Here is a 72089-nt window from a genome sequence, read left to right on the forward strand (position 1 = left end):
AGGGACGACGGGCAAGTGTCACCACACCCACTAAAGGAATGAGATCTTCCTAAAGAGAACCTCGCATTCACTTACAACCCAAAGAGCTAAAGCTGTATGGGCACGCTGCGCAGTCTTTGCCCTGGTGTTATGATAAAGCCTCAATGGAACCTTGCATGGATTCCATGGCGGGTGAGGTTGGCAGAGGGACAAAGACGCCAGGCAGACAGAGCTTAAGTGAGAAGTTTTATTAGAAAGGGGAGAGAGGGGGAAGGTAAGAGAAAGGAGGTAAAGAGACACAGAGACAGAGAGGACAGAAGAGAAGAGGGAGACAGGAAAAGTCCTGTCTGCCCCAGGGGAACCGTGGGGAAGAGAGATCAGTGGGCCGGGTTTATCTTTTTTTTTTGTTTTTGTTTTTTTGTTTTTTTTTTGTTTTTGTTTTTACGAGACAGGGTTTCTCTGTATTGTTTTGGAGGCTATCGGTCCAGCCCGGCCTCGAACTCACAGAGATCCACCTGCCTCTGCCTCCCGAGTGCTGGGATTAAAGGCGTGGGCCACCACCGCCCAACCCGGGTTTATCTTTTAAAGGGATCTTTGCACCATGGAACCCTGGACTGACCAGGGCACTGCCTGAGTGCATTCTGCCAAGTGACAGGGACAGGCCAGCATAGTGCCTGAATCCTCCTTACAGAGGATTGAGGCACCGTGTACCGTTTAGTTCTCCTGTCAACCGGACACAAACTAAGGTCACCTTGGAAGAGGGAACCTCAACTGAGAAAATGTCCCCATCAGATGGGCAAGTTTCTGGTGTATTGGTGGATGATGGATGCAGGCGGGGGGGCATCCACAGAGGCGAGTGCTACTTCCGGTGCAGGTGGTCCTGGATTATATACAGAAAAGCAGACTAACAAGCCATGAGAGCAAGCCAGTAAATCTATTCCCTGCATCCCTGCCACACTTGAAGTCAGGCCTTGGCTTTCCTTAGTATCGGGGACTGTAATAGGAACCAATAAGCCAAAAAAAGCCCTGTCCTCCCAGGTTGTTTTTGCTCATGGCTAAGTAGGACAGGCATTAACGGCACAGCAGCCCTGATCTCTCCCGAGCAGTGCTTGGGCTATAAATCTCTATTCTGGCTGCAAATCACCAGCTTGTTTGGCCTTAGGAACAACACTGAACCTACAAAAAGAGCAACATGCCCACTGTAGGGACTGGGAAAGCTCAAACCTTACAAATATTTCCAAACTACTTCTTTCCAAGCAGTTAAATCTGTAAAGCACAAGACAGGCTCTATCGGTGTGGCCTGTGGACCTTGACTTAACCCTGTATCCGCACAAGGTTTCCAAAGCGCAGCCCACCCACACAGGCTGGTTTCTAGCCGGTGAAAATTGCTTGCAGAAAGTGGCCAATTCCTCCTTTGGGCTGGTCCACACTGTTTACCAGCATCCTGGGGCACAAACCTGGGGAAAAGCCACTCGCTGGGCTATTGTGCTCGTAGCTTCCTAATTAAACAGAACAAAGATGCAGTCACATTCCTAATCAAAATAGCTCTAGCTGCTCCCCCCATTCAGCCCCCCAATACTCCTGTGTGGTAGAGAAGCACTCAGGTGCACTTAGGCTGTCAAGGTGTCTGCGTGAGTTTCCTGGTCAGAGCCTGCCCTCTGAAGTTCAATGTGAGTAACTGCACTTCAGCTCAGCAGTCTTGCAAAAGCCCCATTGTCTTTCCAGAAGGAAAGGGGTCTGGGAATTTCTACAGAAGCCTACTTTGGGCTGAGCCGCATTCTAGCGGGTAGAGTGGTCTTCTCAGCCTCTTTGTTTGCTCTGGAAATAGCAGAGAAATAAAACCGACTCTTCCTCAGAGTTCTTAAAAAATCCAGAGTTTACACAGAGGTTAAGCAAAATCCAAACAACCTCTAATTTTTTAAATTAAATTTTCATTAGTTAAAAAAGAATTAATGGGGGCTGGAGAGATGGCTCAGAGGTTAAGAGCACTGACTGCTCTTCCAGAGGTCTTGAGTTCAATTCCCAGCAACCACATGGTGGCTCACAACCATCTACAATTCAATCTGGTGTATATGTAATAAATAAATAAATCTTTAAAAAAAAAAAGAAAACATTTGCAAAAAAAAAAAAAAAAAAAAAAAGAATTAATGTTTTACAGAGGATGGAGAGATGACTCAGGGATTAAAAACACTTGCTGCTCTTGCAGAGGACACAAGTTCAATTCCCAGCACCTACATGATAGCTCACAACCATCTGTAACTTCAGCGTTGGGGCTTTGACACCCTCTTCTGGCAAGCACACGTGGTATGCAGGCTAAAACCCATACACATAAGTTAAAACAAACATTTACAAAACATTACAAATAACAATGTTTTACTTAGCATGTACAAAAATGGGGTCCCCATACACTATGCTCCCCACTCCCCCAAATAGCCCTCTTCTGCTTTTTGTCACAGATGTGTTTGTATATATTATTAGATTTTAGGAAGGGAAAGAGGGCCCCCCCCCACACACACTTTCATGCTGTCTGTCTGAGGCTTGGTCTTGTCTCATGGGGTGGGAGTGTCATTCATTTCAGGCAGTAGGTCATAGCAGGAGTCCAAAGGCAAAGTTTTGGGCCCACAAGACAAAGGACGCCCCTGCTTTTAAAGGCTTCTAAGGCGAGGTGAGGGCTGGAGGGAGCTGTGAGGAGGTGGCATTAGTTAATATGTGGCTCACAGAGCATACATGAGTGAGATACATGAGTGAGGCATCACAGAGGTGCTTGGTGGAAAAGTGTCACCAGAGTCAAGCTGCTTCTGGTCCCAGATGCACACAGAAGGTCTGGGCCCTGCTGGAAACCTTTGCTTGGGTTTGAAGGGCCTGGGTACTCACTCTGTCTGCCCATGTGTAGTGGAGTTGAAGGAATTTGTGTCTGGACTATGCATTTTTTTTAAAATACCATATTATTTGTATTAATTCTTTGAGAGTTCCATACAATATATTTTCATCATAATCACTCCCCAATCCTCCACACAACTCCTCCCAGATTCACCCCTCCTCCAAATCCCATCACTTCATTTTCTCTTCTTCTTCTTCTTCTTCTTCTTCTTCTTCTTCTTCTTCTTCTTCTTCTTCTTCTTCTTCTTCTTCTTCTTCTTCTTCTTCTTCTTCTTCTTCTTCTCCTCCTCCTCCTCCTCCTCCTCCTTCTTCTCTTCTTCTTTTCTCTTCTTCTTCTTCTCCTCCTCCTCCTCCTCCTCCATCTCCTCTTTCTTCTTCTAAAATATCTCACAGCAGATAGTATCCTGGTCCTCTGGCTCTTACAATCTTTCCACCCCTCTTCTGCAGTGTTCCCTGGTCCTTGGGTATAGGAGTTTTGTTGTAAATTGGTTGGCAACAGGCACCCATGAGTCTTGATTTTCTGAATTTTGACTAGCTGTAGGTTTCTATGATGCTTTCTGTCTGCTACAAAAGGAAGGTTCTTTGATGAGGGTGAAAGCTACACTTATCTAGAAGGAAACTATAAATGGCACTGGTTTAGAAATGTAGCTTTTCTGAAGCCCCTGGTGATCTTTGTTTACACCAGGAACAGAATGCAGAAGCCTGACTGGGAATCCTGTGCCTGGGGTGGAGTTGGATAACTCCTACTTTTCTCTGGGATGATCTGGATAAATGGTCATCAGCACCTGGTCAGAGTCAGTGTCTTTGGCGTTTTCTTTTCTCCATATAGAATTAGACCTTTAGAGATGTTTGTCTGGACTCTTGCCTGGAAAACGTGAGACTTGCTTTTCTCTGAGTGTTCACTCGGCCCCTTCTTTGCAGGATGACAGTAAGATTTCCCTGAGTTACTTCTGCTATCTCTTGGTCCTGGTGGCCCATCTTTTCTAACATATCCATATAATCTACTTCCAAGATTTGGGGAGGAGGGTGCTGGAGCTGAGCCCAGGTCCTCTGCAAGAGCAACAAGGACTCTTAGCCACTGAGCCATTCCAGCCTCACAGTGACCAGTTTTATCCTCAGACTCCTAAGTCACAAAGTCTCATCTGATGCTCTGCATGTCTTCTCTGCCACATGGCTTCGAGGACATGTTGCTCAAAGAAAACGTGTCCTTGGTTCTGACTCATGGCTTTATTCCATTGATAAAAACTGGGTTAATGTGATCTCATTGGATGAATCTCCAGTATGAGAGAGTGCATACATGCCTGAACAGGGAAAAGAAGATGAGGTAAGTCACTACTGCCATTCTTGATTCAGTATAAAACAAAATGACAATAAGCCTGTGGACTACTGTCTTAAAACTGGGGCTAATTCTAGGATGGAGCTAAGGAAAAATGCAGGACATGCTCCATTGGTTGAGAGGGACAGCCCCTCCCTGTCACCACAGAAACTTGTGTTTGTCAGCTTTCTTCCACCACACATGAAAAATACTATGTTTTTCAGTTACTGCTTGAATTGAGATAATGTAAACTTCAACTCAATGCACAGTTTGCAGGAAGAGCCCTGGACATTGTCTGTCTTTTCTCCTGCCTGGTGAGGAACAAATGTCTGGAAAGGGAGAGTTCAAAGCACTCTGTCTGTCTAAAGGCAGTGAAAACAGGAAGCAAGCGCTGGGGTAGGCACTTTTTCCAACACTTGAACTGTATCTCAAACTTAAGGGTTTTCTTTTTCTTTTTTAAAAACCATTTTACTGTTTTGAGATATTCTTTCCTGCAAATAACATATTGTGAGCAAATCCTCCCTATTCCTAAACTTCAATTCATCCCCTGTCTTCTAATTTCCCCCACCAATTTCAGGTGCTCTATTTTAAAATCTACTGAACTCATTAGGCACTTTTTGTGTGTGCAGGGGTGTAGGACCATCTACTGGACATGGTGGTTGGTGATTTGAATGAAACCGTCCCCCATCGGCGCTGGCATTTGAGCACTCGGCTCCCAGCTGGTGGAACTGTTTGGCAAGGATAAGGAGGTGTGACCTTATTGGAGGAAGTGTGTCACTGGAGGTGCGATTTGAGAATTTAAAGATTCGTAGTATTTGTAGTTCACTCTCTGCTTCCTGGTTGTGGTTCAAGGCGTGAGCCCTCAGCTTCTGCTTTTAGCATCCAGTTCCTGCCATCTGTTGTCTCCTCTCTACCATCATGGACTCTAACCCTCCAGGCCCATATGCCTAAATAAACCCTTTCTTCTTTAATTTTCCTTGGTCACGATAGATATTTTGTCACAGAAATAGAAAAGTAACTAATAGAGGCAGCCTTTTAAGGTCCACACCTTTAGGAAAAACTGACTCTTCTGCTAGGGTTTCCCATAAGCCCTTTCTCCAGCCACGCTGAACATTTGGATGTATTGATTTTGTGCATGTCTTGTGTATGCAGTCACAGCCACTATGAATTTATATGTGCAATGACCCCACTATTCCCAGCAAATACTGACTGGGATAGATACCCACTGTATCTGATTCTTACAATCTTTCTCTTCCCACTCCCATGAAGATCCCTGAGCTTTTAGAGAAGGTATAATACAGATGTCCCGATTAGAACTAAGCACTCCACAGGTAGAATTTAAATAGTGTTGGTGGGGATCTAAAATGTATTTAATTAATGATGTTGTCATAACTCGATGTAGAATGGGACTGAAGCTTTTAAGTGTGGCTGCACCTTAACTTGAAACACAATGTCTCTTCTACTACTTCCTCCATGTTCTGCCCTTCTCCAACAGTACTGTGACTCTGCAACACTTCAATTTCCAGAAGTCATCAGTGTATGAATTCAGGCAGGAATAACTCTTTCTCAGCCTCATGAGGTAGCATGCCTCCCTCCCCCAGATCAGTTTAGAAAATAATAGGTGTCCATCCCTGAACATGAGCCCATCATCCCATGTCCTCTGCTCAGTGACTGGCGTAAGAGGGATGACTCTCCAGTAAGGAGTTAGCTGGGCCTGGTCTAAACATACTGCTCAACCCTAGGGTGTTGGTGACCAATGCTGAAGGTGTGTGTGTGTGTGTGTGTGTGTGTGTGTACATGCCTATGAATACAAATCCCCGGTATTGCTTTATCATCCCTGAGCACAACCTGGAGAAACCCAGATGCATGGCCATCTGATACTACCATCTTTGGATAGTTATTATCAGATTCTCTTCATAGTCATAACCTGTCTTCCTACCTTTTACATTCTCAAACTGTATTGTAACTCACCTTTGTGCTGTAGTATGTTGGAAGGCTTTAAGCCTTTAGGCTTGGTAACTATATCTGATGAGTTTTGCTGCATAAAAGAACAACAAAATTTACGTCAGGTAGCTAGTTGGAAATCAGCAGACTTGAAGGCCATTGAGATTTGGTTCTTCCTGTATAGTCCTGTATAATTGTAATCCTTTATAACACAGTTTGGGGACCCATGTCCTATGTTCCTGTTAACACAGTAATTTCAGGGATCACATTTAAGAAGAAAGGTAGCATTACAATTTTAAATATAACCAGGTATGGTGACACACACCTTTAATCCTAGCACTCGAGAGGCAGAGGCAGGTGGATCTCTGTGAGTTCGAGATCAGCCTGGTGTACAGAGTAAATTCCAGAACAGTCAGAGATTGTTACACAGAGAAACCTTATATCAGAAAAATGTCTTTTGAAGATCACTACAGACTAAACCAAGGAAAAGGTGGAGGTGGCTTTATTATGGCTCAGCAAGAGACGATATTTCTCCTTGGGAAAACACAAGTTTTTATAGACTTATCTCAACTTTAACTTAACTCCTCTTGGTTTTGCTTTTGAGTTGTTTTTTGTTTGGTTGATTGTTTATTGGTTGGTTGGTTGGTTGGTTGGTTTTGGTTTGGGGGGACAGGGTTTCTCTGTGTAACATTAGCATCTTTACAACTCCAGGAACCAAGCAGATAGTGGCTTTGAAGGAGACATTACCCCTTTTCATATCCATGCTTAGGTTTCATTGATTTGTACATGTATTGCCACTAGAAGAACCAACTGGTGCTCATTGTAAACATAGTCCCTGGTACAGCTTTGCCTTACTCTTGTATAACTTAGCATTCGGTTCTGTAAGTAAGGCATTGCATGTTTGTAGAAAGACTATGGAGACTACAGTAATTTAGAAACTGAATCATGGGGATGGAGAGATGGTGCAGCAGTTGAGAATACTTGCTGCTCCCCAGAGAACTGCATTCAGTTGCCAGTACCCACAAGGTGACTTCCAAGGATCTGTTAGTTCCAGGGGATGCTTGACCTTTGAGAGTACCAAACATGCACACAGTATATGTTCTTACATATATACAGACAAACCAGTCATATGCATACAATAAAATAAATATTTTCTAAATTTAAAACTGAGCCATTAGGCTGAAATATAATGTTTCAAACAAAGAGCAAGTGATGGGAGACGTCACTCTGTAAATCTGTCTCTCTTATTCGTTGTTGAATAAAGCACTGTTGGCTAATAGGGAAGCAAGATAGGCAGGACTAGGAGTCAAGGAGGATTCTGGGAAAGAGAGACAGAGTCAGACACAATTTAGGCCACCAGAGGAGTAAGAGGACCGGACCTTTTTCTCTGGTAAGAGAAATACTTAGATTAAAATTATGGGTTAAATCCCTAAGTCAGAGCTAGCCAGTAAGAAACAAGCAAATGGCCAACAGCTTCATAATTAATATAGTGTCCTGTGTGTTATTTGCTTAGCTAAAAATAAGTATACCAGACCATTATTTTTACCTAATGTTTAAAACGTTTTGAACAACAACTCAAAAGTCACCAAAACTGTATAGATAGCTGTTGCTAAGACACTACAATGTGACTGTGTTGAGGAGCTGCTGCACCGAGTGTCACTCTCCTCTTCTAGCTCTCCCATGCTTAAATCTTCATTAACATGTATTCTTAAAAACCCCTAACTGTGCTACACACTGACCCACCTTGAGAGTCTTTTCTGTACTCTCTGTCAAGACTACCACACTAATGTGGGACTGACACAGTCTCTGAACACTCTGGCTGCCTCTAGTGCCTCCAGTGGCAGCACAGACCTACATCTCCAGCAGCCTCGCCCCAGCACCATGGGTTTTGTAGGTCTCAATCCTTCCTATGCATTTGCCCAGGCCCTCCTTACTCTGTAGCTCTCTATCTATCCATCAGCCCTGGCCGGGCACCACGCCAAGTAATGATGCAGGAAAAACAAGGACTAGCCACAGATGACACAGAGAGAAAAATCACAAAGCTGTTACTTCATGCCATGGAGTTGAAGATCCTTACCTTTGATGTTTGCTTCCGGGAGCTTAAGGGAGTCAACTTGTTGTACAGAAGTTGCCGCAGCTGTCAGGACATCATGAAGAGAAAAATGGTGGAAAATGATCAGGTCTCAACAGGCAAAGAAAAAAAAAGCAGCCTTTGAAACTGCTAATTAGCAGCATCACTTCTAAGCAACACTTCTGGACCATTAGCACAAATATAGAGTAGACGGCTCTCACAACCTCACGTCCTAGAAGCAAACTAGAATCGAACATGGAACAACAATGTCTAATGTAGTAGGGCATTAGCATCTGACAGTAATTGCTGGGGCGAAGTTTATCTGGAAAGGGTGTCCTAACCATGTGTCTGGTAGGAATGTAGCAATTGTTAGAAAACTGCCTGTCTGTAAATGGGTGGTAATATATGGTAAATGAGTTTACAGTAAAATCCTTTCTATTGTTAGTATTATTTATTTGTTGATGTGTATGAGTATTTTTGCCTGCATGTATGTCTATACAGCATGTGTGTGTCTAGTGCCTGTGGAGGCCAGGAGAGGTATCCATTTTCCCGGAATGGGGGTCACGGGCAGTTGTGAGTCATCATGTGAGTATTGGGCACCAAACCTGGGTCGCTGCAAGAACAACTCCAGCCCCAATAAAAAAAATATTCTTGTCCTCTTACTAAAATATCAGTTACTGCTTTTGCCTCTCAACATAATTGCTTGCTGCTTGGGAGGAAAAATGAAGAGACATGGTTCTTTACATTTTTTCTATTTATCTCTTACTAAAACTAATAGTTCTTTGAGGGAATTTTGTTTACTATAAGCATTTGATAGCCTGGAAATGTGGAAGTTGTATCCTTTCTGCATATTTCAAATAAATGGGCAAAGGAATTCAAGGCACAAAATAGAGTTAATCCTCCTAGAAAGCAATTTGATCCTGGAGTCATTGCCAGAGCATAATTTAAGTCAGAAAGAGATTTTCCTGCTTGCTTTTGAGGCAGAATCTCATTGCTCTAGGTGGTCTGGGACCCTCTGGGTACCACAAGCTGGCCTGAAACTTGTAATCCTTCTGCCTCAGCTTTCTGAGTCCTGGGATTTTAGATATGTAGCACCACACAAAGCTTAGAAATATTAAATGTAAAAGGCCCTCTCTCTCTCTCTCTCTCTCTCTCTCTCTCTCTCTCTCTCTCTCTGCTGCGATGTTCACTTTACTTGGCTTAGGTCCTTTGTCTCCTGGATGCATCTGCCTTTTGTAAAATTATAGAACTTTGTTATCCTCATACCCATTAAAGGCCTTGGAACTGAGGGGGAAGTTTTTAAATAGGCCTGCATTAGGGAATGAAGGGAGAAATTAATACACACATACCTTGTTATCCAAGAGAATTCCAAAACAGAAGATGAAAAATCCCTTTAACAACCAAAAACAGTAAATCATATGTAATATGATTATGTTTTCTTTTCCAGACAAGAAATAATCTATATATTATATAACACAACTCTATCATCCTGCAATGACACCTTATATTCTAAAGTTGAATTTTTTCCTCCTTGTGGAGGCGAGACCACATTTTATAACCCAGGCTAGCTTCCTACTCACTATTTAGGCCAGGCTGGCGTCAAAGTTGTGTTGCTTCTGCCTCTACCCCTAGAGTGCTGGGATGACAGCCATGTAGTATATGCTTGACTTGAACTTGTTTTCTTGTCTGCCCCCCTGCTGGACTATGAGCTTCTAGAAAGCAAGAATGGTATGAGCTCTACAGCCTGGGCATACCACAAAGTGCTCACGGATGGTTTTTCATGAATGTGTTAATGAGTGAATGACTGAATTCAAGAAGTTGTGAATTCACGTGGAACTTTATCCTTGGTGTTATTCAAAGCTAGCTCCCAATAACCGCCAGATCTTAGTCTTTCTTTAGACCAAGCATTTAGTAAGCATGTCTCATGTACATGTGATGGCAGCAGGTGAGCTTCACCATCCCTATGGCCGGGAGGGGGAAGGTGGTCTCTGTGACTAACCTCTTCAAGTATGGCTCTTAGAAAATCTTGGCAAAGGCTTTCTTCCTCCTTTGTGCTTATCAAATAGCACACTGCTCACAAGCCTGCCCATCCTAGAGCTCTCAAGACTTGTCTCTGTTGTGTGCATGGTCTCTGTGTCTAGATCTATGTTACTGCCTGTGTGTTAACAGCTGTGTTGACTGGTGCACCACCTCTAGGGTGCTCTCTAAACATTTACTGAACATGGGCACTGTGCCAGGCACTGAATTCTCACTCCTAATCCTCCAAATTGTTCTGTAAGTGTTACTGTGGTCCCTGCTCCTCAGCTCAGAGAACTAAGGGATGGAGAGATTAATTATACCGTTGGCATTTGAGAGAAAACACACTTGACTACAGAACCCAAAGGTTTCTTCCATGTCCTGAATCATTGCCCCAGGCGGTCTGGCCTTAGTTGCAATAAACCATGTTTGAAGACTTCCTCCCGGATACATCAAAACCTGGGAATTTTTTTTCCATTTATTCTGAACACTCCCTGACTATGAAATATGGAAGAATCAGGAAGCCTTTGGTGTAAAGGCTATATTGTAAATCTGTGGAGCTTTGAACGATACATAACATCTGCTTCAGTTCTGCTGCTGTTGGTGAGAAAAGGGCTATAGGCCATATGTACACTAACGGACATGGTTGTGTTCCAAGAAAATGTTATTTACAAAGTCTGGCTGTCGGGTTGCTGGCCTCTGTTTATTAAATTCCAGGGGCTTGTTTTGCATCAGTCAGGGTCAACAAGTGCTTTTGAGTTATTTCTATGCTTTGTCAGAGATTTATTGATATGAGAGAGTGAGGGCTGACTCAACCACAAAAGAGATAAATGTTAGTTATGTGAACTCTAATAGATTTAAGCTCTGTGGTAGCTTACTGGAAAAGTCCAGAATTCCGCTTTGGTATGTCATGAACTGCTGGGGAAATGGATGGGTTTGTCTTCTTGCTATTTCCATGCACTTTGTATTATAGATGTGTTGGAGGCAAAGTGATGAGATCATCTTCATCCACCAACCCCAGTTCTCTGTACATATTCCAGTGACAGTGTTGGGTTACAACCTCCAACTCCTGTACTGTCTGAGAAGCTCCCCCCAAACTCTGCCCTCTCAGAGAATCTCCAGAAGTAAAAAGGTGCCAAAAATCCCAGTTCCCCATTCTTGGTGGCTGTGGTGCCTCTTCTCCTGAAGTTGCCAGCTGCCCAAGTCCCTACCTAAAGTGTTCAGTTTCTGACCATTAGGCACAAACCCATCTTGTTGTAAACACATCATCATCACCCCTCGCCTATAAGATTTTTACCTCCCTGCTTTAGTTCAGGAGTGTGACTTCTCTGGCTTCATCCTCCAGAACTGGAGAACTCACCTGGGAGTCACTTTGCTCAAATAAACCTGTTCTTTTGCTTTTTCAAATCAGCTTCATCTGGCTTACTGCATCAGCAGAGAAACCTATTGTCTGGCTACATAAAAGCTATTAGACAGGAGTACATGCTGCATCATTCTTATTGTCCTTACCTGGAAAGCATTGAGTAAAGCAAAAAGAATGTGCCAAGCCAGATTCTGGCTGTCCATCATTGTTCCTATGCCAAAGCCCCAGGTGAGTCCTAGCAGTGGGGTCAGAATGAGGAGGCTCTTTCCCATGCGCATGGCAGTGGCCTTGTCATCCCGACTCAGTCTGTCTCCAACTGCTGGCCTCCAGAGCTTCCTAAGGACCAGCAGCACCACAGCCAAGTTCACAGCCACAATGGTCAATGCAGGAACAACAAATGCCAGGAGAGGTTTGCTCTCATCAGACCAGTTAAGCCAACACACATTGTTCCTTTTGTAGCTGTTGTTAGGTTGGGTGACTGCAATGGTGACGATGGATATAAGGAGAGGGCACCCATAGCCCAGGCAGAACCCAGTCGCCATCATGGTAGGTACAGCCATGTGATGGAACACGAGGATGATTCTATAAGCCAGAAGGATGCCAAGCACAAGCATCCAGAAGAACAAAGCAAGGTAGAAAAAGTGGCTAAAGAACACCGCAGCTGCGCAGACTCCAGAAGGGCTGACAGTGGTATCCACATTGGCAGCGATGATAAACCAAACATCAGCAATTAAGAGTGACAGGGCAATGTTCACCAGGCAAATGTGGCGTGTATACGAGGTTTGACTTTTCTTGGTTTGCTTCCAAAGCAGAGACTCAATGATCAGGTATAAGATTAGACTTGCAATGGAGATGCCCAGTCCTATGTACGTAATCCACTTCACCACAGGGACAACTGAAGAGGGAACAAAGGGGGACATGAGCACGGAGAAGGAGGTCAGGTGAGTACATCGGCACAGTACTGTGTCTGCAGTTTCGTTAACTAGTTGGCAGCCTGCATTGCTCCATTGCAAGTGACTGAAATCCCAAAACACACAATGAGGCTGGCTCAAGTTTCTCTGTATCTTGGAAAAGTTCAGGAAAATCTCATTGATGGAATGATTTTGGATAAGTGTGGATATCACAGGCCCATTGATGCATGCATTTCCTCTGTGGGTGATGGGTAGAATGTTCCCAAAGGTCAGTGAGGCCATGCTGATAATAGTCTTTGGATGGGATTTCCGGAGTTGATCTGGTTCAATAAGCACATGGCCTCGGATGGGCTGAGAGGCATTTTGCTGTATCATTTCAATCTGATAGTTGTAACCCTGTGTGCTTTGGATTTGAGTCACTGGAATCCCTCTCCAGTCAATGAATTTTCGAGAAAAATTCAGAGGCAGAGCGGTGGAAGGTATTAGAGTGCTGATGGTTTCCAAAGTCCCTAGTAGCTGGGAGCTGGTATTATTTTCTTCTTGTAATAAAATTGTCCAATTAGTTATGGAGGATGAGTTGAGAATATGATCAGCTATGTTGATGACATTCTGAAACACAAGAATCAGAGTCAGTTTAGGTCTTCTGAGACCGGAGAGCTGGCGGTGGAAGGTTGCTCTTATTAAGGGAAAACGGCCACAGAATTGGTGAGCTGAGGATCTCAGTGAAACTCAGGAATTACATCAGTTCCATCACTTAATGAAGTAGAAAGAAGTTTTACATAAAGAAACTTGGGTCAAGATAGCGAGATGCCTCAGTGAGTAAGGTGCCTGCTGCCAATCCTGGTGGCCTGAGTTCAATTCCTAGAACCCACATGACTGAAGGAGAGAACCAACTCCCACAGGTTGTCCTCTGGTCTCCATACACATACTACGGTGTATGTACACCCCACACACACACAATATTTTTTTAAAGTTGGGTCCAGAATGGTCACCCCAAGTAATCTGCCATCAGAGTAGAGCATGTCTTCGGCATGGAGGAATAAGCATCCTACAGCACATGGATGTGCGTTCCTGTATCCCTGGGATGGAGAGGGATGACTATACTAGCCAACATGCTGTGGCACAAAGGCAGAGCATGACTTTCCACAGCTTCCCCATTCCGTTTCTTTAGCTAACATTAGAATTTGTTTTTATCGCATTGCGTTTCATTTTACTATTGCCTCTTAGGAGCCTGTTCTTTTCTGATGAGAGACCAAACCAGGATGGATCTGAATGGGAGGAGAGGTGGGGAAGAACTCGTGAGAGAAGATGAGGTACTCAGGGGGACTGTGACTAAGATACAGTGTACGAAAAACATCCATTAAAAATGGGGGAGGCTTGTAAATTCATATCATGGATGCTCAAATTTTAATTTCTAGGTTTTTGTTGTTGTTTACCACATATACATCAGCGATTCTTAAAAACAGTGTAGTATTGGATTGTTGGCTGGGGAGACACTCAGACTCCAAGAGCACTTACTGCTCTTTCTGAGGACTGTGTTTGGCCTCAAATCTACAATCTTCCTACTTCAGCCTCTCAAGGGCTAGAATTACCAGCCTGGGCCACAAGGCCTTGCACTGCCATTCTGTTTTATTTTTTCTTTTTATTGAAAATCAATTTTTTAAAACTGTACATAAATCAAGCGATCCCTTCAAGCATAGAAAGCCATACCTCCAGTGTCAAATTAGACACTGTCAAAGCGTTTGCCAGTGACAGGGATGCAACGTCGCTCAGAAGTGACACCACTGAAGCCAGTGTCCCAACCGTGGTGGACGAGCTTTGCTGAACGATGGTCGAAAGACTGTGGACCAAGGATGACACATCTGCCTCCGTGATGTTGCCTGCAATCATATTGAGATTCTTAAAAAAAGAAAAAAACAAGATTAAGTTCTAGGGGGCAAATCTAGAAATGCTTGCCCATCATAGACTTAAATCAGATGTCTTGGCTACAAAGCAAACAGTGCAGGTAACTATACAGTAGTGGCAACGACAATGGCTGTGGTTCAGTGATTCTTGAATTCTAGAGCCCGTGCTAAATGCTTACTAACGCTTACTAGGAATTTGCTCATTGGGCATCTTAAATCCTCTTTGAAGTAAGCAGTGCTCTATGATTGACATTTTAGTGCTAAGGGAACTGGCTCACGAAAAGATTCTCTGAAAGTCATTTTCAAATACATCCGAGTCTCCTGTATAGGAAAATGGAGAATGCCTGAGATTTGGTGACTTTGCAAGAAGTACTCAGCTAAAAATGGTACTGTCAGTACCGAGCTCTGCTAGTGCTAATCCTGCACTTCCTGTACAGAGTGAGAAGGTAGATGGGCACATGTGTCTGTATGACTACTGGGCTTGGGTCAGTCCCCACTGCATTGCTGGGATTAGAGTCCCACTTCTTCCTTTCAGGCCCCATCAAATTCTGATATGCTAGGATAACTGAGAGAGTAGCTAGCAGGGGGGAGCATTGGCTCCCATCAGAGAGTGGGAGGAGTTTATTCCATCAACACAAGTTGACCCAGATTCCTCCCAACCTCCTCTCTCTCTCAGCTGCCTGTACTGCTCTCTGCCGGCACCTACATCCAGGATCAACAAGTTCCAACTATTGCCATTCAGAACTGGGGCAAGGAAGGAGAGAGAAAGACTAGAGTCCAGTGGCCACCTGCTCCTAGTTTATAAATGAGGACACAGAGGGCAGAAAGGGCCTGGTAGCTGTCCCATGATGCTTTGGCAGGTAGCATTCTGGTATTCTCTATCGTAAAAGAAAGGCCTCTGGTTGGGATGGAAGCTCTACTCAATATGGAGGTCTACTAGAAGAACAATGTCTGAGCCAGTCTGGAAGACTTTTCCCCTGTGATTTCAATTTTCCTGTTCCTGGGCATTTACGTCTTCTTTTATTTTTCTCCTTTTTTTAAATATAAAGCTAGACTGGAAGCACTGGAATAGGAACTGTGTGACACTTTTTCCAGATCACTAGTGTTGTCACCAGATGGACCACTGGCTTCTTGATCTTTTGTTTCCTGAACATTTATGTTTATACATTTATATTTATTTCTATACAAGGTCTATTGCATGGGTCATTCCCCCATCTAGCCTACTCACTATTCCAATAAAAGATCTCTGTACATTCTCACTTATATTAAGTATATTGCCCTGACCCATACTTCCCCTTAATCTTCAATTCCAAGGCCTCTTGAATTTCCAAGTCTAGCTTAGTTTCTGTTTCAGCATCTATCGCATCTGTAAGCACTGGGCAACTTCATCCTACTAAGACAAAACCATCAACTCAGGCGTTTTCTGATTCTGTCTGGCAAGCTCGCAATCCCTGGTTAACCGAGGAACAAAAGAACTCTCATATTTTTGCACTGTCTAAAGATATAAACAGTCACAGTTGACCTTCTACCAAGCCACACCCTCTGGGTGATGCCCACTGTGAAATTCAAACCACCAGGTTCCTAAAAATGTGTCACCTTATTCAGCTCTGCCAGCTGAGAGAGCACACAGGACTCTTTGGTGATCTGCCACCCAGAGTGCTGGCACCTGACGGTGATGCTTCCAGTAAAGCCACTGCTACAGGGTAGTGTATATTCATCATTCTCAAACCCGAATCCAAAGGAGATGCTGTTGCACTGGACTGGAAAATAACAGATAGAGGAAAGAAATCACTTCAGAACAGTCTAGCACTCTACATCAACAACAACAAAATTGCAGTGCTTAAGTGATTTGGGACTCATATTTGCAGATTTAAAAGCCAGGCAAAATTTGGAAGTACAGGTGCATTGTTGATGTCCATCCCCATTCCCCTTTTATCTTCCTCATGCCTCTTGCTCAAGGATGGTCCCTCCTTCCAGATATCTGAGCAATGTCAGAAACATTGTCCTTAATGGGCTATCAACTGGCTAGTATTAAGTGAAAACAATGAAATCACTTAAGAAAATCCTAGAAGGCAGGGGAAATGGCTCAGTGGGTTGAGTACCCGCCCTGCAAGCATGTGTCAGAGTTCAGCGCCTCAGAGCTCCCATGAAAGTCAGGGCAGCACACCTGTGATCATCCTACCAGCATTCAAGAGACACTAGCAGGGAATTCCCAGATAGTCTTACTAGCCAAACTATCAGGAAACCATGAGCTCCACATTCAATGAGAGGATATATAAGGTGAAAACCCACTGAGGAAGACACCCAACATCAATCTTGGGACTCCACATGCATACAAATGTACCCATGCATTCCTATGTCCATACACATGTGAACATGCAAATATACATAGACATGCCATTCATACAAACACATGCATGGGAGGGAGAAAATACTTGATAATCTCGAAGATGCTATAGAACAAAGAACGATAATGTTGCTGGAAGATGGGTGATTGTCACTGGGACGTGATCCTTCCTGCCATGTACTTATTTCAAAGCTGCTTTTACTGCTGTCACCAGTGACTCTTAATAATACACTCTTCCCTGACTGGAACTAGGAGATGGCATCGTTGGAAGCCAGGTCCTCAAGGCCTGGAATTTTGATTTCTTCCTCATTGTGTTCTGTGTCTGGACATATCAGATAGTAGGTATTTGCCGAGTGATTGTTTTTGGCAGACGATGACAGAAGTGACTGGAGATGCCTAAGGCTCAATTTAAAAAGTAAAATGATGCACAGCATTTATTTGCTAACTGCAGACCTCCTGGTCTGCATCTTATGTTCTTGTAGACCTGCCCCTTCATTACTCACCCCCTCTGCCTACTCTCTACAACCACTGGGGACCACGTGCCATTTCCCAGCTTCTGTGAGATCAATAGATTCTTTGGACTCCATACATGAGTGAGGTCATACAGGATTGATCCTTCTGTGTCAGGCTTTTTTCTTTGAACATGATGTCCTCTAGACTCGCCCATCATGCTGTCCTTTTTGAGGGTTGATGAATACAGAATGTCAAAATAGCTGGAAAGCATTTGTTAACTTTTTCCATTGCAAGGATGTCATAAATGTTTGAGGTGACAGATGTGCTAATAACATCATTACATAATGTTAGCAGCTCTCAAAATAGTACATTACCATCCCATAAACGGCAATGATTATTATGTGTCTAATTAAAATTTTCAAATATTAGGCATACTGGTGCACACACATAATCCCAAGTCTCAGAAGGCTGGGCGTGGGGACTTGAGAATCAGAAGCCAGTCTGGGCTACAGAGGGAGACTCTCTTTCAAGAAATAGAAAAGAAAGAAGAAAGGAAAGAAAAATAGAAACATGTGTGATGCTTTGTTTAAATCACCAGCATCAATTTAACACAATGTAGAATTACCTGGGAAGGGCTCTCAATGCAAGCTTGTCTAGATTGGGATGGTGTGTGGGTGAGTCTTTGGTGAATTTTCTTAACTGGTTAGCTGAGGTAAGAGGACCCACTCTGAATGTGAGAGTCACCATTTCATGGGCTGGATCTTGGACTTTGATGTGATTGACTGTGACTAGCTGTTTCAGGTCTTGCTGCCTCAACTTCCCCACCAAGATGGACTATAACCTGGGATTATGGGACAAATAAACCCTGTCTCCCTCAAGTCGCTTTTATAAAGTTATTTTACCTCACCAATGGGGAAATGAACTAATATGGTACTTTTAATAAGTAGAGAGAGATGGATGTGTGCATTTTCCTCTTGGGTCTTTGTATGATGATTTAAATCTATGCCCAACTCCAAGGTTTTTCCAATTTGTGTATCAGAAAAGCATTGCTGAGTCTTGTCCATCAACTTGCAGTGGGGTCAGTGTCTCAGGATGTTTATCTGAGATGCTCAGATATCCAATTAGTAACTATCAGAGAGTCAGCTGCTGTTAAGTTGTATGCGGGTGGCCGAAGCTGCCAGTTTCTGCTGAATGTGGGTTTTAGAACAATCCTCTTGGAAACAGGCATCTGCAATCTGAGGATACCATGCATGACTAATGGAAGACTGAATCAAAGATGGAAGCCCAGCATTACCTTTCCCAAACACTTGAAAAGAGTCTTCTTCAACTGAGAACCGCCTTTTCAGAGCCACCAGTGCCTTTTCAGTCACCTGTTCAATGTCAGACAGGAGCTGAGCTGTGTTACTGGAGCCGATCACCTCATAGCCAACAATGATGCTTTCTTCTCTGCAGTGAGGAGATGGAAAAGAGCAGAGATTCAGTGTTTCTGCATCCGGCATCTAAATCTGTAAGTGCATGGCATGGGAGTCCACAGGAATGAAGCAAGCAGATTTGCTATGTGCCTTCGTGGAGCTGAGAAACAAGCAACTGCTTCCCCCAACGCACACACTTGTATGCATGCAAATATATATGCACACATACATTTCTATCCATGCATGCATGTGTACATTTTCATTTGCATGCATGTGCATACCCGTCTGCATCCTTGCACACACATGCCCAAAGTCACTTGGAAATGTTAGAAGTTATGAGAGACAGGTAGACAGCGACAAGCATAGGAGGTGGAAGTAAATGTTCACACTATATACAGGCTGGGTGGAGAGGGTTTCTCTGTGGAAAACACCCCTGGCTTTTGAAACAGGCCTTTAAGGTGAAGTCTTAGGGTAACTGTTGCTATGACGAAACACCATGACCAAAAGCAACTTGGGGAGGAGAGAGTTTCTTTTGCTTACTCTTCCAGGTGACCGTCATCACTGAGGGAAATCAGAGCAGGAATCTGGAGACAGGAACGGAAGCAGAAGCCATTGAAGAATGGCTCTTTCCGGCTTGTTCCCCATGGCTTGCTCAGCCTCCTTCCTTATAACACCTAGGACACCCCGCCCAGGGGTAGCACCATCCACAATGGGCTGGATTCTACATCAATCATCAATTAAGAAAACGCACCATAGGCTGTGTACAGGCAAATGGCATGGAGACGTTTTCTCAATTAGAAGTCCCTCTTGCTAAATTTGTCTCCAGTTTGTGTCAATTTGGCAGGAAACCATCCAGCATAGATGAAAGAAGAAGACAAGTGATGAGAATCATACCGAATACCATGCAAGTATCTGTAGAAGTTCTGGGGCAGGCAGAGTTTGATAAACTTAAAGACTAGAATGACTAGTCCAATAAGTGAGGGAGGAAGGGAGGAAGTAATACAGGAAACAGCTGAAGAAAGGCCATAAAGGAAGCAGGGGGAGAGCTAGGGAATCAGTGGTTTGGCTTAAACTGGTTGGATAGCCATTTATGTGGAAAAGGGGAGCCGGAGGTGTGGGGCTGGGAAGAGAGGAAGGAGGGGAAATTGTGCTTGGGATGTTAAAACAAAAATAAAGACAAAAAGGAGAGTAATTTCACAGAAGGGGAACAAAATTATACAGTGGAATACTACTGGGCAATAAGAAGGCGGGACTCACAGCTACTGAGTAAAACAGGATTGAATGGCAAGGACTTCATACTGAATGGTAGAAGCCAGGTTTAAAAGAGAAAACAAAAAGCAACTCACCTTCCATTTATATGACATCCTAGAACAAGTTAAACTAATCCAGGGAAGTAGAAACCAAACCCAGTGACTGCTTTTGATGGAGAGAGTCAGTAGCCATGGGGATTGGCTAGGAAGGAACTGGAGGAACTGGAGACGGTCTGCCCGGGTGGGACAGGCTGTGTGCAGTAGATGAGACCCAGTGAACTGTAGTGATGATCTCTGTACAGCATGATGTGTTCACTACACCTCAGAAAGGAGCCGAGAGCAGAGTATGACTCAGGGCTTGAGTCCAGCGACTGGAAGGACAGATGAGAAGATGGTGGAGAAGGACGCGAAGGGGTGGGCTGAGGGGGCAGGGGTGGACATATGTTTGACATGCCCACTGGAAGAAGAAACAGAAATGTCAAGTTGGTGACTGATATTCAGAGTTCAGGGGAGAGACAGGTAACAAAGCTGGAAACTGCAGGTGCATAGATGGTGTCTGAAGCTACAAAAGGTACGAGAGCACACACATGGATGAAGATGCCTACGGTTAGTCCATGAGATCAACACTGTGTTACCTTCATCCTTTTGTTTAGTGCTTTGAGACGAGGTCTCACTCTATAGGCCAGGCTCGCCTGGAATTCACTATGGAACCCAGGCTGACTTGGAACTCACAGCAATCCTCCTGCTGCAGTTTTCCTAAGTGCTGAGATTACAGGTGTGAGCCATCATGCCCAGTTACCTCTGTTTCTATATTACATTTTCTGACTTTAAGAAGATTTTTATTTCAAAATGCTTTTATAATTAAGTTTAAAATGCAAACTTAAAAATAGGTATTTATTTTTATTATGTGTCTGTGGAGGAGCGGGGTATATGTACACATGAATGCAGGTGCCAGGGAAACCAGAAGAGCATACGAGATATCACTGGAGGTGGAGTTCCAGGCGGTTGTGTACCACCTGGTGTAGGCTCTGGGAAACAAACCCAAGTCCTCAAGAAGACCACTATGTTTCTTTACTGCTGAGCCATCTCTTCACCTACCCCCAGCTACTCAAACTTTAAAGACAAAGGAATGAAGACACAAAGAGAAGCTGGGTTAGGAAATTGGTAATTGACAGGAAATTCTGAAGACTCAAAGTACAAACTCTTGATGGTTTTGCCTTGATACGGCCCACTCTGTACCTCTTAGCAACTGTTTTCCTACCTGTTGTTTGTTTTGTTTTATCTTGAAACAGCCTCTCCCTGTGTAAGCCAGGCTAACCGTGGATTCACTTTGTACTCTGGGTCAGTTATGAAATAAAGGCAATCTTCCTGCCTCCACCTCACAAGCACTAGAATACAAACATGTACCTCCATGCCTGGCTGGTTTTTTCAGTATTTGAATGTAAAATTGTTGGAATTAAATCTGTTTCATCTAGGAGTTCACTGACAGCAAAGGCAAAAGAGAAAGAAAGAGAGAGAGAGAGAGAGAGAAAGAAAGGAAGGAAGGAAGGGAGGTTCATTATACAGATTCAATATAAGACAAGGGAAGTTGTGTTCTCTGTGTTGGATTTTAAAGAAAATTATTCCTGTGGGACTTTCTAAATGACTTTATGGAATAAGAATATATTTATAACAAGTGTTGTTGAAAATTTCCCATGACTAGTTTGAAGTTAACCATGGAAAAAATAATGAGTCAAGTTCTTTGACCTCTAAGCTACTTCCTCCAGCAAGCGACTACAAGTAGCTGGCAATCGATGTGCACAGGCCCAACTCCAAATAACTTAGAACTGAATCATAAACAAATGGCTAATTTACTAAATATCTCTTTATTTGCTGTAGACAATAACTTCTGCGCTTTGAACCACAGCCTATACTTGATACCTGCACAGGAAAGACATTTTATCCAAGGTTTCCATTGTGACTCCAAATTATACAACAGCATGTCATCTGTGGTAGGAAAACGCTCATCTCTCTACACCCATGTCCCTCATGCCATGCCTCATCCTTCCTGAACCTGTACACCATGATTTCCCCTTCCTCTCAAGTTCCTATCTTATGCCCATATGCTTATAATTCTTTTTTTCAACGTGTGCATGTTCTTCTACACATGCATGTAAATGTGTCCTCACATGAATAAGCATGGGTGTACTTGCATGTAGGGACCAGAGGACAACCTCACATTGTCATTAGGAATGCTATCTACTTCTTTTGAGACAGGATCTCTCACTGGCCTGGATCTCATTAATTGAGTCTAGCTGGTCAGTGTATCCCAGGGATCCCCATCTCTGCATCCCCAGCACTGGGATTACATGTGTGCACTACTATATCAGGCATCACTATGGGTTCAGGGTCAGATTTCAGACTTCAGGCTTACAAGGTATACACTTGCTGACTAAGCTCTCTCCCTAGCATTGACTTTACAAATCTGCCAACACCAGCAGGAATATCACTGGGAAGTCTCAGGACCAGTGCGGGATTCTAGAGCAGCCCTCTGAGGCCAGATGAGACTTACCGAAACTGGATGACCTGAACTGACTCAAAACCATGGATTCCTCTGTATGCTTCTTTAAGCTTGGAAAGAAACAAAAGACAATGTTTTAGTCTTTGTCCTCCCACATCAAAAGAATAAAATTGGAGCAAAATACAGATGGAAACAATGGGTAAGCCATTAGCTGATGAGCAAAGGAAGAAGGGACCATTGGAAGAAGTTATATGTAGTAACAGATACAGTTCAAATAGCAATTGAGAACACACAATTTATTTTTGAGGATGCTAAGAATGTGTGAATAATCAGAGGTTGGTGAGGTGACTCTGTTGTAAAGTGATTGCCGCAGTCATGAGGACCTGAGTTTGGAATCCAACACTCATGTGCGTGCGGTAGATAGCCACATATATCTGCAACCCTGGTGTTAGGAAGTAGAGACAAGCAGATCATGGAGCTGGTTGGTCAACAAGTCTAGCCAATTGGTGAATCCAGTGGAGCTTGTCTCAAAATAATAACAATGATAATGTGTAGACACCTTTAGCCAGAAGGCAATCGACATCTACCTCTGACCTCCACACGTGCACACAGAGATGGCTGGTGATAGAATAAGGGATTCCCCTTATTCGAAGGGTAGTAAATATTATGAGAAATGTACCCAGATCTATGTGCTGGTCCTGGACAGGAGCAATCACTGACTGCTCTAGTTCTTACGTGATTTTGTCACAAAGTCCACTTTTGTTCAGTTACTCCTTCCAGCTTCTGAGAGATGCCTTTTTGTGGAACAAATTAAAATGCTGACAATTGGGTTAGATTGTAATAATTTATTGTGTGCAATTAAAAGCTATAAAATAGTCAAGAATCCTTAGTATAGTATTCAAATCAGTAAGAAAAACCAAACTCATGTCAACTGATAAAGTCTCAGGAAAATGTCCAGGGCATGTCAGCTATGGGCAGAGCGAACAGTGGCCCTGTAAGTACTCATCAAGTACAAGTATCTAAATACGTACTAAGGGGCTGAAGAGTTGGCTCAGCAGTTAGTTAAGAGTATGCAGAGAACCTGACATCCTCTGGTCCCAACATCCCCCCGTAAGTCTAACTCCAGGAATCTGATGCCCTCTTCTGGATTCTGCAGGTATGTGCACTCATTACACACACACACACACACACACACACACATTTTAAAAATACGTTATTAAGGGGTTAGGGTAATAGTTCAGCCAGTAAAGCACTTGTCTTGCATGAATACCTGAATTTTGAGGCCCAGGACCCACATTAAAAAAAGAGTCCAGATGTGATAGTACATGCTTATCATTCCAGCACTGAGGAGGCAGAGACAAGCCAATCACACAGACTTACTAGGCAGCCCAGCTGAATTGGTGAGCCCCAGGTCAAAGAAATCCCTTTCTAAAAGGGGAATAAAAAGGTAGGAGGAGAAAGAAAAGAGAAGAGAACACATTTGAGGCTGTATTTTCTCTGTCTCCCACATGTACACACAGTACCCGCATGGGTAACCCCTATCTACAAATATGCACACATATAAAATATGGATTAAATGCATGTTCTGGATTGAAAAGCTTATGGTTAGAAAGGAAATGCTTATGTAATAATTAGTGCTTACTTGATTTTCAATTTCAGTTGTGTAGTAGTAGTATACAGCAGAAGATGAATTCCAAAGGTCTTTGGTAAATTTTTCATTAATTTCAAAAGTGCCCCAAACCTCTATGAGAAATAAAGAAACAAGTGTCTTTAGATACAATAAATTAATATCTTGATTGTAGCAGCAGTATAAAATTACAAAAGTACAACTCAGAACCCTTATCTCTATTTATTTTCATAAAATGCATTCATCTGAAATAATAAAGGAAACAAAGAAAACCAGAATCTCAGTGGTTTAGTTTCTAACAGTCATGGGAAAATGCTAGTGATCAAGACGAGTCACTCAACTTTCTGTGTGTATGCGTGCGTGCATGCGTGTGTGTGTGTGTGTGTGTGTGTGTGTGTGTGTGTGTGTAGAGGAGATGACTGTTGTCTTTCTCAATTACTCTCTATCTTATTTTTTTGAGACAGGGTCTCTCACTGAACCCAGAGCTCGTGAATCAGCTGGCCAGAGAGGCTGAGGATCCTGGAGTCTCTACTGCAGTTTTGAAAATCCAGACATGCACCACTGTGCCCAGCTAAACATCCAAACTCAAATCTTCATGCTTGCACACCAAGCACTTTACTGGCTAAGCCATCTCCCCAGCCCCAACACAACTTCAGAGCACTGTTTGCTAAACTCTTATAAGCCCCATGCTTGCTAGCTCAGGGCTAGTGTTCATCTGTATAGAGTTGGTCTCTCTGTGGACAGCTCCTGCTCAGTCCTCACCCAGCGTCTAATGGTCAGCTGCTCTGGAAACACTTCTCTTGTCCCCTTCTACCTCTGAATTCCATCACTGCTTTCTCCATCTGGCTATACCTGTCTCCACAGGACTGTGGGGAGCCCTTCATGAGCACATCGCCTTTCTGAGTCTTCTTTCTATTTCTTGCAGATGGATCAGAAATGAGCCTTCTTCCAAAATGTGAGCTTCCATTGGCATTTGGGAAAAAAACTTGCCTTCTTTTCTTTCTTACATTACAACCGAGTCTCCCCCATTAGCCTGATGATTCATACATAGCAAGACAAATGCTTTGTGGCCTCGCCAAGGGTTCACTCTGGAACTGGATATAAACATGGTCCTTAATAGATACATGATGCCATAACATGAATTGCTGTGGTCCTGGGAAGGGGAATTAGGCATGCTCGGTTAAGCTGTACTATTTCTGGCTCCTCACTCAGTGTTTCCTCATACCTAAAATCCACTAAGATAACTAAAGCAGTCTTTGGGGAAGCCCATCATCTTCCCCTCTCTTCTTCCTCCCCTCCTCCTCTTCCTTCTCTTCTCCTTTTCCTTCCTTGCAGACAGTGTCTGAAACTATAGCCTAGACTGTCCTAGAACTCAGTATGTAGGCTAAGCTGGCCTCAAACTGGAGACAACCCTCTTGCCTCTGTCTCCTGGGTGCTAGGATTAAAGGCATTTTCCTCAGAATTTTCTTAAAGTCCATTAAAGGCCTGGAGGCCATGTCACTAGACTCATCTCATTCTTCATAAGACAGAAACTTAAGTCAACAGTGGCTTCCCTGATCTCAGGCTATATACTGTGTGTGTGTGTGTGTGTGTGTGTGTGTGTGTGTGTGTGTGTGTGTGTGTGTCTTGGAATGCATTTACTGCAATCCAGAGCAGACCTTTCAATATAATCACCAAGTGTTCTTCCTGCATGCACTCATCTAGAATTGATGCTGGTAAAGAGAGAAAGGGGAGAAAGAACATGTCCTGACTCAGGCAGTTGCCTACTTGGATTATAGTGCATCTTTCTAAATCTCAGTAGAGTCCTGCAATCAATCACAGAGCTGAGCTACAGGGATCTAGAGATTGAAATGGCATCCAAATGTCATCTTGTGGTTTCGGGTCTGCCGTATTGAGGATGCTTTCACTGGGTCTAGACAAGTCCAACAAGGGTGCCTCAACCTCATCACTGCCCTCAGCATCAGCTGCCTTCAGCCAGGCAAAGAGCTACAGTACTGTCTCTGTGGCATCCTGGAATGAGAGTACAGCAGCCAAGAGATACTTACTTGCTCTCTCACAGAAATTAACACTCTGGCTGAGGTCTTTGAGAGGGCAATTACAGCTTGGGAGGCGTCCAGTTGTGTGAAGGTAGCAGTTCTGGGGATCAAGGCAGGAGGGAGGAAACCACATATAGCTGTCTTCACAGGCACACTCCTGGAACCCCTTCAGGCGTCTGCAGTCTACATATATAAAAGAAAATAGAATACAGTCTCACTGTGACTGCTTTGTGAATCAACTTCGCCTCAGTTCTGGGCTCTGACTTGGAATCTCAGTTAAGGATTTCTCATAAGAAGCTGGAAGAATGGCAATGTGTTTAAGACATGGACATTTCCAACTTGATAAATTCTGAGGCTGGTGCGAAAATCCTAGCAAAGATAAAAACCCAAATGGATTGGCTTAGGACCCAAAACAAGGCCACAGATCCCACTGGTGCCCACTATACTGGAAGAGAAGGCAGAAGAGCATCATCATGACATAGAGTTATTGAAAGAGTCTAAAGGGAATTTTGCCACTATCTCATTTAAGTCCCTATCCATCCACCTATCAGCACTTCAAAGGAGACCTTAAAAGCCACATGGCAGGGCTGAAGACATGCTTCAGTGTTTAAGAGCTCTTGCTGTTCTGCAAAGGACATGAGATTGGTTCCTAGCACCCACATGGTAACACACAGGCATCCAGAACTCCAATTCCAAGGGGTCTGAAGCCTTCTGGTCTCCTTGGGAACCAGGCACTTGTGCACATGTAGTCAGCATACTCAAACATGCTGAGCATGGTTTTCTATGCCTTTAATGCCAGCACTTGGGAGGCAGAGGCAGATGGATCTCTATGAGTTCAAGGTCATTCTGGTCTACAGAGCAAGTTCCAACCAAGGATACAGAGAGAAACCCTGTCTTGTGGTGGAAAAAAAACCACTCATACACATAAAAATTTTCAATGTCTTAAAACCTTAGAAAGGCAGAATGATTTAGAGGCGGGGTAATGATGAAAATGCCTACCAGTCAATGCTGTGCATTCGTTATTTTCTATTGGACCTAACAAGCCTATCAAAAGTTTTTCCATCTTAACAGAAAGTTGAAAGATAGGGAGGGGAGCAGGGGCAAGGAGTGAGGATAATTCAGGCTATGTTTGAGAAACATACATGGAAGCGTGTAGTGAAAGCCTGTCAAACTTTACCACACTTTGGGGACCTCTAGAGTGTTTTATCCCAGAGTTTCTGATCTAGTCTGAAATGAACTAAAGAGTTTGCATTTCTATTCAGTTGCCTACTCTTGGTGGTGGTGGTAATCTGAACACTTTGGGCCTCACAGCTTTAGCCAAGTCATTAAGCTTCTCTGGGAACCACTTTTGTGGTTTGAGTTACCAAGTACTTCTTGCTATCTTCTAGATACACACTGGGATTTCATATCCGGGCCTCATGAGGCTGGATGGAGTCATTGAATAAATTCCAGCCAATAAAAGGGGAACAGAATTAGTGTCTTCCATTATAAGCCAAAGAATGTCATTGCCTGTGTGAGGGCCTCCAGGGATAGTCACAAACACAGTCCCCTTGCCAACGTGCAATGGACATGTCCCATTAAGAAGAAACATTGGTTCTTGATGCCACAGAGCATGTGTAGAAAGGTCATTTCTCACAGCACAGCCTACCTGCCCTGACTGGCCCGCCCCTCTTTCCAGTTACACTCCCAGACCCTGGAAAGCTAATTTACATGTGGTAGCCTTCACTCTGATGATCTTGCTGGGCCCGTATAAGCATGGTGATGGAGATTTCAAACCCTTCAGAAATCTTTTCAGTTGTCTCTTCTCCTCAGGATCCCTGTATGTCATCCGAAGCAGCACCTCATACTCCTGGACTGGAGGGAGAGAGAGGCTATCAGAAGGTATCTGTGGGGGTGGGGGGGAATCACTTAGCAGTCATCACGTCCTGGACTGTCCCTGACACTTGTCACTACATTCTGCGCGTCCAGACGTTGACTTAACAGGTGTGCAAGCAGACCTGCCTCACATATGCCTCATACGAATCTCTACTCCCACTTCTGCTAGGCCAACAGATCCCGTGCTCTCCACCCTGACCCAGAGACTCAATGGGAAACAGGCTTGTATACCCTACCCACCCTTCTGTCCTACTCTAGCTTGGGTTTTCTTGAACTATGTCCAACATAAAACCCCCAACCTCACCCTTTCCAAAGAACTCCTTTTTAAAAGGTCTCATTAATTAGTGGGAGTTTAGGAATGTGCTTGAGATACAAAAGCAAAACACAAGCAGACTTTAGCTTGTGTCTGTGCACACTTGCCTCCAGCTACTTATTTCTGAAAATAAGTAATTTTCCCCAAAGACGAGCCTTCTGTACTTGGGGCTCTGGTGTCCTCGGCTTCCACATGCCAAATCCAATCTTACCTTAGGCCTTTGCATGTGCTGGCTCTGCAGCCAGACTGACTGGGTTCAAATCTTGTCTATAGCTCCTTGGGAGTAGCCCTAAATGATGTGGAACAGGGTAAATGTGACCCTGTTCACTTTCCCGGGAGTTACTGATGCTGAAGCCAGATAGGTTGGGTGAAATCCTGTCTTTCAGCCTCTAGCTCTGGGCCCTAGATTCACCGTCTTTCAATAAAGATGCCATGAACAGTCAAAGTGTGAGTGTGATGGTTTACTTCACACAGTAGAACTAAACACAGCCTGGCATAGTGACAGCCCAGTAAATAAATGCTTCCTGTGCTTTTATTGTCATTGTTACTATTGAGGAGATCTTGTTTGTGGCATCCCATGCTAAAGATTTTGTCTCATTTCCCTGAGGAACTGTAGTCTTGCACTGGGGACATGTTTCACGCTGTGCCTAATACATGGCTGTATGCCACGTATATGCATTTGAATGCGTTGCACACCCGAAAGCCTTTTGGGGACTGCTCTAGAACCTAGTAATCATCTGTGGGGATCAATGTTTTCATAAGGAAATATATTCAGGGCTTCAGACATCAGGCCTGTGTGTTAACATCCACCACAGGGCCCATCCCCAAGGTGAGAGCTCCGCCCATTCATTACATTCATAGGAGGGGGACACAAAGGAACTAAGGACAGGCTCCTATCAGACATGGTACATGATGCTCATCCTCCTTGTCAGTATGCCTGGGCTTGTAGTCACCTAGGAGACACACCTCTGGACCGGTATTTGAAGGAGTTTCCAGAGAGCTTTAACTGGGAAGGAAAAGCCCACCCTGGATGCAGATGGCACCATTCCGTGAGCTGCATAAAAGGAAAGGGAGAGAAAGCGGCCTGAGCATCAGCGTCCGTCCCCAAGCTTCCTGGATGTGGGCACAGAGTGAACAGCTGCCTCAGGCTCCAGCTGCAATTTGTCCCTGGCATGAGGGACCTGACTGCACGGCCTCTTACATCATGAGCCCAAATAACCCAGTCCTTACATTTGTAAGACACAGCAGCAAGGCTACCAACTGCTACGCTGAGTCTTTAGTTAATCCTTAAAGATGCCCTTCTCTTCCGAATTACTACTGTTCTCACTCGCCAGATTGGGATAATTTCCTTCTGTGCCTATGACCACCTGGCCATTGCTGAGGTTGGAATCCTGCTTCCTTGGCGTCAGTGTCCAAACTACCAGGACATCTAGCAGGGTCTTACCTGGATGCCTTTTCTCAACCACACTGACATCTCCTTTTGTTTCGTTGTCATCATCTTTCTGCTAAAAAAGAAGGAAGGAAAGAAGATGACTATGACGAGGCTTTGAGAGCTGCACATTGAAAGGCCTGTTGATCTTCCCGGATGAACTGAAATTGCCCATCTAGTGTCCAAGTTGAGAGTGGTAGCAGGAGCCTGAGAAAGGCCTTGCTGAGGCTGTTTTGAGCAGAGACCTGGAGGAAGCGACAGAGTCTGCAGGAAGAGCTTTGCAGGAGGCGGGAACAGCGTGTGCAGGACAGGACAGTGCTCCGATTGGAGAGCGCGAAGCAGGGGGTGACGGGAGAAGAGTAAGAGGTGGGAACCCAGGGTCCACAGAGGCGGGTCATGTCTATCTATTAGACTGCAGAAAGATTTTAATTGTTTGTGGGAAGAGAAGTGTTGTTGTTGATGTTGTTGTTGTTGATGATGTGTGGACACGTGCACTCATGGTACATGCATGGGTATGTTAGTGAGTGCACCCATGTGCACATGAGAAGACCGGAGGAAGCTATTGAATGTCTTTCTCCAGCACTCTTTAGTATACTCCTGGGAGACAGGACTTCTCACTGCAGGGAATCTGGACACTGCTTTGCCTAGACTGCCTGGCTAGGGGTCTGCCTGTCTCTACACTCCTGTACTGGGGTTACAGCCATGCCCCATTTTTTAAAAGTGCATCCCAGGGATTTGAACTTGCGCCTTCATGCTTGCAGAACAAGAAGAGCTCTTCTCCACAGAGTCAGTTCTGTAGTCTGGTTTTAGATTTTACCCAGTGAGTCGTGCAGAGTTTGAACAGGGGAACACAAAGATTCACTCTGATTTACTTTTCAGAAGTCTTGATCCTGACGCCGTGTTAAGAATGGCCAAGCATAGAGGCATTGAAAGCATTGCTGGGGCTACCAAGGTGCTACAGGAGCAAGATAATAAACCTCTAGATGGAGGCACTAACAGTGGAAGAAGTTGGAAATGTCTGATGTCTGCAGATATTTAAAGTAAGTTTTAAAACTGGTTCACATTTGCAACATTACAACACTCAAGCCTGGCACCATTTTTACCCAGGTAGAGAGAGAGTGGTGTCACAGGAAAAGAAGAGTAGGTTTAGTGAGAAAACTTGGGGTTGAGGAGCACTGGTGCCCAAAGGGATAGTGGCTACATCAATGAAGGATTCAGGATGAAGCATCCAGATGAAAATACACTTTTGGGGATCATCAGTGAGTTCAAAAGATTCAAGCCACGATTCTAGATGAAAACATCAAGAAAGTGAGTAATGGATAGGTGGTAGCTTGGTTGTTAAAGCACTCGTTGTACAGGGGTAAGGACCCACTGGAGTTTGGGTCCCCAGAACCTACCTATGTGCTGAGTAGATAAGGTGGCCTGCCGCTAGTTCCAGCCCTGGAAGATGGACACACAGAACAAGCTGGCTAGCGAGAATAACCATACCACTGACCTCTGAGCCTGAGACATCCTGCATCAATAAAGCGGAGAAACAATTGGGAAGGATTTCTAATATCAAATGTGTATACCCACTCTCACACACGTGTGCCCACACACATGCAAGCATGCATACTCACAAATTTGAAACAAATACACACAAATAGGAAAAAAGAAAAATGAGTACCCTGGCACTCCGGAGATAGAGGCAGGAAGATCACTACAAGTCTGAGGCTAACCTGGTCTACACAAAGAGTTCCGTGCCAGCCAGAACAGCCTATCTCAAAAAGCATAAAACAAGGGAAGGGTGGTGACACACATCTATAATCCCCGAACACAGGAGGTAGAGGCAGGAAGACCGGAAGTTCAAAGCCAGCCTCAGCTACATAGTGAGTTCGAGACCAGCCCGAACTGCATGAGACCCTAAGCAACAATGTCAAAAGGAGAAGTGGCGAGTGGAAAAGACAGAGAAGGCCCACAGGGAGTTAGTGTCCACACACAGGGTCTTCGGTGCCCAAGAGGCCACAGCAGAGACTGGGTTCAATTAGACAAGATCTCCAAGACGGTTACATTTTCATGGAGAGCTTCATTTGCAATCCAGTCACCTGCACTTCAAAGAGATGAAATAACTTATTGAAGACCTCACGGTGAATGCTGATAACACTGAGACACAACTCGGGACTACTGAAGCAAAGCCCACCAGTCTCTGTCGCTTGGCTGCCTGGAGAGAGAGTTTTGAAGGTAGCAGGAAGGTGGAGAGGAGGTATGGCTGCCAAGAGAAACAGGGCATGCACCAACTCACCTGCAGGAAGCCATTGGTGCCCTCCGTCAGAGTGAGAAGAGGGATGAGCCACAGCAATCCAACTCCCATCTCCAGCAGATCCTTCTCCCTCTCTGGATTGAGTATAGACACCCAGGAGGCTGCGTATGAAACAAATATTATGAGGCAAGACTGTAAGCAGCTACATTCATCATCGGCTCCTTAAGTTTTTGGGGTTTTTTGGTGGGGGGTTCGAGACAGGGTTTCTCTGTGGCTTTGGAGGCTATCTTAGAACTAGCTCTTGTAGACTAGGCTGGTCTCAAACTCACAGAAATCCGCCTGCCTCTGCCTCTTCTGGAATTAAAGGCGTGCATTACCACTGCCCAGGCTGACTCCTGAAGTTTTACTGGCATTTTCTTTGTCCTATTAAAATACGCGAGGGCTCTAAGAAGCACAAACGTTAAAGGTAGATTTGGAGTGCTTAAACTTCAAGATAACAACTAGCCAGTCTAGAAAGTTCCCTTCTCATTAGCTGATGGAGTCAGCAACAAATTGTTCTTAAGTTTCTATTTATATTAAATAATTTGGATAGAATTCAACACGTAAACATTGTGGTAATTTAAAAGAAAAATGTCCCTCATAGGCTCAATTGTTTGAGCATTTGGTACCCAGACGATGGCACTGTTTGGGAAGTTTTAGGAGGTAAAAGTTTGCTGAAGAAAGCACATCATAGGGGCAGGTTTGGGGAGTCTACAGGCTCACTCACTTCCAGTTCAGCCTCTCTACTTTGTGTTTGTGATCTCTCCGTTTCCTGCTCGCACTGCCTGCTGTCATACCTTCCCCACCAATACAAGCGTTCCTTCTGGACAGTAAGCTAAAATGCACTCTTTCTTCCTTTGGTTGCCCTTGGTCATGGTGTTTTATCACAGCAACAGAAAAATAACCAGTACAGACATGGTCACAAAATTAATCTTTTACATACAGGTTATTTTGTGTCCAAGAAAAAATCATGCTAATTTACAATTATTCTGTCTAATACTTAACTACTAAGCACCTGAGGCCTCTACATTTTTATCATAATAAAAATTGCATTGAAAATTCAGTTTCTCAGATGTAGCTCGGTGGTAAAGCATTTGCCTAACATGCTTGAGTTCAGCCTGCAGTAACACAACACCACACACACGCGCACACAGGAGAAACTGAGAACTTATTTTTGTCCTTGCATTTTGAGATAGGATATCATATGGCCCAGGATATCCTCAAACTAAGATAACGATGACTTGCACGTCTGATTCTGCTAGCTATACATCCCAAGTGCTGGGAGTATACATGTGTGCTACCAATGTCAGTGTGCATGTGGTCCTTGGTCTAAACCAGTACTTCACATGTGCTACACAGGGATTCCATCAACTGAGTTGCAACTCCAGCTACTGAATATGTTCCTGAGGTTCACAAGTCACAAGCAGCTAGGGCTTCCCCGTTAAGTAGCAGCACATCACAGGATACGCCCATCATTACGGAAAGTCTAACCGGACAGCAGTGACAGAATATAAAGGATTATTTCCCTATCGCCTTTCAGCATTTCTTTCTCAGCTCCACAAGAAGCAGTTTCTAAAATGGTCCCCAAGCACAACAGTCTACCATGGGAGTAAGTGTACAGATCAGCAGAGGGCGGGGTTCCCTGACACTTACCTCGCTTCTTGCTGAACTTAATCTTCATGTGCCCACTGCCATCCCCACCAGATGCTTCTCTCTGACCTAAAGAGAAAAGTGTCAGGGATGGGGGAGGAAAACTGTACCCACGGCCGGTTTCCTGGGACCTGCTGGGGCCTGCTGGGGAAGCGTGGAACACAATGGCATCTGTACCACCTTCCCTCTTGGGTGAAGGAACGGTTTTCTCACACCCCACCCTCCTGCTTGCCAAAGACTCCTCTTAGATTTGTGGCTGGATGAGTGTGCAGAAGGCAGCCTACACTTCAGTCATTCTTTTAGTTCTTGGCCTATCTGCTCCAAAGCCTGTCTGCTTCTGTCGAGCTCACTGAAGAACACACCACACATACACACAACCTACAACATACACACACTGCACACAACACACACATACCACACACACACAACACACACTACATACCCAACACACACACACCTCACACACACACCACACACACCACATACATACACAGACACACACACCACACAACTACACACACCACACATACACACACACAACATACAACACACACGCTCACACATACACACACACCACACAACTACACACACCACACATACACACACATACAATACACACACACAACACACACATACACACACAACACACAAACACACAACACACACAACACACACACACACACACACACACACCTATCCTTCTGCGTCAGCATTTCAGGGTTGGTCCGGGGCCACTGAATATACCAATGTCTGCACAAATCCCTCCCATGGAATGGTAGAACAGTGGTTCTAACCTGTGGGTCGTGATCCCTTTGGGGATTGAATGACCATTTCACGAGGGTTGCATATCAGATATTTACAATGCAATTCACAGTAGTAGCAAAACTACAGTTAGGAAAATAATCTTATGGTTGGGGGCCATCATCACAGGAAGAACTGTGTTAAAGGGTTGCAGCATCAGGAAGGGTGAGAACCGGTAGTAGAGTATCTGACAGTGACTTCGACATACTTTCCCAGAGAATCCAAGTCGTCTCTAGATCATCTGAACATAGTGTGTTGCTAGTGCTGTGAAAACAGATGCTATATTACATTGCTTAGGAAATTATGGCAAGAAATGTCTGCATGTGTTCATGGCAGACACTTATTACTCATCCACACTGTGTGTGTGTGTATACACACAGTATAACTGAATTCTTTCCTGAGTGTTGTACTTTGGATATTCTCTCTCTCTATCTGTGTGTGCACGCATGTGTGTGTATCTCTGCACATGTGTGTGACTATGTGTCTCTGCATGTGTGTGTATGTGCCTGTGTGTTTCTGCATATGTGTGTGTGTCTGCATGTGTGTGTGTGTGTGGCTGTGTCTCTGCATGTGTGTGTGTCTGTGTCTGTGTGTCTCTGCATGTGTGTGTGACTGTGTCTCTGCATGTGTGTGTATGTGTCTGTGTGTCTCTGCATGTCTATGTGTGTCTGCGTGTGTGTGACTGTGTGACTGTGTCTCTGCATATGTGTGTGTCTGCGTGTGTGTGTGTCTGCATGTGTGTGTGTCTGCATGTGTATGTGTGTGTGTGTGTATGTGTGTGTGTGTGTCTGCATGTTACTATGATAAGGTGCCCTGACAAAAGCAATGGAGTGAGGAGAAGACGCCTACATTCAGGGTGAGCCCCGCCTCCTCACTTACCAGTCCAGACCATCTTCAGGAGACTCCACTACTTGCCAACCCAACTGAGACAGTTCCCCAAGTGAGGCTTTCCACCCAGGTGACTCTAAGTTATGTTAGGGTGACAGGTTTTTTGTTTTTGTTGTTGTTGTTGTTGTTTGGTTTTTACGAGACAAGGTTTCTCTGTATTGTTTTGGAGGCTATCGGTCCAGCCCAGCCTCGAACTCACAGAGATTCGCCTGCCTCTGCCTCCCGAGTGCTGGGATTAAAGGCGTGCGCCACCACCGCCCGGCTAGGGTGACAGTTTAAACTAGCCGCATGCCTGTTTTGTTAGTCAAGGTCTCATGTAGCACAGTCCTGTGGAAAACTGACTGCAGCAATGAGTGAGTGTGAACGTCCAATCCTCCTGCCTCCACTTTTGAACTTCTGAGATTATTATGGGTATGCATAACCACACCGCTGGGGATAGCCAAACCTTGGATATTTTCCTTAGTTTGATTTGATTTCAGCTTATTGTTAAGCTGTCAAGCATGACTACGTTAATACTTCAGTGCAGTCCAGCCACATAGCAAGCAGAGGTGTGGCTGTCTCCTCCCCCTTTTTCTCCACTCCCAGGAAGACTCTTTTAATTTGAATCGCTAGGTATTCTTTTGCTTGTGACTTGTAACCTGGAGCTGACATGTGCATGTGTATCCCCTTGTCCCTTCTCCGTGTGCCGATGACTATTATTAAAGGAAATGCCTGTCCTCACGTGAGTCCCCACAACTCGCTGCTCTCTCCTGCTAAGAACTCTTTCTCCATGTGCAGCCTGAAACTGTAAACCCAGCTCAGAAAGCCTGGGTGACAGTTCTGGGCATTGTAACGACGTCTTCTCTCCCACCTCCTTATTCTCCTGCTTCTTCCTCTGGACTGCCTCTTGGAATTTTCCAGAAATGGTTATCAGTGATGCACAGAGGAGGTTTGTGTTGGTTCATAGGCTGATCATGAATAGATGTACCATAAAGAAAGAAGGGAGACTCTCTCTTACTCTCATCATCTCATCCTCTCTTTTTACTCTCGTCTTCCTCTCTTACTTTTCTCTCTTACTTCTCTCTCTTACTCTCGTCTCTCTCTCTCTTACTCTCATCTTTCTCTCTGTCTCTATCTCATCCTCTCTCATCTTCTCTTTCTGTTATGCCTGTCTCCCCCCCTTTTGGTCTTGCTATAATAAACTATGGTTAATATGCAAAGAAAGGAAGGAAGGGAGGGAGGGAGAGAGAGAGAGAGAGAGATAGAGAGAGAGAGAGAGAGAGAGAGAGAGAGAGAGAGAGAGAGAGAGAGAAGGAAGGGAAGGAAGGGAAGGGAAGGGAAGGGAAGGGAAGGGAAGGGAAGGGAAGGGAAGGGAAGGGAAGGGAAGGGAAGGGAAGGGAAGGGAAGGGAAGGGAAGGGCTGGATATATGATTCTGTTGTTAAAAACACTGACTGCTCTTCCAGAGAACCCAGGTTCAATTCCAGCACCCACATGGCAGCTCACAACTGTCTGCAACTCCAGTTCCAGGGGATCTGACACCTTCACACAAACATGCATACAGGCAAAACACCAATGTTTATAAAATAAAAATGAACAAATAAAGCATTCTTTTAAATGCTTTAAAAAAAGAAAGAAGGGAAAATGAAGAAGTAGCAAGGGAGAAACAGAAGGGAAAGATCGAGAATAGAAGAGGAACATTTTGGTAGTCTGTAGAAAGCATAGACATCCATATTTTTTCTAAAGCCTGTTAAATCTTCAACAGGTCCAGCCTAGCTGTGGATATTATTAAAGGTATTCAGCAATGTCCGGGTACAGATGCATGTACTTCTGGATGATTTCTAGGCTAGGCAAAAGATCTATACACTTACCCTGGTCCAGGTTTTGGTACCTGTATTAGTCAACTATTGTTGTGACAAGATATCAGACAAAGCAACTTGAGTAAGGTACTACTCATCTTGGCTCACAGCTTGAAGGTATAGTCCACCAAGCAGGGAGGGTGTGGTAGCAGGTGCTGAGTTTTCTGGTCACATTGTAGCCACAGTTAGGAGGCAGTCTCATGCTGGTGGTCAGCCCTTGTCTCTGTCTTATCCAGCCTCATATGCCAGTCCATCGGACAGTGTCACCCACACTCACCCGCCTCACTTAACCTAGCCTAGAAGCCCCCTCATAGACATCAGAACTTTGTCTCCTTTCAGATTCACATCGGTATTAATCATCACAGTGCCAAGGCTTAAACTAATCATTTTCCACTCTGGTTCCTTAATGTGTAGAGTTTTCTGTGTTGTAGGGTTGGAAAATTCATTGAATAAAAACAAGAGACCCCAAGGTAGGTATATCTGAACGTCAAATAAATAATGAATAACATTTCAGGATAATTTTGCTCTCTGTGTACTTGGAAAGATTCTCCATTGTCAGACAATATGAATGTATCTGGAATTCAAGTTTAACTGGGAATACTGATTTGGACAACAAGCCAAAGGGAAAGAAATATCATCTCAAGGTAAGCAGATTGAAGCAGGCTCTGCAGCTAGACTGCCTTCTATCCAGTGTTGACGGTTACAAATGGGTACGTATGATACTCTTAGGCCTTCTATGTCTTTGTTTATTCACCTTTGGGATAAGGGAATCAGCATCTAATTCACAGGTTCTTGGGAGAGTCCAATGAATTACCATATATAGAATGGGCTAAATGGTAACCACTGTCATCCAAACGCTGTCACCCAAACGATAACCACTGTCACCCACACAGATCATCGCCCTTACTATTTCCACCTTATTGCCAGCTTGTGAAGCTCCTTGCTGGATTGTGTCAGAATTTAACTTCAATTCTGAGTCACATTAGCTTGATGAAAGTGATGCTGTCTGTTTGATGGCCCACACCATGGAGATAGAGACCTCTAGGCCTTCAGGTAACAAATGGAGTGAGTTTTTCCAGGAGCTGAATGGCCTCACTTGAAGGAGGACTCTCAACACAAAGAAAGTAAAGTGTGTGTGTGTGTGTGTGTGTGTGTGTGTGTGCGTACCACACACATTCTGCTTTACTGCATTCTTAGACATAAACCTCATAGCATTTCCTTCCAAGCCAGAAGGATCCCAGGAACTTATAAAAAAAATAAAGCCAGAATCTTTGTATAACTCCACAAATGAGTTGTCCTTGTCATTAGAGCATGGGTGTTTACATCACACTCACTCTGGGGGCAGCTAATGTCTGGCTGACAGCTGTGTTGGCATTGTCATCTGTGGAAAGACTTAACCATAGTAGGGGATGCCCCCCCTGCTTCCTTGAATTCATACAAGTGAATTCATTTCTGATAATCCCTGTCCTTTATGTAACCACAATCATTAAAACTTGTTGTTGTGCCTGTGGGGATAGTGGCACATTGTCTCCACGTTCTTTTAGCATGTGTTTGTGGACTCTGAATACCATTTATTTACATCAACAGCATCAACAGCGATCTCCTTATCCACACGATGCTGCCCTGAAACTGCTCACAACAGACACTCTCCAGTAGTTTAAGCAACAATCTAATCTTAGGTACCACTGAAATCCAGGCTTTTCTGCCTTCAGGGTTCATGGAATTATCCCATTTCCTCTATAAACAGAAGCAGTCCCTGTAGATTGGTCCCCCTCCTCTCTGCCTTAAAATTACAAGCCCAGGGGTGTGCACAGATGAGCACACATGTGGATGACGGAGCAGGGGAGCACACATGGGGATGATGGAGCAGGGGTGCACACACGGGGATGACGGAGCAGGGGTGCACACACGGGGATAGCAGAGCAGGGGTGCACACATGGGGATGATGGAGCAGGGGAGCACACACGGGATGACAGAGTAGGGGAGCACACACGGGGATGATGGAGCAGGGGTGAACACATGGGGATGACGGAGCAGGGTTCCATGGAGGACTCAGAATCACAGTTCAACCAGGGCTAGGCAGAGGATGTACACAAACTCAGCTTTATTTCACTTCTCATTCTGTGGGTTTGGAGTAACACTTTTGTGGGAGATGTTTTTGTATAGGAACCCCCAGGGATGCTTGCCTGCCTTTCAGATGGGTTTCCTTGTTTATCCTGAGGTGGGTAGATGTAATAAAAGAATAAAGGATAGTGGGGGGGGCATACACAGAAAAGGCGCGAGCTGTTTGGTGAGTTGACCAAACTTAAGAGTTAAATTTTCTCTGAAAAAAAATCCAATAACTTCAAACTATCTAAAATCTCAGCGGGTGTTCATTTATGTATAGATACAACACAAAAAAGGATCTCCTGTACCTAGGCTAGCCTCCTATTCACTATGCAGCCAAGCCTTGAAACCCTAATTCTCCTGCCTCTACTACCCACATGCTTGATCACAGACATGTGGTACCCTATCCATTTAAATTAGGACTCAGGACTGAACCCTGGACTTCACTCTCCAGAATGAGCTATATCCCCAGCCCCCAAGCCACCCAGTCCCCAGCCCCTGGTCCCCCAGCCCTGCAGAGTAAAATTTTAAACCCATATTTTATGCTTTCACATTCCTGTGTGTATAATGTGATAGGAGAGGCCAGGATGAGTCAGACATATCTTGGGTGTACTGCTTAAATATACAGATTTGTAAATGTCACCAGCTCTCCAAGGCAGCGTCCACCTTTCCCGTGAGGGATAACACTGGGTCCGCTCACATCCACTCAGATTCAGCGTCTGTGTGCAGTGTTTCCTTATCTAATTCTTCCCCCATTCATTCATGCCAGTCACCAAGCCTGACAGTCCGGAAGATGCTCAATGGGCTGGTTTTCTCCTCCCACTGGTCGTTAATCCCTGAGCATCTTTGAAAGGAACTGAGAACTCACTGAAAACTAAGGTTTGGTTGGGAACAGAGAAGGAATTTTTATTAATTTTTAGGCTCGAAAGGCCCAAAGAGTTATTTAACTCAGTTGCTTCTTCTCCATGGATATTCTACGAATTGGACAAACTTTGATTTATTTTCAACCACTGTGGAAAGAGGGTTGTCAATTTCCCGAGCATGGTGAATGCATTGGGTACTAATAGCATAACTGTATGGGCTGTCATGACTATACCCCCATGCATTAAGAGAGATTCTAGAAGACTGAGAAGATGCCTGAGTGGGGGAAGTGCTTGCTATATTAGTGTGGAGACCTGAGCTCAGATCTCTAGCACCTATGTAAAAAGTCAGGCAAGGCCACATGTGCCTGTAACCCCAGCACCACAGGACAGAGACAGTAGGATCCCTGGAGCTCGCTGGCCAGTTTAGCCAATCAGTGAGCTCCAGATAGTTGGAGACCTATTGTTTTTAAAGCCATAAGATGCAGATTAATAGAGGAAGACATCAGAAGTCAACGTCTGGCCTCCATACCTGCACACAGGGCATGCGCACCCACAGAACACATATGCACATATGCATAACATACACAGAGCAGGAGGGCAGAAAAAAGTAAAAACCCCAGCAGCTGTGGTGAAACCCACTTTTGCAAACCCCTGGAGGGGGTGAGGCTCTGTTCCAGGGCCCTTGTTGATTATGCTTTCTCGTGCTACGCTGAATGGCTGCACCTTCAGAGGTCAGTGTGTGGCCCTACTAAGGCTGAGGCCCTTCTATTCCCAAACTGAGTTGGTACAAAGCTGGTTTTCTAGCAGCCTGCATGTCCTTTGCCCTTCAAAAGATTTCAGCTGGAAAGTTGTGATTTCGACCCAACAGACCCCCTGTCCCTTCCCAGCAAGGATAGTGCTTTTCTGGGCACCTGGCTATGCTTTGTCTTAGAAGAGCATCATTGAGGATGCCTCCTTGATCTTAGCTCATCACCCAGAGTTCCAGCTGGACTCCTACTATGGTTCATTTCCCAGGGAAAACACGTCCAGTTCAGTTATGTTGTTAAAGGTCTGACTGCAAGCCCAGTAGTTTGGAACTCTGTCAACCACTTGTGCCTGAAGATTTTTCTCTAGTAATTTGTACAGTGTGAGTTCCTCCAAGCACTTACGGGGAGAATAATGATCTTGTGGCCATGTTATTTCTTCACCCAAGTCTTCAGCCTTCCTGGAATCCACACATCAGCCCTAGGTCTGCTTTAAAGAAAGCTCAGCTAACTGGCACTCCGAGAGGAGAAATCAGAGGAATTGAAATGAGAGTAGCCCCAGCTGGGCTGGGGAGATGTCTCAGTGGGTAAACGTGCTCAAATCCCCAGATCGCCAGATGAAAACTGAATGCATAGCATAGCATCTGTGATCCTGGGACCACTAAGTGGAGATTGACCGGGGACAGAAGAAGTTGCAGGTCTCTCACAGAACAGCTACCTTGGTGCACACAACGGAAAACAAAGGGCCCTGTCTCAAACAGGACAGAGGGTAAGGACTAACACCCAAGGTTGTTCTCAACCCCCACTCCTGTGTTATGACATGTGCAGACCTGTGCTCTCGAACACAAACACACACGCGAGCGCGCACACACACACACACACACACACACATGCATGCACAAAGAAAAACTCTACAAAATGCTTCCCATATATATTGATTCTTGGTAACCTTGTAAATTACAAAGAATTGTTTCAATTTACATTTATGGAAAATGAAAAGGGTAGATCTAATCTACCTCAAAGAATATATCACTATTTCTTTAAATCCCCTTTCCCTTAGACTATGAGTCAGTCAGATTTTATTTATTGAAGCATGACTTCAATACTCAGAACTGTAATTTGATCCCCATCTGCATACCTTACAAACAAGCTCCCTTGTTCAGGAAAAGGAAGCATGTGTGTTTCTCAGTAATCATCCTAGGAAATGTGAGTGTGGGAAGACACTCTGTGGACAAGGACAAGGACAGAAAGCTGGGCCTTCTGGGAAGGAGCTAAAGAGTGTGTTGTGCCTGCCGGGTCTTCACCTGTGAACAGTCAATTCAAGCTACTGCGAATTCCTCCCGACTGAGACACTTACTTTCTTTACTTTGAGACAAGGTCTCTAAATCACAGACCCCTGTCTGTGCTGGAATTACTGGCATGTCACCATGTCAACACAGCCCAGTTTGAGAGTTCTATTTAAAATAAGGGTAAAGTGAAGGTGACCTCTGACCTAACACCCTACCTCTTGTTCTGTACAAATGGATAGTGTTTGCATCACAACTTGCTTAAGAGAAAAAGCAAGTTGTTCAGTCAAGTCCCTGGTGGAGGATGTCCTTCTGTATGCTGTAATATATATTTCTCTTATTGATTAATGAATAAACCTGTTTCAGCCAATGGACAGGTAGGAAACAGCCATGCAGGAAGTATAGGCGGGGCTGCCAGACTAGGAGAATTTCGGAGAAATGAATGCAGAAAATGAGTCGCCAAGGAGACACCATGTAACTACTGAAAAGGTAGGCCCCCTGGGCATTCTCCAGGAAGCCAAGACCACATGGAAATACATAGATTAATAAAAATGGGTTAATAATTAAGAGAGAGCTAACCAATAAGAAGCCTGAGCCATCGGCCAAACAGTTTATAATTAACATAAGCCTCAGAGTGTTTGAGACTAAATGGCTGTGAAACTGGGCAGGACAGAAACTTTATCCTCACACCCCCCCCCCAAGTGATCATTCTAGAAATAACTATTGCCAGGTGTTACAGTGAGCCTAAAATTGCCAACAGCATCCGCACACAGCAGGGAGCCTCAAGGGCCCACCTTTAATGCATATTCTCACACATCCCTTTGTAGGTACCGGTAAGGTCCTGTGAAAGGAAGTTAAGAAGAGAACTGTGTGAGCTATTTGGAGCGTTGCAAATACACTGGGTGGTTTCCACAGTATACGGTTTCATGGGGTGTGGACTTGAGTAGAACTGTGAACTGGGTGACATTTGTCCTGCAGGTGCCACCCCATCTGCTTTCTGAACTTCTTACCTCATGATACACATACCTTTCCACTGCCTTGACCCCAGATATTCTGTATCCTTTGAATCATTCTATGTCTTCCTGTTCTCAACCAAAAGGTTAAAATCACTCATTGATAGGCACATTACCACCCACCTATAATTTCAATATTCAGAAGGCAGAGGCAGGAGGATAGTGAATTTAAGACTAGACTGGGCTGCATAGGCAGGCCCTGTGTCAAAAATAAGTAATAAATGGTAAGTAAATAAAAACCATTTGCTCATGAACTGGTTTAAATGAATGTATGCATTTATGTCTTGTCTGGGAGTATATTTGCAGTCTTTGAACTGGGGTGTAAAGCAGAAGACAGAGAATAACATGCACACATTCATGCAAGCACACACACACACACACACACACACACACACACACACACACACCATTCCTCAGCCTAGCAAGAGAAAAGTTCTGAAATGGAGAAAATAACACTGTTAAGATATCTGTTGCCTTCTAGAAGAAGTAAGACATGTGTGGCTTGGAGCAAAATGTCACATCAACTCATGAGTGATGTGAGTGTTCATAACTGGAATTTACAGAGCTCAGCACACATATATCTTCCCATATTCAATTTTCATTCCCATCCGTACTGCATTATAAAGCAAGCCTCTAGCTTCTTACAGGAAGATCTGAGCAACTTACTCAAGGCTTCATTACATGCCCGGCCATTCTTGTAAAATATATATGTTTGAGTTATGGTTCAGTGAATAGTAGAGTTTTTATAATGAAATTAGAAAATATTACAAAAGGCTTGTGCTAATGTTATGACTGATTGTAAAATGCACTCATACATGCCTGATATTTTTCTTCTGTAATCTCTAGCCTCTGTGTATGTGTAAGAGAGAGAGAGAGAGGAGGGATTATCAAGTTTATCTTAATGGAGATTGCCATGAAAAAGTCAAGGCTGCTACTTCTCACATCCCCTCCCTTCTATTCATTATTGTTGTTGTTGGGTTTCGTGTGTGTGTGTGTGTGTGTGTGTGTGTGTGTGTACACAGGCATGAGCAAGAGCACGTGATGCAAGGGGGCTTGTGAGTGCCCTGTGAACGTGTGGAGGTCATAGGCCCACCTTGTAGAAATGGTTTTATCCTCCGCCTTTATTTGCTCTCCAGGAATCCAGCTCACACCGTCTGTCTGAGGCATCCCATTTGTCTGCTGAGCCATACGGCCAGCTCATGGCCAGCTGTGTACACTTCCTTCAGTACCTTTCCACCCCTTTGTCTCTGACATGAGTGATGACACAAAATATCAGGTTCATATAAGTGGATCCCTTCCTGTTGGTTAAGATATGTAGCTCAGGTTGGCTTCAAACTCTCTGTAAAGCCAAGAACGACCTTGAACTTCTGATACCTCTGCCACTACCTCCCAGGTGCTGGGATTACAGGTGCCACCATGCTCGGTTGTAAGTGGAAACTTTTATGGAAAATAAAAAATCACTAAATTTTAAGGGCTGTGGGGTAAAGTGTGGCATATTATTTTATATGTACTTTAGGAAGGAACAAGGGGAAACAATTTGTAAAAGTCGGTTGTTTTTTTTTTTTTTTTTTTTTTGTTAGTCACTGAGCAAGTTCAATTGGGAGATAAGGTTCAGGTTTATCCTGGTTTGGGCCAGATTTCAATAGAGTCATCATATAGTGGGGAAAAAACTAATTGTTTCAGCCTCTTATGGTAGGAGCACTCACTTCTGATCTGAGCACTTGGAAGGAGACAGGAGGATAAGGAGTTCAGAGCCAGCCTGGGATACATAGTGAGTTTGGGGCCAGCCTGGAAATCCAACTTCACCTTCTCAAGCATGATTAGATTTTAAGAGAGTCTGCACCATTGCTAGTTAGATACAGCCAAACAACAGGTATTTTTAATAGGCTTCCTAGATGATGCTGACATATGCTAGTCAGCTGAACTTTCCCTGTAGATGGCTGTGGGCATGCCCTGTCCTGGATAGAACTCTTGGCGTTCAGCTAGAAAAACTCACGTCGGAGACTAAGAAAAATTGTCTCAAGTTACACAGTGAGGAAGAGACAGAGTCCTATTGTTTCTAATAGTTGCTTCAACAATGCTTTTCCTTGTCTATCCTTTAAGGAAATGAGAAGTTGAAATCATAGTATTCCCCCACAGAGTAAAACGCAGCTTAACCGACAGAGCTCGGACCCTAAGGAATCAAAGGGCTATTAGCTTACCTGGGCCTCCTGTCTTCCCAGCACAGCCGAGTCTTTCCCCAATGCTCCCCAACCACTGGCACTGTTGAGGGATGGCGGTGAGCACTGATGTGATCCTAGGCTGTCTACTGATGTCTCAGCAGCTCAGGCCAGGTTACTGCCTCTGCCTGCAAACACCAGGACACACCCCTTGCGGAGGAAAGCAAAGATTCTTTTCCAGCTCTCTCTTCCTCCTCTTCTCAGAGCCAATATCAGAGCAGATAAGACAGTTCAGAGACCCAAGACTTACTGCTTCTGCCACCAGAGACGGAAAGCTGAGATCATTAGCTACAAAGGAAACAAATATGCTCTTGGGCATGCAGATTAGGACCCTACAAAATACCACTCCCCTGAGTTCTCCCATCCAGCCTCTGGATACTCAAGGTCTCGCCCCATAGAGCTGAAGGAATGCAGCCCTCCCCGCGGAAGTTCACGGCGCAGACTCAGGTGAGTTCTGTGGGAGGTAAGGTGTTTTCTCTTCCAAGCTTCTCACTCAAGCCTGAAGAATCACCGTACTGTTTCTCAGATGAAGGACCTTAGACCTCCTTGTGGAAAAGCATGGACTGGGCACCAGCAAGACAGGGTGGCAGGAACATGCTGAAGGTGGGCTTTTTTTTAAGGACCGGTTCCCTATCTAACGATTCATCTAATTGAAAAACCGTAATGGGTCCGCACTCATGCATCGATGAGCATATTGCTTTGTGGTTAAAGTAACTACAGATGCAAACAGCCACATCTAAATTACTCAAGTAACAGTTTGGGGACAAAAATGTGGTACTTCTCAAAACTGTCAACGGAAAAGAGGAAAATATGTCCCTGAATTCAGTGACCTTCCTCGTGCTGTTTTGCTTCTTTTCAGTATGAACATTCTACAGAGGACTTGAGGAGGTTTCCAGCATAAACAGAAGAACAACATAGTGTTGGGTAAAAATAAAGAACCATGAAGTGGGAAAGTTATAGACAAGTATATAAACTATATAAAAGGCAAAATTTAGCCAGATGTAATAGGTAATGCCTGTGGTCTCAGTATGTGAGATGCTGAGGCAAGAGGTTGGCTATGAGTTCAAGGCTAGGTATTAAGTTCCAAGCCAGCCTGGGCTACAGAGTGAGAGCCCCACTCCCATATACATAATATATATGTATATAACATATATATACATATGTATACATATATATTTACACACACACAGTCCCCAATACCATGTAAACCATGGTGGCACACATCTGTAATCTTTGAACTTGGGAGGTAGAAGCAAGAGGATCAGAAGTTCAAGATCAACATTGGGTATGTGGTAAGTTCTAGGATAGCCTATGCTACAAAGTAAGATCCAACCTCAAAAAATAAAAAAGGAAATGACAAAATAAATAAGAATTAAAAAGGCAATATCAAAATCATGCAAATGATAATCAGAGCGACTATTATGTTTTATAAATTTGTTACTTTACCCTAGGGACAGAACTTTCTAAAATCTGCGAACAGAAGGGAATGGTTTATACACTTCATCTACTGAGGTACGCTATTCTCCTTTGCTTTTGAGGAAGCCTCCACCCAAAGAAGAAGAAAACTAGTCTAGGAGCAGTGAATATTTCAGTGGAAATATCTCTGAGGGCAGGCTGTATTTCCAACATTAGTGTCTACTTGATTTCCTATTAGAGACCACCGTGGTCGGGAGATATGTTCTCAGCAAAGCTCTCATTTTCTACACAGCTGGACTGCTCCATCCATATCATAACCCATTACCAGCCAGTCTAGATCTGTCACAATAGGAAACTTAGCAGGAGAGTGGAGCTGAGCTGAAAACCCCCTCTGTGTGAGGGCACGGTGCACTGTGCCCTCTTGGTGTGCCCTTCCTGCAGAATTCTGCGTGTTTCCAAACCAACCCGTTGTGACTGGCACCAAATCTCCACTCAGTAAAATAGCTGAGGACGTCTAGAAATACATCTTGCCCAGTCACTTGTCTAATACCCAGCGGTCTAGGATTATAGATGGCACTCTTTTGCTGTTGTCTAGATTAAATTGCATGGCTTGTAGAGGCATCTAACTCGCTGACGTCTTCACGGTGAGATGCTCACAACGTGGGGTTAGGCAGGTGTGGAGAGCATACTGTAGCCTCAGCACTCAGGAGGCTCAGGCAGGACGGTTGCATACCTGTGAGGCCAGCTGGCCAGGATTCCCTTTGAGGACCCTTAAAAATAAAAATGTAATAGAGAAGCCAATAAAACGTGGCTAACAGTAGTAGACGCTAATGTTGGCTATTTGGGCAGGACAGTGGCTGTGAAGCAGGGCGTTAGTGGTGGAGGGAATGAGGAGGCGATGGAAGGGCAGGCAGAGTGGTCGGTTATGACTGCGCCGGAAGCCCTGAGGTACTTTCCTCACTCACCTTTGCTTTGTTGGCCTCAACCACTTCTGAGGGACAAGGCTGCCAGCACCAGTGAGAGCTCCATCACTCCTTATTAGACTGATCTGTCAGAGGGCTCCAGAAAGTGAGACAAGCAGCTGTCTCTGGGGGAATCTCGTGACCACAGGAGGTTAGGACTCTGAACTGCTAGATACCCTTGACATTCTTTGGGTCAAGCTGTGTCCAGTGTTTAGGTAATTTCAGAAATAAGCTGCGTTTTTTAAGCCCATGACTCACTCATAAGCCATTTATGTATTCCTCCTGGCTTCATCATAAAAGCCAGTGAACACATGAAGCTGGATTCTTCAGTACTTCCTGGTTGGGTGTAACACAGACGGCACAAAGAATGGACCAGAAGGAAGCGGTGTGGGTTTGGTCATGACTGCCCTAGGTCTTGCGGTTGTTTGTGCTGTGCTGGACTAAGCTGTGGAGGCAGAGCTGGGGACCTGTGCCCTCTAATTTGATTAGAATGCTTCATTGGCTCTAAATAACACACCTGACATGAGCAGGAGCTACGTGTTCACCTGTGTCCAAAAAGCAAGCTAGACGTGCATTCACAAGTTTGACACCTCACAGGTTGGCAATCTGCAAATTCGGAAGGAGAATCAAAAGAAAGACCCAAGATAGGGGGGAGCTTTGAGCCTCCACGGACTTCATCTGCTGATTTGTATTCTGGGTCTGTTCCCTTTGCTTGGTCTCCCACAAAAGACTGGAGCTAAGCAGGGTGTGTAATGCACCCGGGTGATTTCAGCACTTGGGAGGATCAGTAGTTCAGGGTCATCTACACTACCATAGTGAATTTGATACCTGCCTGGAATCCATGAGATCCTCTCTCCAAAGTAAATAACTAAATAAATTGACACAGCTTTTAAAATTAACATTGTTATATTTGTTATTCTCCTGTGTAGTTTTTAGCTGTTTATCTTAATATAAAGTGTCTGCGTGTTTTCCTGCATGTGTGTAAGTACACTGTGTGTGTGTAGGGCTGGAGGAGGCCAGAGGAGGGTGTCAGATCCCTTGGAACTAGGGATGCAGGAGGTTGTGGGTCCCTCTGTGGATGCTAGGAACTAAACCCAGGCTCTTTGCAAGAGCAGCCAGTGCTCTTAACTGATAAACATCTCTCCAGGGCCGCTTCCTCTCTGCAATTGCTTTTCTTTGGGTATTTTGTCAGTACAGTGAGAAAAGTAACTAGGTCTGGACTTCAGTACTTAAGAACATAAAGCAAAACAACCCAGGAATCCTGGGAGAAGGCTTTGCCGACTAGCATGGGAAGAATTTACCACTCACTGCTGGACTCACGGTTAGTGGTGTGGGGGTAACTGGAGGACTTCAGGACAAGCCTGAAGCCAGTGGTTCTCAATCTGTGGGTCATGACCCCCCACAAGGGTCACATACCAGATATTTACATTGTGATTCATAACAGTGACAAAATTACAGTTACTAAGTAGCAACTAAGTAATTTTATGGCTGGGGAGAGGGGTTTGCCACAACAAGGGGAACTGTATCAAAGGGTCACAGCATTAGGAAGACTGAGAACCACTTCCTTAAGCCTTGGTCAGAGTGACTTATGGGACACACTTTTCGAGGGATTTGGTGGTACCGCACAATGGTATTGCTATTGAATGGAAGACCACGGATATTCAGGACTACTGTGGTGATGTATACCTAGGATCCCAGCATTCAGGAGGTAGAGGCAAGAGGATCATGAAAAAAATTATATAGCTAGAGGATGAGGTCACAGGACTATGGGGACCTCTGTCACACCAGAGACAAGCACACCAGTCACAATCGTGTGAGTTGACCCCCAAGAGCAACGTAGAGAGGTCAAGGGTCATGCACTTCGCCACACACGGTGCTTTACTGAGAACTTACTGTATACTATACACCAAATACTGTTCTGAGCAGCTTCCATGATGCCAGTTCCCACTGCTGCTCCCATTTTACGGATAAGGAAGTTGAGGTACAGAGTGGCTGAGCAAATGAGAAACCACTCTGTGTTAGCCTGCACACGACTGTTTCCCAAAGACAAAGCAGAAACATCTGGCCCACGCTGAGCAACAAAGGCAAAGGCGAGGGTAAACACAGGTGCTGAGGAGGGAGAGGACTCTGCTTCTGAGCCTTCGATACCATGGAGAGCCATGCACAGCTGATAGAATCCATTTGCCCTCTCATTCAACAAACCCGGGGTCCTGGGTATATTTGACAGGGCGAGGGGAGATGCCGGTCTACTGCTCCATTCATTCCAGTCAGGGTTCATGTGCTGCAGTTCATGTGCTGGGAAGAGGGTTGCGGACTAGAGTACATGAGTCATTTCCTCCCTCGTGTGTGTGTGTGTGTGTGTGTGTGTGTGTGTGTGTATGCGCACGAGCGCATGCATATGTGTGCGTGCATTCGTGAGAGTGCGTGTTTGTGAGTGCACTTATGTATGTGATTTGGGTATGATCTCATGTGTGCACGTATGTGAAGATCAGAGGTCAATGTTGGGTGACTTCATCCTTTGCTCTCCACCTGGTTGGTTGGTTGGTTGGTTGGTTGATTGATTTATATCAGGTCTCTCCGTGAGCCTAGAGATCACTGGATGGCCACTGGGTTCCAGGACTCCTTCTGTGTCTGCCTGCTGAACACTGGGGTTACAGAGGAGTATCAGCTTCTAATGTAGAAGCCAGGGATCCGAACTCAGGTCCTCAATACTGTCCAACAAGCACTTTACTGACCAGACCATCTTCTTAGTCCCTCTGTCTGTCTTTAGATCGGGAATCACACAACAGCAAACAGACAGTCTCTCCAAACTCAGAATGTCCTCCAGAGGTCACACAATAGCACACCCCCAGGTGTCAGCACCGAGTCCCTGGGACCTCACTGTGAACATAAGGCTTAAACTGCCCTGGGGACAACTTCATCTGCTACAGCTTACAAGAAACCCACTTTAAGTATGAACACTCTAGAGGCCCCGGGGCCCTTCTCGGAGAGACACACCCTCCACCCCGCACCCCCAACCTCCAACACGACGCAGCAAAGTAAAATAAACAAGACTTCAAATGTTTGCTGCATTAGAGACTAACACGGGGAAGAAATGGGGCATTCCCAAAACTCTGCTTGAAGAAAACAAGCTTGATGCACCTGTGGGAACCTTCCTCTGGCATTGTGACTTTGCTTGTGTGTTTGTCCCAAGAAGAGCAAACATCTGGAGGAGATATGGTTAAGATTAAAACGTGGTTCTTCACATCTCTCTGGTTTCTTTCAGCAAGCCTCAGTGTGACAGCAGAGCTTCACAATGTCTGAGGTTAAGCAAGGAGAGCCACCTAGTGGCCAGGACTCACACTGAGGCAGAAGACACCACCTGTCATGGAGAACAGCTGTCAGACTACTTAATGAGGGCAGGAAGGGATGAAGGCAGCCAGCAGTCCACCAGGGCACCGAGAGTCATAGTTGCCCTGTCTAGTCTTCAAGAAGGTAGCACAGTTTGTCCATGCAGCCCTTTATTTCTCCAATACACATTCATGTTAAACGTTACTAGGTACAAGACATGATGCATGAGGCCCTAGACTAAACACACACACACACACACACACACACACACACACACACACACACACACAAAAGAAAGGAAAAAAACCCTGCAATTACTACCTTCAAAGACCTTACAGCATGGTGGAAAATTGGTCCAGCAACAGTTAGTTAAAACTTCAGGAGATGAGGGCTGACCTCCTTACACCAGGAAGTCCATAGACGAGGCACATAAATGAATCCTAGAGGGCAAGAGGAAGAAATGTCCAAACCACAGACCACAAGCTGGCACCCCAAGGGCATCATCTGGCCCGCAGATGTGTTTTGTTTGGACCATGAAGTGTTTTTATAACTTCCAATCAGTTGCCTATGCTTAAACGTCACCGGATTTCACATGAAAACCCAGATTTCACATTCTTTTACAAAACTGAAAGGTCCAATAATTCTAGTTCCATATTCCCACAGGGGATGCTCAGCTAAGCTATGAGAAATGAGCTTCCTGAGGCTCTTTCGTAACAGCCAATGATTCGCTTATTCCAGTGAATTGTGGTGTGCTCTGTCAGTGAGACACGAAACTCAAAATCACAGTTCCACAGCCTGCCACGCCTCAGCCCATGAAAGTGTCCTCTCTGTCAGGAGAGTAGGGTACAAATGTCCATTCCTCCCTCCCAATGTCCATCAAAATTGATGTTACCTAGATTCAATTTTTAAACACAAAATATAGAGTGTGAATGTTTTAGGAGAAAAGACACCGTTGTTACATACCTGCTGGCTGCGTTAGTTACTTGGCTGCTGTCAGGAGGGAGTTTATTTGGGCCTGAGCTTCCTGGGGGACAAAGTCATCATGGAAGGGAGACACAGCAGGAAGCAGCAGCAGGGAGGATGGCAAGATCAGGAAACTGAGAGGTCACATGCCCAAACACACACACAGGCAGAGAGAACGCGATGAATGTGACCAAGGCTTTAAACTCACAAAGCCCGAACCAGCAACGGAATCCCTCCATCTCCAGACAGCACCGCCAGCAGGAACCAAGTGTTCAAACGCCTGATCTATGGCCATTTCTCATTCAAACCACCGAATTCCACTCCCTGGCCCCCTAGACCTGGACCCATATCATAATGCAAAATGAATTTAGCCCAACTTCCAAGGCCCCCAAAATCTCTCACAGTCCCAACACTGTTTCAGAGCCAACGTGTCTTCTGAGATGAGTGACAACCCCCTGTAAAATCAAGAGGTAATTGACATGCTTCTAACATGTAATGACACGGGATACACAGTGTCACTCCCAAAGAGAAAACTGGAGGCGTGGAGAAGAAATACAGGACTCAGAAGGGCAAACTCCGAATGCTGTAACTCTGTGCCCAGGCTTAGATGGCAGTGCCAGGTTTATTGCCAACAGCACACATTTGTCTCTTAGGCTGGCTCAACTCTCTGTGTTCAGGTCTCCTTGGAAGACAGCTCATTGCTCCGGCATCCCAAACATCTAGGAGGTCTCTCCTGAAATCCAGGCTTCACTTCCACAAGTTCACACAATGGCCTACCAGGGCCTTCTGCCTTCGAAGGGCCTTCATGCAGGGATCTCCCTGACACACAGTGCTGGCACTAGCAGCTCTCTGAAACCAGGGGAAAAGAACCCAGGACCCTCTAACTCTTGCAGCCTGCATGCCTTTAAAGCTAGCTCTCCCTGGATGATACTGCCAGGATCAGCCTCAGCTGGGGACACACCTGCCCCCTCCTGGAGTCACATCAGCAGATGCTTTTATTCGGATGCTTTCTAAGAGCAGAAAACACTTTAGGTTCTTCCCCAAGTTGGAAACTTAGCTGCATGGGGTCTTACCCCGAAATATTCTTCCCCTTCTCATAGTGGGGAGCTGGCGGCTTTTCTTTAATGGGGCAGCCCCCTTAACAACTATACCCTCTCTAACAGCACTTACCTCAGCAACATGAGGCTTCCTGGTGCTTTTTTTCTTCTCCAAATGGCACGTTTTATGCTTCTTTCTGCCCATTTGCACATACCTACCAGGAGTAACTGTGTTGTCCTGCCGAGTCAACATTACTCAGTCATGACATCTCTTTAGCCAGAGAAACTGGTCCATTACATTTTAATTTTTCTGCTTGCAGTTTCTCAGGGCATGGGCAGAAGGCAGCCAGGTACGCAGGAGTAGCCTTTAGGCCAGCTGCTAATATTGTTCCTTTCTGAGACCACTTGAACTGGGCCTTGACTTCCTAACCAGGATGGACTGCACACCCTTGCCCTGTGGGCCTCTTCTCTCTTCAGTTGCTTTTGTCAGAGTGTTTTCTCACAGTGGTGAAAATCAAACTAAGAGAGCAGGTCAAGGAATAAACAAATTTAGACAGATACATACAATGGAATGTTACCCAGGAAGCCCTTGGGTCTGTGGGGGACCATAAGGACATTGTGTCTTGTGGAAAAACAGTGATGTGCAAACACACAGGGTTCTAGCCCCTCTGTTCCAGCCTGGAGTCCCCCAGGAGCTCCAACACTCACCACTTACTTCAGTTCCTACTAACTAAGAATGCCAACTATGCTTGTAGCCCCTCGGTTTTATTCCATATTGTAAAGAGAAGCTTTTTCCTTGGAGAGGAGCCTTCCCGCCAGCCTGGTTCTAGAGCTGCATCAGTCCCAAATAAACACACAGGAGGCTATATTCATTATGAAGCTGTTGGCCTTGCTTGTTTCTTACTGACTAGCTCTGACTTAAGTAATTACCCCATAATTGTTAATCTAAGTATTTCTCTTACCAGAGAATAGTTCCGGGCTTCCTACCCCATGGCGGTTACATGTCGAACTCTCTTGTGTTTCTCCTTCCCAGAATCCTCCTGGACTCCTAGTCCCACCTATCTAGATTCCTATTGGCTCAACAGTGCTTTATTGACAAAAGACTTCCCCAACACCATATTATCTAATATATTGTGTCAGTTGCTTTTCGGTTGCTGTAATAAAACACCGTGACCAAAATTGACTTATAGAAGAAAGTTTATTCGACTTCTGGTTCCACAAGAGTCTGTCATGGTGGGGAGGCGTGGCAGCAACGGACAGACATAGTGGAGGAACAGGAAGCTGAGAGATCAAATCTTCAAACGCAAGCTTGAAGCAGAGAGCGCAAACCACAAGCAGAGCTAGGCTATGTATTGTCAAAGCTCAACTCCATTGATGTACTTCTCTCAGCAAGGCCTCACCACCCAGACCTGCCCAAATAGCACTGCTAATGGGAGCCAAGCGTTCAAATACTCAAGCTGGGGTAGTTTGAATGGAAATGGCCTCCATAGGTCCATAGGGAGTGGGCTTTAGTAGGCGTGTCCTTGTTGGAGTGGGTGTAGCCTTATTGGAAATGTGTCACTGGGGATAGAATTTGAGGTTTTCAATGCTTAAGCCAGGCTCAGTGTCTGACTCTTCCTGCTGCCTGCAGATCTGTATACGTAGAACACTCAGCTACCTCTCCAGCATCATGTCTGCCTGTGAGCCACCATGCTTCCCAATGTGAGGACAATGGACTTAACCTCTAAACTGTAAGCCAGCCCCAATTAAATGTTTTCCTTTATAAGAGTTGCTATGGTCGTGGCGTCTAGTCACAGCAATAAAACCCTAACTAAAACACAAGATGATGAGGGACATTTCTCATTCAAACCACCACATGTAATGAACAGCCCTATACATAAATCCTAGATCAGGCCCCGGAACATAAGGAGCCAATCATTTAGTAAACATGAACACCAACAAGAACAGTAGCAGTCATTACAACAAGCATTTCTAATGCCTGTTTCCTGTTTACACTGAACAAACACGATGAGCAGAAGAGACACAAAAACATAGGAGCTTAGCCAAAGCCTTAGCGTGTGCCACGTCTGCTGGGAAGGGCTCCTCACAGCTGGCATGAGACTGGTAAGATAGCCAATGAGCCCCATGATGTCATTTCCAGAGTCTGCAGGTCTGCTTAGGATTTCTCCTGTTGCTCTGACTACACCAGCATGGCGCTGTCACTTGTCCGTTTTTAGCCTTCGGCCAGATGTGCATTGCCTTCAGCTTACAGCCGTGCCCCACATAAGTTAGTCGAACTTCTCTTTAAGTACGTTCTTTGACTTCACATCAAGTTTCACCCTTCAGAGCAGACTCTGGTGTAGACTCTTCTCAATCCCCATGCTTTATTTGTGTATTTTTTTAGACTCTCCTTGTCAAGGCTTGGTCACAGATACTCTAACACTTGTACTGGTAAACTAAAGATCTAGCTGAAGTTTGTCATGGGTCAAGCTCTTTAACAAGCCTTTAAACTAAAACCCCTAAAAAGTTGGAGATATTTTGTGGAGGTGAGATGGGGGATGTTTCTCTTATTGGTTGATGAATAAAACACTGTTTGGCCAATAGCTAGTAGAGGCTGGGCTAGGAAATGAGGAGAATTCTGGAAAAGGTAGGCAGAGAGGTGCAGCGAGGATGCCATGTAGAGCCCAGGAAAACAGGATGGACCAGGCATTCTCTGGTAAAATCAGGCCATGTAGAAATACATAGATTAGTAGTTATGGGTTAACAATTAAGACAGAACTAACCAATAAGAAGCCCTAGCCATTAGCCAACAGTTTATAGTTAACTTAAGTCTCTGTGTGTTTATTTGGGACTGAGAAGGACAGTGGTACCTGGCGGGACAAGAAACCACCAGCAACAAGCACCACAAGGCATAATCTTATCTTTAAGGAATCCACATTCTCTTTCTTGGTGCCCTTGCACATCTGATCACCATTAGGCTCCAGACCAAGGATGAGGGTGCTTGTAATTAACTGTGGGAAAGAGGACTACAGTGGCCCATCAAATGCTTAGGCATGCTAGCTTGGCCAGATAAAAGCATGACTAATTTTGCAAGCACATTTATTTATATTTATTTATTATAAAGAGTCAGCTTGAGCACTCATGAAGTTAAGAAGTTTCATGGCCTACAGCCAGCACACTGGAGACCCAAGGCAGTTATATGTCATTCCAGTTCAAGTCACAAGGCCTGAGAACTCAAGGGAGCTAATAAAGCCATTGTGACCCCAAGAGTTGCCAAGGAAAGCCAGTGCTTCAGATTGAAACAGAATGGTGTCTCTGTTCAAGCATCAGATGACAGAGGCTTTCTTTGAGAGAAGGCTGGACTTTCTGGTCCATCAAGGCCAACTGATTAGATGAGGCAGACGTAGATCCTCCTACAACAAGATCAAAGTACAGTTTACTCAGTCTCCCAATTCAAATGCCAATCTCACCATTGAAATGTCATTCAAAAGCCCTTCCCAGAGATACCATGAATAATGGCCAGATGAAGATCTAGACATTCCATGGCACAGTTACATGGTACACAGAATTAACCATTACACCAAGCTAAGTACCCACCAACCAGCCAGCTCAAGGATGTGCAGTCTAAAGTTCTAGATTTTGTCATGAAGCTCTTATGAAATTACAAGTCAAAAAATGGTAATATTGTTTTGATTTGTGGAGACACACTAATTTAGCCAGTCAGAAACAGAAGAAAATCAAATAAGAATTAGGCAACTCACATAGATCACCAATGAGTCAAGAGTCTACTGCTCTTTGTCAATGGCCTTTAATCACATCAGCTCTTCATAGGCCCTATGTCTCCCATGACCTTGTCAGATGCCAGGTGATTTACACAAGGCATGAAGATCCAAATATAAGTCCTTTTGTCTTCAACAATTATGGCTAGCTAACACAGTCACCATCACCAGATTCTTCAGGCTCCATCAACACACACCATCACTTGTTTACTGTGAGTACTGAAGTCTCCAAAGCCTTCTTTTAGTTTAACCACTTAGAATGGGGAATTATATAAGCTAGGGTTTCAGTTGCTTCGAAGAGACACCATGACCATGACAAATCTCATAAAGGAAAACATTTAATTGGGGTGGCTTATGTTTTCAGAGGGTTAGTCTGTTATGACCATGGTGCCACCTGGTGGCATACAGACAGACATGGTCCTGGAGAAGGAGCTGGGCATTGTTACATCTTGACTCACAGGCAACAGGAAGTAGTCTGAGACCACTTGGCTTGAGTATATATGAGATCTCAAAGCCTGCCTCCACAGTAAAACACTTTCTCCAACAAAACCACATCTACTTCAACAAGGGCACACCTCCTAATAGTGGCATTCCCTTTGGGGGCCATTTTTTTTTCAAACCACCACAGTAGTACACTGAGAGTTATTGATGTCTTCTTGTCCTTGGGACACTGTAATGATTAGGCATAATTGGGAGTGGTGGCATAAACCTATAATCCCAGAAGTCTAAAGACAGAGGCAAGAGGATTGAAATTGGAAGCTAGCCTAGGCTACTTAGAGAGTTCTGGTCCAGGCCAATCTACATAGCAAGAGCCCGTCTCTTAAAGAAAGGAAAGAGGCTGTGGAGAGGGCCCAGTGAGTAAGAGTACTTGCTGTACAATTATGAAAACCTTAGTTCAAATCCCCCAAATCCATGTAAAAGCAAGGTATATTTTCATATGCCTGTAGCTTCAGGTTTGGAGAGCAGAAGTAAGTATATCCTAGGAGCTCCCTGGTCAGCTAACCTGGGCAAAATGGTGAGCTTCAATTTCAGTGAGAAACCCTGTCTCAAGAGAATGTTTCAGTGTGAATGTCCTTCTCTGTGCACAAATGCTGTGTGTGTGTGTGTGTGTGTGTGTGTGTGTGTAATAAATAAATGGAAGCAAAGAAGGGAGGAATGGAAGGAAAAAAGAAACTATCAAAAAAAACCCAAATTCAAGGGAATTAAATACACAGACACACACACACACACACACACACACACACACACTTTATTTTTGTATAAACATTTTACTTTTATGTATTTTGAATTTTCTTTGAGAAGGAGTATAATCATTTAAAAAAACAGTTTTCTATTCTAAAAAAAAGGCAAGGAAAACTGCCTTTTGTAGAAAATGTGACATTTCTGGAGGTCCCCTTTCTCTGTGTTCCATTCCCTCCATGTGTAAAAATGCCTGCTCATGCCCCCACCCCACCCCAGGGTCTAACTCATGGAACCTTCTGAGCAGTTCTTTCAGCTGCTCTCCCACAACAAAGGCTACACTTCCTCCCCCCATGTGTCTTCACTAACCACTCCTTCTGCAGAGACACAAATAGCCTTTGACACAACTGAGGCCAATCTACTAACTTATTTCACCTCCCAACTTAACATTCACGGAACATTCACCAATGCCAGGGACTTTGCATGTATAGCCTTCATGAAATCTCATAAGAAAACACCTGTGTTGGGTTCTATTTTCAATTCCACTTTATAAAAGATGAGAATAAAGCTTTGGAATGTTGGCCAGCTCAGCCACTGTCACCCTTGGCGAATGAAAAAAAATCTGTCCACTTGGGTTCCTGAATTCATTTATCTTCAAATTATGGTGTGATATGCATATTTAAATTTAGAAATTGCAAGTCATAGGTGTGTATAAAGCAAACTTTACGGTAGCTCTTAGGACATGTCAAAAGATGACAGTTCACCATTCATACAACACTGTAAAATAGTGTCTCTGGGTCTACTGACCAAAGAAATGCCCCTACATAGTGTTTGTGGTGGGGGGGTGTCACAAGAAATAAACTTTTTATTTTAGCTTCTTCATGTGAGCTCAGGATGCTAGAGACCTGGCTCTGTGGTTACGAGTACTTGCTGCTCTTGCAGAGGACCTGGGTTCCAATCCCAGCACCCACAGGACAGCTCACAGCCTCCTGCAGCACCAGTTCCATGAGATTTGATGCCCTCTTCTGGCCTCCACAGATACTGCACATACGTGGTGCACATGCATACACACAGACAAAACACTCCAACACAGAAAAGATAAATACATCCTTTTAAAGTGAGAGAGTTCAACTTTTTGAGAAGGAGGCAATGGAGTTCTCAAGTCTAAGTTCTTTGTAACCTTATTTTAAAAAATCATATGACTGAAAATAGATCAGATTTAACTGAATCGATTTCACTTGACAGCTGGTGGAGAAGGGGGTGGAACTGGAGAAATTTCAGCTAGGCTAAGCTCAATCAAGGTGACTCATATTATCAGGAGCATACGGGTTAACGAAAGGCACAGGCGTGTAAACATACTGGCGTGGCCGCCTTGCCTACTGTCGCAGGGGTTTGTCTTGGAAAGCACTCCTGTGCAAGCCATTTCGTTAGTCCACCAGTGCTCTAACTGTGTATCCTATGAAACCGCATTGAGAGATCCCACTGTAGTGTTTCAGCTTTACCTTCTATAGCACGGAATGGCTAGGTGATGGACCAGCAGATGCCCAAGGAATACTGGACACCTAGCCACAGGAAAGTCCTGTAAATGGAACCCATCCAGCCAATCCAATTCCACTCTCCATTTCTCCTCAGCGCACTCTCTCTTCTCTCCTGTGTTATCCTGAAAAGCAATGGCCGGCAAGTACCGTGAGGTATCCTCTATAGAAGACCACTCAGATGTGGGCTCAAGCCAATAGAAAAGTCAGTATCAGCTGGCCAACGACTGAAATTGGGCACTTGGAGTCCAAGTGCCATCCCAAGATTTTCTTACAGTGAGCTTTTAAGCACCAAAACCACACCCTGGGCTGACACACCTAAGTTAGCAAGGACAGTCAGCCAGAAGCAGAACCATGGAAGTCAAAAAGCAAGGTTAGTACCTTCAGGGACTTTCCCAGAGCTACGGATGGGTTAGGCCTTTATTCTTGTTTTGGCAGGTGCTAAGGTCTACATTCTGGGCTCTTAGGTCAGGATGATGCATTAGTGACTCTCATGTGGCATCAGTCATGCTAAGGTTTGGGGACCTGTCCCACAGGGCTGAGACCAGGGACAACTGCTGGGTTTGAATTCCATCCGGCCCACCAGCTGGTGCTGCTAAGCATGTCGTTCCATCCCCATGAGGCTGAGTCACTGTCAAGAGGGATGGCTGGGTGCTGGGGAGACGGCATAGCATGGAGGCCTAAGCTGGATCCCCAGGTCCCCTGGGAAAAGTCTGTCACACCGTGCTGGGAAGGTGAGGTGGAATGTCCCATGAGCCTGCAGTGTAGGCCATCTAGTGAAAATGCTGAGCTCCAGGCTCGGAGCTCAAAACGATAGGGTGCAGAGTGATGCAGTTGTCACTCTCCATCTCTCTCTCTCTCTCTCTCTCTCTCTCTCTCTCTCTCTCTCTCTCTCACACACACACACACACACACACACACACACGATTAGATGATGTGATATGAACGGTGCTTTGCCACCAACTAGCATATAATAAATCCTTGTTTCTGGGGCTGGAGTGATGGCTCAGTGGTGAAGATGGCTTGCTACTGAATCATATCTCAAGCCTTTCAGTCACCCCCGACTCTGAGGGATGCGACACCATGCACAAACACATACGCACACGTAAATAAAATAAACATTTACAAGATAAAAAAAAAGCCATTTCCTGGAACATCAAACACTCTCTGTCCATTTCTTCGAATTCTCAGATATTAAATTGTGAAGACTTAAAGCCTGAGTGGCGCTTTCTTCCTCCGTGAACTTTTCCTAATTACGCCAGCTCCTGGGGACACCGAACACTTGATTTTGGTTACAGACCTACTGGACAGACTCCAGCAACACCTGAAGGTATCGGTGGGTGCGGGTTCAGGGGGTGAGGAGACAAACAGCATGACTGTTCACGCCGGCCTAGACTGACATGGTTGCCAAAGTGACCCCTCAAAGTGACCCTGACTGTACTTCCATGTTCTCCCCAGTATCTTAGTTTCTAACTACACAACCTGAGGTGAGGTCAGGCCTTGGTAGTTTTATCTATAAAATGAGGTGCTTCTTGGGGACTTCCAATAAACATCTACTCACCCCAGATAAGGGTACCACCAACAACAACAACAAAATCCCACCAAAGTCCAACTGGGCAAGCCAGTGAATTCCTGAGCTTAATTACAGGCTGCCCACGAGGGGGTTACTTTATAGGAGTGTGGGTGACACCAAAGCAGTCACATCCCTGGGAAGTCTCACTCAAGCAGGAGTGATGACTTACCCACAGCTGGATAAATGGAGTCATCCCTTTCAAATAACCTCATATTCCATAGACTCCATTACCTCCCGGGGCCACAAGACCAGGAGACCACGTGCAACTCAGACAGGAAAACACACAGCTTAGAGGGAGGTACAGGAAACAGCGTTTGGAACCTCAGGTGGGGTCAAATGAGAATCCGCACCTGCTTCTATGAGGGAGTGTGACCAGGCCCTGTCTTGACGGGCTTTTGCAATTAATCACAGCTGCTCCGGTGTGGATAGTGATGTCCGCTAGGCTTGGAGGACAGTTTTCTGTGACGGGGGTGGCATGACAAGCTGCTCCAGATCCCCACGGAAGAGCTCCTCCAGCTGCAGCCTTAGAACCCCACGGGCACCTGTGGCCTGGCGTGGGCGGGCGTATCACCCCGAAACCAGGAGACCTGCACTGAGGCCTCCATACCCTCTGAATGAACAGAACATGTTGTTCCTGGTTTCCTCCATCCCCTCCAAAATCTGGAACCTCTCTCCAATTGGGCCATAAGCCAAACGCTACCAGCACCCTGGCTGCCAACCAGGCAGTGCCCAGGGCTGGCTGATGTCAACACTGATGAGAAGTGACTGAAGCTTGGCTCTGTCTGTCCCTTTTCTGTGCTATCTTCGGCCAGAGGCCTGGAGGCTTTTACCCGCTGTGCCAAGCAGTCTTAGACAACATTCGCTGATCCCCCTTCCTGCTTTGCCTCCCACCCCTCCTGCTGGCCACGGTCTCAAAGGGAAGAGCTACGGGGCCTGGACCGCCCTGCCGATTGCACTTCCTGTCACAGGCGAGGGCGATGGCAGACACAGCCAGTTTCCCTATATCCTTCAACACTGGTCCATTAACTAACCCCAGGGAAGATTGGGAAACAGACAGAAGGGACTAGAGACTCCTCCTGGATGAGGAAAAATAGAGTTTGATCAAAAAGCCCCAAATCTAATCTGTAACCAGACAAAACCCTATCGATGGCCAGGTCCTCCTCTAGACACTGTAGAAGGTCCTAGAATGAGAGACCAGTAATGCATCCAGCAGGAAGAGAGCTGTCCACGGGAGCATTTGTAGGACCATTGTGTAGAGGACTCAGGCTCTGTCTGAAACCAAGCCTACGTCACCACGGGCAGCATCTTCCCCAAGAAGGCATGTTTCCTTCTTCTCACAAATCCGTGGAGCTAACCTGTGCTCTGCTCTCCGCTGTGCTGCAGAAGGGCATGCTGGGTAGATCAGTAGCATCACTCCAGCCTACGCTTCCCAGCGTTCTCACTTCCTGGTACCGTGACTTACCCGTCCCTCTTCCCTTTCCTTCTCTTCCCTCATTCCCAGTTCATCCTTCTCTTCCTTCCCCCTCATCCTTTCCTGCAATCCATTGCCACACTACTTTTATTGTTGCTGTGACAGATGTCTGGTAAGAAGTCATTTCAAGCTAGGAGGGTTTGCTTTGGCTCACAGTTGAAGGGGATACAGGAGGAGAGCCTTGGTATGAGGGGGATGGGATGCCTGTGCAGTCGGGAAGTGAAGGAAGTGCAGGAAGTGCGGCTGTGCAGTCAGACCTCAGGGCCCACGCTCAGTGGATCGCTTCCTGCAGCAAAGCCCCGCCTCCTAAAGGTTCCCAAAAGGCAGCACTAGCTGCAGGCCGGTGTTCAAACGCATGCGCCTGTGGAGGACATTTCCATCCAAATACCAGATCCCTTACCACTCCTAAGGGATGAGCACTGATGGGAGGGAGCTTCAAAGTAGAATGTTTTGGTTTTTCTGAGTTTATCCTTCTTTCTAAAATGTTACTTGAGAATTTTCAGCCAGTTATCTCAGGACAGGTTAAAAAAAAAAAGATCTGGAGGACATCTCTGTCTGAGAAGTTTGAAGAGGTGACTTATCTTCAGCTTACAGAAATTCATGGGCACATTTCTGAAAACTGGTAGACCTGTGCTCTGTTTTTCTTTTTAGATGCTTCCTGAAGTAGTCACAGTAAAGTCACCCCAAAGATTTCCCTTACCTTAGAAGCTAATGGTGTAACTGGGCTGGGAGCACATGTCTGTAATCCCAGCAACTCAGAAGGCTGAGGGAGAGAAACTGAAAAGACAAGACCTGCTTGAGCAACAGGATGAGTTCAAGACCAACGGACAACTCAAGAGTCTTTTAGACTCTCTCTCTCTCTCTCTCTCTCTCTCTCTCTCTCTCTCTCTCTCTCTCTCTCTCTCTGTCTGTCTCACACACACACACACACACACACACACACACACGTTGGGGAAGTCCTGTTATTTGCCTGTTAATTGTCAATAAAGTACTGTTGAGCCTATAGGAATCTAGATAGGTGAGACTAGGAGTCCAGGAGGATTCTGGGAAGGAGAAACACAAGGAGAGTTCAAGATGTAACACCGTGGGGTAGGAGCCCGGAACTATTCTCCGGTAAGAGACATACTTAGATTAACAATTATGGGGTAATTACTTAAAGCAGAGCTAGCCAGTAAGAAACAAACAAGGCCAACAGCTTCATAATTAATAGAGCCTCCTGTGTGTTTATTTGGGGACTACAATGTGGCAGAGCCCAGGCGACTGGTGGGTGATAAACCAAAGCGGCTAGCAAAGAAAAAGCTTCTCTTAACACACACACACACACAGTGCTGGGACTATAGCTCAACAGTAGAGGGCACTTGCCTGACTTGCCTGGCATGTTCATGACCGTAGTTTCCATCCCCAGTGTCTCAAAACAAAGAACCTGAGCTGGGCCTGGTGACTTGGGCCTGTCATCCTAGCTACTTGGGAGGCTGACACTGGTGGATCTCAACTTTATAGGCCAGATGCAAAATCGTGAAGAATGTATAGGAGAAGCAAACTAGCAAATCATCATCCTGAACTAAAAGGCTAGTGATGAGATATGAGCATCACCCTGAGTTCAAGACGAGCCACCCTCTCACTATAGGAAAAGTTGTCCTGTCTATCTTAGTTACCGTTCCTGTGGCCGTTACGAGACACTCTGGCAGAAGCCACTTGAGGAAGAAATGGTTTATTTTTGTTCATAGCTCAAGGTTATAGTCTGTGATGTTCGGGGAGACACAGCCACGGGAGCCTGAGGCAGCTGGCCACGCTGCTTCCACAGTCATGAAACTGAGAAGAAAGAAGCTTGTGTGGAGCTTGCTTTCTCCTTCCTGCTCAGTGTCAGGACCCAACCCTAGGGAATGGTGCCATTCACAGTGGGCAGTCTTCCAACTTCACTTACTAACCAACATAGACCTGCACAGGCATGCCCAGAGACCCATCTCCTAAGGGCTTCTAGATCTCACTCCGTCGGTGGTTGAGATTAGCCATCCCACTGTCCCTGCCTCTTAATACCCGTGTTTCCTTCTGTCTCTGTGAGAACCCTCCCTCAACAAACTCAGCTTCAGACTAGCTCGTCCTGAATTACATTTCTGTGGTGTAAGTCGGGAATCCTGCTCAGGCACTGAACTGCAGTCCCCTGCCAATCCTGCCCTTCCTTGTCACCGCTCTGGGGAGGCACACTGAACTTGCTGCCTCGGGAACACGGCCATTCAACTCATGAACTGTTAGAAGACTTCAGACTTCTCCTCAGCTGCTTATGGTGGAGTGCTGAAAACTTGAGACCTCCTGATCTATATAGAGTTTTAGAACAGCCAAGGCTATGTAACAAGACCTGGGGTCTCAAAAAACAGACAAACAAAACAGGTCTCTTTATATAAGAAACAAAAGAGGTCTTAACTCCTTGCATGCGAAGGTAAATCTGTACATATATCCGCAGATGCAGCCTTCCTCTATGGTTTGAGTTGCTGTTCTGTGTGTTTGGAGAGCTGCTAGTGTGGTCACATGTACTCAGTGACTGTGGTAATCCATTTTTAGTCTGTTCAAACATTGGATTCCTTCTCGGTGTTCTGTCATATTTGTAGTATTTAACCATCAGCACGTGTTCTGTTATTACAGCTAAAGGGCCTCCCTCTTTAGCACAAGTGGGAAGAGGGTGATTTCAGCCATTCAGCAGACGCAGATGGCCCTTGACATTCTGTCTGCTGCGAGCGGAAGCCATCCATGCCATTGCCAAAGTTGCGTGGGATGCTGTGTACACACACCTGTGTCGGATTTTGCTTTAGGTTCACTTTTGCTCCTTTGGGTTTTTAAATGTGCTTATTTGGTTGATCGGTTTTGAAACTGGTTTTTGAACAGTATCCTTAGCTAGCCTCACCCTCACTCTGTAGTCCAGGCTGGGCATAAGGCAATCTTCTGCTGCAGCCCCTAGAGTGTTGGGCTTAGAAGACTAAGCTGCCATAGCCAGCACTGCCTTGGGTGTTGATGATTCACTAGTATTGTGATTTGCATACACAGAGTGAGTGGTAGAAAACCCTCTTCTGTTGTGGGTGCTCATCTTGGAGTTGGGGTGGAAATTTGCTGTGTTTTATTATTTCTGTGCCATAATGTGTGGGGCAATATCATCTTTTCTCCCAGATCCCCATCAGAGGGTGATCCTGTGATCACTGAGCTCACAATATGCCATGTCCCCTTACATCAGACAGGTGGAGGCTCTCAATCCCTGGGTAGATGGGGTCTGTACCTCTCTATTCAGTGTGAAGTATAGAAAATGAAACTGGCCGTCATTAATCCTGAAGGGTTTGGGATCAAAGTTTCAGAGGAAATCGAGGAAGATAAGAAACCAAGGGGTATGGTGATAGATTGTTTATGATCTAAAAAAGCCACTGGAGATCAGTTTGCAAAGCCAGCCACACTAGTTAGCTACAGAAACTAGACAGTGGTGGCATACAGCTTTAATCCCAGGACTCATGAGAGGTATTTAAGACAGGAACAGGGTCTGAGCTGATGTTGGTTCTCTAGTCACACTGAGGATAGGAAGGCATAGATTCTCCAGCCATACTGAGAAAAGGCAGCATTCTGAGGCTTGGTGAGAGTTCCCAGAGCCAGGATCAGCCCTTTCAGCTGAGGTAGAGTAAGAGCTAGTGGCTGGCTGCCTTGCTTCTCTGATCTTCAGCCTGAAGCTTGAACCCCAGTATCTGTCTCTGGGTCTTTTATTTTTCGTGTTTGCAGAGGAGGGTTGATGAGACGGCTCACTGTTAAGAGGACTTGCAGCGTTTACAGAGGAGAATTCTGGGAAGAGGAACTCAGAGAGGGAGTCTCGGGAAAGATGCCATGCAGCTACCGAGGAAGCAAGAGATCTGGTGGGCATCACGGGTAAGCCAAGACCACATGGAGATACAGAGATTAATACAAATGCATTAATAATTAAGAGAGAGCTAGCCAATAAGAAGCCTGATCCATCTGCCAAACAGTTTGTAATTAATACAAGCCTCTGTTTGTTTATTTGGGACTAAACAGCTGGGGGACTGGGCCAGACAGAAATTTCCATCTACAGATGACTTTGACCTTTTTATCCTGCTTTTATTTTTGTTTTCCTTGTGGCACTGTAAACCTCTAAAGTGTACCTCAAACTACACAAGCACCTCATTTACTAGAAAACTTCTTTAGGTAGCAATATCAGAGTAGCATAATCTTTTAAATCCTTTGAACAATGAAACTCCAAAAGATGCCAGTTACTGAGACACATACATGCAGCTCTCTGGAAGCCAGCACACACTCAAGGGCTTATCATTTTGTCTCTGTTAACCCCCCCCCCCCCATCTCTATCTGTCTGTTTCTGTCCTTTGATGCCTGTGCTTACATCTAGGGTAGACTGCGGACTCTTCCTTCTCTCCCCCTTCCTTCTCCCCCCCCCCCCTTCATTTCCTTATTTTGTTTCTTGGCACAGGTCCCTCTCTTGCCTGGAATTCATCATAATTTTCCTGCCTCAGCCTTTGGGTTAACAGCTATGACCACCCTTGGGCAGAACGAGCACCTAGCTTACACACTCTCCAGGGGTTCCAAGATCTCTGAGTCCTGTGAGATTTAACCACTTCTGAGGTGTTGTATACATGGGTGGTTTCAGAGATGACACTGACCACCATGGCGACCACTTCCTACAAGTGGCTACTAAACGCTGACTATATAACAAATTCACTGTGCCAAATACATAATGTATTTCAAAAATGTATCGCCAGAACAATTTAAAACCCATAAAGATTTTAGATTGTGTGTGGGGTGAACAATGCCATTTAGAATCACTTAGGCTAAATGAAGCATATTATTAAAGTAAAATTCTCCTGTTCCATTTTTATACTTTTGCTTCCGGAAAATTTTTAAAAGGGAATGTGTCTGTGTGGCTTGGTTACTTTCTATGGAACAGCACTGTTCTAGCCAGTTGGAGACTTTCCCAACTCAACACCTCACACCTTCCTTAAAATAGCACGTCTTCCTGCCAGTTGTCACGTGACCCGTTCCTGTTTGGTGCTTTACGCTTCACCCTAAGGCTTCACCCTGGCACTGAATGGCAGAGTGTCCGGAAAGTCCTGGAAGATGAATGCTTCCTGTAAACGGTGAAGACGGATTTCGTCACCATCTCATCAGCACCGTTGACATAGATGAGGTTAGGGGATTAGTTGATTTCATCTTAAAGCAAAACCTCCTGTTGGATCTCGGGTGTAAGCACGGGAAAGAGAGGCAGGCGCTGGGAACCAGGGCAGAGGCAGCTGTGGCAGCGCATGACCTGTTAACGGAGCAGTGACAGTTTGAGGCCAGCCCAGAGGCACAGCCAGCTCCGGTTCATAAGACCCTGTCACGAAAGAGCGGCACGTCCAGGTCTCTATGCTGGCTGGCTGGAAGAATGAGGACCTCAGGGCAAAAATGACCAGAATAAGCAGTAACTATGGCCCGAAGTGATTAGCGGGGGCATCACAAACACCCCTGCTCCTTGCCACACAGAGACATCACAGAAGTATAGGCGGCTCCCCAGGGGCCACCAGTTACTGAGCGGAAGTTATCGAATGGGTCCACCTGTAGAAAAAGCTCTCTGTGCCACAACTAGTACTAGCATCAGATGAAAAACTACGAAGAAAGGCCGAGCCAACTCTCCATGAACAGTACCAGCAGGATTTCTTTCCTCTACCACTTGGCCAATGTCCTACCAAGGTTGTGTTTAACCCGAGAGTGAGGTCTGGGCTTGCAAAATAAACAAATATATAGACCATAAATTTAATCAGATCACTCATGTGGAAGAGTCAGATACAAACCATTCTGGAATTTTTATAAACTTAAAGCACTGGTGTTTTCTAATTAAAAGCTATTACTTCCATCCAAAATAGAAAAAAAAAACAATAAGAGCATTAAGGGGAGGTATTTTTCTTTCAGTTATTTATTTTATTGGGCACACAGGCTGTATCACATATGTGGACGTCAGAGACCAACTCTCAGGGAATGATTCTCTTTTAGCTTGGGGGTTCAGGGCCTCAAACTCAGGTCATTAGGTTTGGTGCAAATGCCCACTGGCCCATCTCAACAGCACTTAACTGAGTCTTTTTTTTTAATATCTGATGACATGACAAAATGTTCTCACACTACCCAACACACAGCAGGTACTCTGTAACTGTGAGCATGAGGAAATCTGAGTCCTCAGTTATTATCAACCTAAGGGATCCTTGGTAGACCATCTTCCTAGCATGTTAGAAGCCTTGGGTTCAGTCCCCAGCAGAGTGAGGGCAGGGAACCCAGGGAACCCAGATGTAATTCGGAAAGCCATGTGGCTTTATGAGCTACAACTGGAAAACTGAGAACGGTGAGTCCGTCCTTTCGTTTGGAGAAATTTGTATTCTGTCCTCACACTAATGAACGCTGAACGAAAAATAAGCAGCGAGGGCCAGGCCAGCAAGTTGCCTCAGGAAGGAAATATGTTTGCCAGAAAGTCGGATGACCAGTGCTCCATCCCTAGGACCCACATGCTGGGAAGAGAGAACTGATTCCCACAAGCTGTCCTCTGAGCCTCCCTCACATGCTATGGCATGTACTCATGTGCGAAGGCACACGCATGCACACACTAAATAAATATGATGCAGCCGGTACAGAACAAAGCAGTGTGGTAAAGACAGGGTCTGGGTTCCCCCAAGTGACGTCTCTACCATGGGTCTCACTGTTGTGACAGCTAGCTATTCCTAGAGGCGAGGGACAGGGTGTGTCTCGGGGAACACCTGCCTAGTGGGAAGCATAGGAATTCCAAGATCCAGTCTTGCAAAGATTTGTAGGTGAGGAAGTGGGACAATGGAACAATTAAGGGACGAAAATGGGGAAGGGAGGGGAGGAGAGGGGAGGGAAAAGGAGGGGAAGGGAGGGGAGGGGAGGAGAAGGAAGGGGAGGGGAGGAGAAGGGAGGGGAGGGGAAGGGAGAGGAGAGGAAGGGAGGGGAGGGGAGGGGTATTGATAAGTAGAGAAAGACGGGTTCAAAAAGGGTGGAATTTTTTGTTTTGTTTTGTTTTGCTTTGCTTTGTTTTGTTTTGCTTTGCTTTGTTTTGTTTAAATAAGAGGAATGAAGCCAGTAGACAAAGGAAAATACGGAGCCTAAATAACCTAGTGGCCATTCCTGGAGGAGACCTTTGGCAGAGGAATCCCAGAGGAGTTCCAGGCTGTCTGTCAGAAACCGGGGGAAAGAGGTATGGGGTGGCCCCTTGTGAGGCTGGAGAGAGGTAAGTCTGTGGAAGACCCCCGGGAAGCCAGGGAGGGTGTGAAAGAGGCAACATGGCCATTTTCAGGGTTGGAAACCATCCTCCAAGTGAATGAGAAGATTCTGTGAGGAATACAAAAGGAATTTTTTAGGCTGTAACCGGGGTGTGGTTTAACTCTGAAGAGATAACCAGCTTTCTTGGAATCCCTTCCGCCTATTATTTTCTCACACTTCTGAGTTCAACTTAATTGAGTCGGTCTTTATTCTGAGGCTTAAGCAGGGTATGTTCCGGGAAGAAACATGTCATAGCGTGTGGAAAAGCTTCACTCATCCCCCTCTGTGGACCCCACTGGCTGCCGCTGAATGAAGGCTCACTGTCACCGTGCATGTTAAAGTGACACAGCCGTCCCCAGGATGGGGAATTACAGTAAATCTGGCTTGGCAACCCAGGACATTTAATAAGGGTCTCTGTGAAAGGGGCGAGGTTTCTAAACCCAGGGCAGCAGATCTGCTCTGAGCAACAGGGTGTTCTGTCCGAGGCACTCTGGCAAGGAAGAGATTCTGTCCCTGTGGAGACCAGGTCCTGGGGCCAATCGAGATGCTTATCTGGCCTGACAGCCTCCGGGCAAAGGAAAAGGAGAAAGAAAAAGATGGTCTTGGAACAATTTGGGCAGGAAAACAATAGGATTCTGTATTTCTTGGCACAGGAATGAATGAATCTTTATTCCAAGTGTGAAGCAAGCATTAAATCCAAGGACAGTAAATGGTGAGACCGACATTCCGGCAACAGGCTTGGGCTTTCTCTGTGGAATCTCAGAGCAAACAGTCCCACGGGGCTTCAAAGAGACATGTGGGTTTCTTTTTCTCTTCTTAAGTAAACAAAATTAAGAGACAGCATGCACTTCCTACAGCTGTGGGTGCCCCAAATATCTCCCGTTCCAACCCTGACCCCAGCCCAGAGGCATCCTCTTCTCTTTAGTTAAAGTCACACACTCAAAGCAACCTTGAGTCCAACCTAAACACTGTCAGCAAGGCTAGACTTTTCCCAAAACCTAAGGACTATCCCAGGAGAATTGAACCTCATACCCAGCCCCTTTCAATTTCTCTGTTTTGATTCTTAAAACACAAATATACATGTCTTTGGTTAAGCACCAAATGCATTATGTATGTTTGCAAATATATAAGTTGAGGGGAATCAGATCTTCCTTGTTAGGAGTGTGGTAGCCGTGACATTCTGCAGAGCTAGCTCCCCAATGTGGTTTATTATTGTTGTTGTTGTTGTTATTATTATTTAATTTCAGTTTGGTTTGATTTTATACACAGATTTTTGCTATAAAGCACAAACCTTTCAGCCTAGGCTGGTCTCAAATTGAAGGCAATCCTCCTGCCTCAGCTTCCTGATGCAGGCATTAGCAGTCACTCTCAGCTTCTGTCTGTCGTATCTATCTACCTACTACCTGTCATCCATCTATCTATCTATCTATCCATCCATCCATCTCTATCTCTTCATCTCTCTTCCTTTTTTTCTTTCTTTTATTTATTTACATAGGCTGTGTTCTATTTTGTTTGCAAGCTTCATGCTGTATTTGCATCATTTCTACTCCCTCAGCTTTTCTAGATGTGCTTGATTTGATGTATTATAATTTGTTTTTTTTCCTGGAGACATGGTCCTCACTCTGAAGTCCAGACTAGCCTGGAACTCACGATGAAGCCCAGGTTAACCTCAAACTCTCTCTGCTCTTCCCGAGTCTCCCAGGTGCTGGTATAATAGGCCTGAGCCATGGCAGTCAGCTCCTTGATAGCTTTTCAAAATCAGCTTTTATTCACAGCCGCATGCGGATTTGGTGTTCCAGCACAAGGGGGCAGATTGGTATGCCCTTAGCTTGTAGTCCTCTCCTGAAGCAGTTTCGTGCTGGAAAACGCAGCACAGAAAACGCCGGTGCTGATCAGAACCTGAAGTCAGAGCCCTTGCTCCCCCCTCCCTGCCCACCTAAAAGAGTCCTGATGTAGGGTCTGGGCTCATGGAGTCATCTCCAGCCTCTTCCCAGAAATCACTCCAAGTCGGGGAATTGCATTAGAGTTTGCTCCACATCACATGATCCTTCCTCCCACAGATGTCCCTCCTGGAGTCCCATGGTTTACATATTCCCACAAGGTCAAGTCAAGGATATTTGGTCACATGCAGCGTTATGACAACAATACACACAGGGCTGACCCCACAGCAAGCTAAAAAAATGTACAAAATGGGCTAATTCCATGTAGGTTTTCCACACAGGACTTTTTCCTTTGGACAGAGCTGTATTTTTCCC

At 45.1% G+C, this 72089-nt stretch overlaps 1 protein-coding gene across 4 annotated transcripts; it reads right to left on the bottom strand.

Annotated features, from left to right (window-relative positions):
* Positions 1-4074: 4074 nt before the first annotated feature.
* On the bottom strand, positions 4075-45740 carry Adgrf1 (adhesion G protein-coupled receptor F1). Of its 4 annotated transcripts, none has more exons than XM_021228545.2 (16): positions 45291-45739; positions 33557-33622; positions 31907-32025; positions 29641-29698; positions 27719-27862; positions 26018-26191; positions 23988-24088; positions 22397-22455; positions 18478-18629; positions 15980-16143; positions 14190-14378; positions 11715-13088; positions 9539-9580; positions 8196-8255; positions 6146-6212; positions 4075-4160 (listed from the first exon to the last, which is right to left on the bottom strand). In XM_021228545.2, exons 2-16 carry the CDS (start codon positions 33582-33584, stop codon positions 4087-4089), a joined length of 2805 nt encoding a protein of 934 aa, XP_021084204.1. In that variant the 5' UTR covers positions 33585-33622; positions 45291-45739; the 3' UTR covers positions 4075-4086. The 4 variants fall into 4 exon arrangements, with proteins under 4 accessions (XP_021084204.1, XP_012970464.1, XP_005072356.1 ...); XM_013115010.3 differs by having other exon boundaries at positions 29641-29701; XM_005072299.4 differs by lacking the exon at positions 33557-33622 and having other exon boundaries at positions 29641-29701.
* Between the last annotated feature and the right edge of the window lie 26349 nt (positions 45741-72089).

This window comes from Mesocricetus auratus, unplaced genomic scaffold, assembly GCF_017639785.1.
Source record: "Mesocricetus auratus isolate SY011 unplaced genomic scaffold, BCM_Maur_2.0 Super-Scaffold_100021, whole genome shotgun sequence".
In the NCBI taxonomy this organism is placed as follows: Eukaryota; Metazoa; Chordata; class Mammalia; order Rodentia; family Cricetidae; genus Mesocricetus; species Mesocricetus auratus.

Excerpts from the sequence above, each read along its gene's own strand:
- Adgrf1 (XM_013115010.3), bottom strand. The coding sequence starts at position 33,584 with ATGAAGATTAAGTTCAGCAAGAAGCGAG. Across the intron at positions 29,702-31,906 it reads GCACCAATGGCTTCCTGCAG|CAGAAAGATGATGACAACGA; the intron begins GTGAGTTGGTGC and ends CTTCTTTTTTAG. Across the intron at positions 6,213-8,195 it reads CCCGGAAGCAAACATCAAAG|CAAAACTCATCAGATATAGT; the intron begins GTAAGGATCTTC and ends TCTTTTATGCAG.